Raw genomic sequence first — 72,089 nt, 5'->3', positions numbered from 1 at the left:
TTGGAAAAAGAAGAAGAATTAAATTCCTTCCGAATAAATTTGCTTTCTGACAATTAGGTTATACATCAGTTATGGGGACACACCTAGAAGCAGGTCTGCCGCATATGACATTGTGATAAAGGTGACATAGAAAATACTATATGTAGAAAGGAGTATGACCAAGGTATATATTTAGTGTATAATAATACATCCCAAACATAATAAAGAACCAATAGTAAATACACCTATAGGAAATAGTGATAATAATAGAAATATAATACAGACATAGCAGGACCTACCAAGAAGAGAAGCCCCCACTTCGACGCACGTTTCGCCTGACCTTTGCTTTCTCAAGGAGTAACTACACCTATAGGAAATAGTGATAATAATAGAAATATGCACGACCACAGGAGTGATTTATAGCCTGATATGCCCATGCAAAAAAATGTACGTGGGGAGAACAAAACGGCCCATGAATGTCAGAATCAACGAACACCTAAGGAACATAAAAAACAAATACACGGGACACCCGCTCTCCAAACACTTCATGGAGAAACATAATGGATCCATTAATGGGATCCAGGTTACAGGCATTCAAACCGTTCCAATACATTGGAGATCAGGTGACTTTATTAAAACAATGTCCAAAATAGAGAGTAAGTGGATTTTCCAATTAAATACCCTCAAGCCGAGAGGACTGAACAGTGAAATTGAACTGTTCGCATTCAATAACTGACAGGTACACGAATGATTGACAGGCACTTAGTAGGACCATACCCCCATAGGGTATATAAAGGCACCACACTGCTGAATAGGACTATCCCTGAGGAAGAAAGCAGAGGCTTTCAAAACGCGTTGGAAATTGTCCTATCCCAGCCAAGCAAGCACAAACAGGCCTCCGTACCTCCATGTCACGTGATACCACGTCACACAGGTCCTCGCGCGCTTTCTGCAGGAAGTGCGTACTCACCCTACCCGGAACAACGCGAGCCAGAGGCAGTCACCGGCTGGGACTCCGCTCTCTCTCCGGCTACAAGAATCACCCGCTCGCCTCCCAGGACTGTAAGCACATTTTGGGACGACGGCTCTCTGCAGGACCCACGTAAGACCGCTACCAACTGTAAGCACACCGCGCGCTGTGCAACCTCCACGGAGCACCACAGCCAGACCTCTCACCGACCACCAATTATATCCATCTCCAGAATGGTGATCTACCTCCAGATTCTGCACCAATACATCAGGGGTGACTGCCAATACGTTCGGGGCTCCGCTACCTACCTCCGTGTTCTCCCTCTACCAGGCACCCTTGCCAGACCATAAGACCCTATAGCACATTAACCTGTGCCACCAGGACCTTACCAGACTACTCACAGGTAACACTACCTCTATTTAACTTCACCAGTTCCTCCTAAGATCCAAACTTGACCTAAAAACCATACTATATACCTTTACCAACAGATACACCTGAAGTAGCACCCAAGATCCCTGGGGATACTCTGATAACAAAGATACCTGACCCCTCTACACAAATAACGGAACAAGCCAGACTCTACCCGGACACGCCACAGGTAAAACAACCTGTCCCACATCCTCCAACCCTCCCACCTGTATACCCAGTCCCATTTATATATTCAGCCTCATCTATATACCTTGCTATCCTCCAAAGGCACAACCACTATTGTAGCAAGGTCGCCGAGCAGGTTAATCCCCTGCCACCAACCTAACAACCTTGGACCAGGACCACAATCACACCATTCTATACAGGTATTGAGGTTACCAATATCTACCAGAACCCCTAGGCCACGGGTGATACTAACCTCTGCACTGTATTACAGAGCCCAACTCCAAGAATCCAAAGACGGAACACTCTGTCCACATCCAATAACCTACCGAGAAATCAGACCAGGTAATTATCAAGTCCTAATTTCTATAGACGAGTACTCCCCAAATGAAAATCTAAACAACCTAACCTTCTCTCTACAGGTCCTCAACCTCTGAGCCAAAACAAACCAACGACCCTCTCCTATCAAGAGCAGAACCGCTATATCCTCTCACAGCTAATCTCCCCTATTTATATGCACTTTACCTAAAACTTGTGTATTGAATTTTTGCATCTAAAAGTAACTTTTTATATCATCTTTTAACATTTTATGACCCTAAATAAAGAATAACCTTTTATTTTAAACCTTGAGTCCGTCTCACTACCTAAGCGCAAATTAAAACTGTCTGTAATTTGCCACACCTACCCACTGACACTTAGTGGTTTGTGTCTCTTAATTTGCCTCTGATAGTGATCAGCCTACCAGCGCCTCCTTTTCTATATATGTGACACCCCAGGGGTCTGGTTGCCACAGTGATAGAGATATTATGTCTGAGAGCAGGTGGGAGGTCCTTTGGTCAGGGATCCTGTGCATGCCACACCTCCTGCCCAGTCTTGGGAGGGGAAGAACTTCCCCTATATAAACCCGGGGCTGAAGCAGGGTTAGCAGTCAAGGAGAGTAGAGACAAGAAACAGCAGAAGCAATACTACTACGAGTCAGGGGCTGGCAGCTGCAGAGCTCGCCCTGACTGAGAAGCTTTCTTACCGGACCCGGCGTCCGAGGCTGTGGGGACTAACTCTTACCCAGCAGCAGAAGCCGACCGGCAGGGGATTTCAGGTCCTCAGGCCCAGAAACCCGAAGGCACGGTCACACGCGTGGGACCAGCACCGCCATCGTGGAGCGGAAGCCATTAGAAGGCCCCGAGTCACCGGCCATACGGGTGAGCACCACACGGTACACTCAGGGACGTGGGCTACTTATATCCGCTTCTAGCAAGGTAGCCAGAAGAGTACAGTCAGTTTGGGAGGCCTACAACTCCGCCTGGCCAGAGGAGATCCCATCTGCTCAAGGACTGACCAGGCCCCGTTCACTAGCAAGTACTCCGGGAGGGTCTATCGTTGTTACCAGTAAAGACCCTGAATTACACCGCACCATCTGAGTGGTTCCTGCTCCCCCCATCATCCACATCTGCTGCCCTGAGGCCATACCCCTCCCGTTGGGGGTTATACCATCTACGCTGCACCATCCATCCACCGGCCTCAGCGGACTGTCCTGCAGCGGCAGCTCCATAGCTGCATTCAACGGGTGGCGTAGTCATCCTGCATCTACCGCTGTTACATCGCCGCTCAGTTTGACTCCCTGGGCACGAACCGGGTCACCGCCACGAGACTACAACCCTCAAGAGATCCGGCTCCGGGTAAGCTCCCGCGTGCGCAACGCAGCGCGACACAGGCCCAGGGGCGCGTCAACTTTGGCGTAGTCGGCAGGATTTCGTGCCCGCAACCACCAGGTACTGCGTGCCTGAAAAAGAGACTTTTCAAACTTACCTGTGGTGAAGATTCCCACCATCCGGCGCCATCTTCAGCCTTCTTCCCGCCATCGGTGAAGTTTCCCGCCATCCGGCACCATCTTCTGCCTTCTTCCCGCCATCCGTGGAGTTTTCCCGCCATTGGACGCCATCTTGAGGACGCCGCGCGGGAAGAAGAGGGGCGTGGACTCCGAAAGCGCGCGAGAACTGAAGCCCCGCCTCACGTCCGGACGTTGCGTAAGGTCCTGGAAGGAGCCCAGCAGACGCCGACGTCACAGGAGCGCGACGGAAGGTCCTCAACCCTGACGATCCACTGCGGAGCCGCGGCCTACGGAAGAGGATCATCGCAAGGTAGGCCACGGTCCACTAGGGGGGAGGAAGATGTCGGATACGGAGGAGAGCTTCACTGCCTCAACCCCCGCCAGCGCTACCGCTGCTGCAGTTATGCCCTTCACCATGCCCTATATCCCGGGAGCAGCTTGGCTACCCCAGTACTCAGGGGAGTCACATACCCTGCATGACTTTAGAGAAAAGCTGGATAGCCTCTTCCAGGTGTACCCCCTCACAGAAGAGCAAAAAGTGAGCATCCTGGTGGCCCAACTAACCGGGGCAGCCAAAAGGGAAGTAAAATCCTGGCCACCTGGGAGGAAGACTGTCGCAGGGATACTAACCCGGCTGAAGGACACCTTTGATACCCGCACCTCAGCCGAGATTAAGCTTAGATTCTACGGGTGCAAGCATCGAGCGCATGAGAGTATAAGGGACTATGCACTAAACCTACAAGAGGCCCTGAGGGCCATTAAGCAGACCGACCCTGATGGAGTGGGAAACGAGGACAGGCTGTTGACCGAACAGTTTATAGAGGGACTGTATTGTAATACCCACCGAACCCAGTTGCGGGCAATGGCCTTACAGGATCCCCATCTGGGCTTTGCACAGTTCAAGGACAGAGCCATCCGGGTGCTCCGAGAACCGGCACCGGGTGGCGTTGTGACCCATGTAGCGCTGGCGTCCCTGCCCTCTGCTAGGCAGGGATGCTGCTCCCCTCACCGCTCTGCTGTCAGCGCGCGCTCCGTCCCGGCGTCCTCTCCCCGCTCTGCTGTCAGCGCGCGCTCCGTCCCGGCGTCCTCCTCCTGCTCTGCTGTCAGCGCGCGCTCCGTCCCGGCGTCCTCCTCCTGCTCTGCTCTCAGCGCGCGCTCCTTCCCGGCCCCTGTGCTTAGGGCGCGCGCGCGCTTCCCTCCTCTTAAAGGGGCCACGCGCGCCGCCCTAAAGAGTCCCCGGCCAATGGCCGGAGGACTTCATCATATATAAGGCACCTCCTCCAAAATGGAGGTGCCCGAGCAATGTTGTTTGCACCTGTGTCTCACCTGTGCTTCAGCCCTCAGGTCCCGTTGCCAGTTACCTGCCAGTTACCTGCCAGTTTCCTGCCAGTTACCTGCCTGATTCCTGCCTGAATACCTGTTACCTGTCTGCCAGTCTGAGGTCCGACGGTCTGCCTTACTACTCCTGTCAGTCTGTCTAAAGGACCAGCCTGCCCGCTCACCTGGGAGCGCATATCACCTACCTGCCTGCTTGCCTGAGGTCCGACGGTCTGCCTTACTACTCCGGTCAGTCTGTCTATGGACCAGCTTGCCCGCTCACCTGGGAGCGCTTCTCCGTTATCTGCCTGCTTGCCAGCCCGGAGGCTCCGTTGTCACGTGCTGTGACCACCAGCTATCTCAGAGACTCTTGCCCGCTCACCTGGGAGCGCATCTCCGTTACCTGCCTGCTTGCCAGCCCGGAGGTCCCGTTGTCACGTGCGGTGACCACCAGCTATTCCAGAGACTCTTGCCCGCTCACCTGGGAGCGCTTCTCCGTTACCTACCTGCCTGCCAGCCCGGAGGTTCCGCCGTCACGTGCCGTGACCACCTGCTATTCCAGAGACTCTCGCTTGCTCACCTGGGAGCACACATCTACCATCTGCCTGCTAGCCTACCCGGAGGCTCTGCCATCACAGGTCGTACCTACCCCTTACCCAGAGACTGCCCTGATCACTTGCCGTAACTCCCTGTCCGTTCACCCAGAGACTGCCACCCGCTCCCTTACAAGGGCCGCCCCCTTGTATAGTAGCTCAGAGGTTCCGCCTCCCGGACCCGTTACAGTTTGCTCGGGCCATGGAACCCGGTGGCACCCAAGCTCCCTCGCTCTCGGACCTCTGTCTTGAACTGTCCCGTCAGAAGTCCCAACAGGAGGCCATCCTGGGTCATCTGCGGAATGTTAATACTCGCCTGAACACCCTGTCTGATCCTGCAACTACGGCCAGTACCATGGTATCCTTTTCCGGGCCCCGGCTCTCTGCACCTCCTCGCTTCGGAGGCGACTCCGTCCTGGCTCGGGGCTTCATAAATCAGTGCACCCTGCATTTTGAACTATTGTCCCACCAGTTTAACTCCGACCGAGCCAAAATTGCATTCATCATGTCCCATCTCACCGGGGAGGCTCTGGCCTGGCTAAATCCTCTATGGGAGAGAGGAGACCCCCTGGTGTCCGACTTGCCTGCCTTTCTCACGGCTTTCCGGAAAGCCTTCGACGAACCCGGACGGAGGACCTCATCCGCATCATCTCTGCTACGCCTCCGTCAGGGAAGCCTCACCGTGGGTCAATATGCCATACGGTTCCGTACCCTTGCCTCGGAGCTGGCCTGGGATAACGAAGCTCTGGTATCCGTCTTCTGGGAGGGTCTGTCCGGCCGTATTAAAGATGAACTTGCTGGTCGGGACATTCCTACCACTCTCGATGACCTAATAACTCTTGCCACCCGGATTGACCTACGGTTCCAGGAACGTGCCAAAGAGGTCACCCGTGAAAAGGGGCTTCCACGTCTGGTTCCTACTTTTCTGAAACCCGTCACTCCTTCCGTTTCTCCCCAGGTACACTCTCCTGAGCCTATGCAGGTCGACCAGACCAAGATGGTCAAATCCCGTCAGGACTTTCGCCGTGCCGAGGGGAGCTGCTTCTACTGTGGCAGTAAGGAGCATCGGATCCGTGCCTGCCCGGAGAGGTCGGGAGAACGCCTGTGTCTAGGTTCGCTCAGAGGACTTGATCTAGACAAAAATAAATCCTCTCCATCCCTGCTGCTGTCTGTCTCAATCATCTGCGGGGAGAATCGTTATTCCGAACTAGCCCAACTTGACTCTGGAGCAGCCGGAAATCTTATTTCACTGTCCCTGGTGGAGAAATACCGCATCCCCACCAAACCTCTGGCTGTACCCTTGTCTGTTGTTGCCGTGGATGGGGGCCTCTTATCTCGCCCCATCCAATTCATCACCGAATCCATTACTCTGCAAGTGGGTATGCTGCATTCAGAGAGTATCTCCCTTCACGTTCTGCCTGGACTCTCTCACGCCCTCTTGCTAGGTCTGCCTTGGCTCCAGAGACATGCACCCGTGCTTGACTGGCAAACCGGAGAAGTCCTTCGCTGGGGACAAGACTGTCATAAAACCTGTCTGGTTCCCGTCCATTCCGTCCGTCCCTCTCCTATCCCAGCTAATCTACCTGGACTTCCGATTCCTTATTGGTCTTGTGCTGATGTCTTTGATATGGAGGAGGCAGAGACATTACCACCTCATAGACCATGTGACTGCCCCATCGATCCCGCCAGAGTAATGCAGGTGGCCCCCGTGAGTCTAAATTGTCTCCCTCCTGGTAAGACGTTCGTATCGGTACCTGATCGGGAGAGGATCCTACACTGGGGTCATTCGTCTAAACTAGCTGGCCACGCCGGTCAGAAAAAGACCCTCCAGCTTATTACCCGGCACTACTGGTGGCCTAACCTGCACAAGGATGTTATGGACTTTGTTTCTGCCTGTGTGTCCTGCGCCCGCAACAAGGTTCCGAGACACCTGTCGGCCGGCCGCCTTCTTCCTCTGCCAGCACCTGCTGCCCCCTGGCAGCATATAGCGATGGACTTCGTAACTGATCTGCCCGTCTCTGCCGGTTGTACGGTCATTTGGGTGGTCGCTGACCGCTTTTCCAAGATGGCTCACTTCATTCCCCTGCCAGGTCTTCCGTCTGCACCCGAGCTGGCCAGAGTCTTTATCCGCCACATCTTCCGTCTTCATGGCCTGCCCCGTCACATCGTGTCGGATCGAGGAGTACAGTTCACTTCTCGTTTCTGGAGAGCCACTTGTAAATTGCTAGACGTCACTCTGGACTTCTCCTCCGCTTACCACCCACAGTCTAATGGTCAAGTGGAGCGGATCAATCAGAACCTGACCAGTTACCTCCGGCACTTCGTTAATGCTCACCATTCTGACTGGGTGGATCTCCTGCCATGGGCCGAATTCTCGTACAACAATCACAAGAGCGAGTCTTCCTCCATATGGGAGAGTACCCGGTCCGCACTCCTTCTGTCATCCGAGCGTATGAAAAGGCACGCTGACAAAGGACGTCTGGATCCTCCTCAATTCCGTCCTGGGGATAAAGTCTGGCTCTCGTCCAAATATGTCCGGCTCAAGATCCCTTCCTATAAGTTGGGGCCTCGGTTCATCGGCCCACTGGAGGTTATCAGTCAGATCAACCCGGTGGCCTATAAATTGAAACTCCCGGCCAACTTACGGATCCCTAACTCCTTCCATGTATCTCTCCTCAAACCTGTGGTACTTAACTCTTTTTCTAAGTCTACAGGTACGCCTCTTGCTCCGGTTTCTGCTGAAGACGAGTTTGAGGTAGAGAACATTCTTGCCACCAAAAGGGTAAGAGGAAAGACCTTTTTCTTGGTAGATTGGAGGGGGTTTGGTCCTGAGGAGAGAACGTGGGAGCCCCGGGAGAATATCCATGCCCCTCTCATCCTAGCTAAATTTCTGTCTGGCCTAAAAAAGGGGGGGCCTAAAGGGGGGGGTACTGTAGCGCTGGCGTCCCTGCCCTCTGCTAGGCAGGGACGCTGCTCCCCTCACCGCTCTGCTGTCAGCGCGCGCTCCGTCCCGGCGTCCTCTCCCCGCTCTGCTGTCAGCGCGCGCTCCGTCCCGGCGTCCTCCTCCTGCTCTGCTGTCAGCGCGCGCTCCGTCCCGGCGTCCTCCTCCTGCTCTGCTCTCAGCGCGCGCTCCTTCCTGGCCCCTGTGCTTAGGGCGCGCGCGCGCTTCCCTCCTCTTAAAGGGGCCGCGCGCGCCGCCCTAAAGAGTCCCCGGCCAATGGCCGGAGGACTTCATCATATATAAGGCACCTCCTCCAAAATGGAGGTGCCCGAGCAATGTTGTTTGCACCTGTGTCTCACCTGTGCTTCAGCCCTCAGGTCCCGTTGCCAGTTACCTGCCAGTTACCTGCCAGTTTCCTGCCAGTTACCTGCCTGATTCCTGCCTGAATACCTGTTACCTGTCTGCCAGTCTGAGGTCCGACGGTCTGCCTTACTACTCCTGTCAGTCTGTCTAAAGGACCAGCCTGCCCGCTCACCTGGGAGCGCATATCACCTACCTGCCTGCTTGCCTGAGGTCCGACGGTCTGCCTTACTACTCCGGTCAGTCTGTCTATGGACCAGCTTGCCCGCTCACCTGGGAGCGCTTCTCCGTTATCTGCCTGCTTGCCAGCCCGGAGGCTCCGTTGTCACGTGCTGTGACCACCAGCTATCTCAGAGACTCTTGCCCGCTCACCTGGGAGCGCATCTCCGTTACCTGCCTGCTTGCCAGCCCGGAGGTCCCGTTGTCACGTGCGGTGACCACCAGCTATTCCAGAGACTCTTGCCCGCTCACCTGGGAGCGCTTCTCCGTTACCTACCTGCCTGCCAGCCCGGAGGTTCCGCCGTCACGTGCCGTGACCACCTGCTATTCCAGAGACTCTCACTTGCTCACCTGGGAGCACACATCTACCATCTGCCTGCTAGCCTACCCGGAGGCTCTGCCATCACAGGTCGTACCTACCCCTTACCCAGAGACTGCCCTGATCACTTGCCGTAACTCCCTGTCCGTTCACCCAGAGACTGCCACCCGCTCCCTTACAAGGGCCGCCCCCTTGTATAGTAGCTCAGAGGTTCCGCCTCCCGGACCCGTTACAACCCACAAGCGCCCTGCTATCACTTACGACCAGGAGGCGGCGCCCTTGTCGGCAGGGCCTGTGGGAGCAGATGCGCAGGCTTTGGACAATGACCCGGCTCCAGACCTACACCATCAGGTCCAAGAGCTAGCTAAGAGCGTTGCTGCGCTAACCCGAACTGTGCAGTCTTTACAGGCTTCCACCCCAGGGAAGATCCAGCTGGCATCCGGACCGGAGGACATCCCGTGGCGTCGACCAAGGAGGACCCCACCGGCCAGAGGAAGACCCAGTGACCGATACAGCGAGGACGGACGACCCATCTGCCGCCGCTGCAATCAACCTGGACATATGGCAAGGAACTGTTCTTTAAACGGGCACAACCTGGGGTAGAGGGCCAACCCCCAGGAAAAAGATCACCAGGCCCATCGAACTGGCGCGACAGATATGTGGGAGGACGTCCAGTCTTGCCTGTGGTATTGGATGGCATTCCCATGAGTGCCCTACTGGACACCGGGTCACAGGTCACCACCATCACGTACGTGCTCTTTAAGCAGTACTGGAATGACTCGGATATTACCCGCTACCCTGACGACGACTTGAGTATCATCGCCAGCAATGGCCAGCCCGTGCCACAGATCGGATTTAAAGAGGTGACCATCAAAATCGGTAGAGTCGAACTGGCAGCACAGGGACTGATCATTGTAGATATTGACAAACATGAGAGTCACCCAAAAATAACTCTAGGAACTAATGTAATTGAAAATTGTCTTGCAGAGGTGATTTTCCTTTTACAGCAGGTTGCCAAGAATGCCAGCTCCGGCGAGCAGCGGGTGCTCCAGAAAGAGATCCGGGCACTGATGCGATGGCAACAGGTGGAACTCTCCGGCGGTGAGATTGGTAGCGTAAGAATGTGTGACCCTTTTCCTATTGCCATGCCCCCAAAAAGTGAAATGATGATTTGGTGCCGGGCAGCTATTGGTCTGAGAGGTAGAGATTACCAGGCAATGGTAGAACCAGTTTACTCGGACAGTAGGCCCACCATTTTGACAGCACGGGGGGTGGTTGATGTACGCCATGGGAGGGTGCCCGTTCGCATAATAAATATTGGGGAGAGGGAAGTGTACCTGCCCCGGTATGCCACGCTAGCCAAATTATATACCATTAACCAAAATTCTATACAATCTGTGGAACCCTTGCCTCCATCTCACCCGGAGGAAGGTAACGGCTCTAAGAAAAACATGGAGGACTGGTGTCAGCAACTACATCTGGGTACTGACTCCACTCCCGCACACCGGAAACAAGGAGTCTATCGGGTGGTTCAGGAGTACGAGAGAGTGTTCAGTAAACACCCGTTAGACTTCGGGCGAGTCAAGGGGGTAGAACACCACATCCCCACGGGAGACCATCCTCCTATAAAAGAGAGGTATCGACCCGTACCCCCTGCCCACTACCAACACGCCAAGGGGATGCTTAGAGACATGAAGGAGGCTGGGGTGATCAGGGATAGCTGTAGCCCCTGGGCAGCTCCACTAGTCTTAGTCCGAAAGAAAGACAACACCATGAGGATGTGTGTAGATTACCGGAAAATCAATCGTATCACACACAAGGATGCGTACCCCTTACCAAGGATAGAGGAGTCATTGGCTGCTTTAAGATCTGCTAACTTCTTCTCTACCTTGGATCTCACTAGCGGGTACTGGCAGGTTCCTGTAGCAGAGGCGGACCGGGAGAAGACCGCATTCACCACCCCGATGGGACTTAGCGAGTTCACCTGCATGCCGTTCGGACTCTGCAACGCACCGGGAACCTTCCAACGACTAATGGAGTGTTGTCTGGGCCACAGAAACTTCGAGACGGTCCTGTTGTACCTGGACGATGTCATCGTATATTCCAAGACGTATGAGGACCACCTGAAACACCTGGCGGAAGTGTTCGAAGCTCTGGCAAGTTACGGCCTAAAGGTGAAACCCTCCAAGTGTCACCTCCTGAAACCAAAGGTGCAGTACCTGGGACACGTGGTGAGCGCTGACGGAGTGGCTCCCGACCCTGATAAGATCACCGCAATTAAGGAATGGCCAAGCCCCTCCAGCGTAAAAGAAGTGCGGCAGTTCCTCGGGTTGGTAGGCTACTACCGAAGGTTTATTCCCGGTTTCACCAAAAGGGCAGCACCTATGCAGGACCTCCTGATAGGCCAGTCCCGGAAGGCCAAGAACCAGAAGCCGCCCTTCAAATGGGAGGAGCTGGAAGAAGAGTCCTTCCGCCAGCTGAAGATGGCCCTCACGGGGGACGAAATCCTGGCGTACCCGGATTATAGCCAGCCCTTTATCCTCTACACCGACGCCAGTAACATCGGGCTAGGAGCCGTACTGTCCCAGATCCAGCAGGGGAAGGAACGAGTAATCGCCTACGCCAGCCGAAAACTGCGACCCACCGAAAGGAACCCCGAGAATTACAGCTCATTTAAGCTAGAGTTCCTGGCCGTAGTATGGGCAGTCACCGAGCGCTTTAAGCATTACCTCGCTTCTTCCCGGTTCACCGTGTACACGGATAACAACCCGTTGACACACCTGGACACGGCAAGACTCGGTGCCCTGGAGCAGAGGTGGATGGCCCGTCTGTCCAACTACGAGTTCACAATCAAATACCGGGCAGGACGCTCCAATACCAACGCGGACGCCCTGTCCAGGATGCCCAACCTGCCGGACGGAGGAGAAGATCCGGAGGGACTGGAAGAAGTTGAACTCCCTGCGTTCCACCGTCATGGGACTATCCAGTATTCCCACCAGGTAAGGAGTAAGCAGGCTGCTACGTTGAACCCCTTACCCCACTACAACTGGGCGGAAACGCAAGACAGCGACCCTGCCGTCCGACTGGTGAAGGAGATGCTGACTCGGCCGGAGGCTCGCCTTGAACCAGACGCTCCGGAGGAAGCCAAACAACTATGGGCAGAGAAGAGTCGACTGTTCCTTTACAAAGGGAAGTTGTGCCGCAGAATGGTTAACTCCCGGACGCATGAATTACTCTGGCAAGTAGTGGTGCCACGAAGAGACGCAGCCATGGTGATGGAGGCATACCACGACGGAGCTGGACACTTCGGGTGGAAGAAGCTGGAGTTCCTGCTGCGCGAGCGGTTCCACTGGGTAGGCATGAGGGGAACCATCGAGAAGTGGTGCAGAGACTGTGGCCCGTGCAACCTGAGAAGGAAGGACCGTGCCAGCCAGAAGACTCCCCTGCAGTCCATCGTCACCCGGCAACCGTTGGAACTGGTAGCCTTGGATCATGTAAAACTGACCCCAAGCAGAAGTGGCTACGTCTACGCGTTAACCATCGTGGATCATTACTCCCGGTTTCTGGTTGTCGTCCCCGTCAAGGACTTAACGGCTCAAACAGCAGCTAGAGCCTTCCAGCAGCACTTTTGCCGTCCACACGGATATCCGGACCAAGTGCTGACGGACCAGGGACCTGCCTTTGAAGCGGAGGTCTTCCAGGAATTCTGCAATCTGTATGGCTGCCGGAAGATAAGGACGACACCCTATCATCCGCAAACTAATGGACTTTGTGAGAAAATGAACCAGGTGGTAATGGATCTTCTAAAAACGTTGCCCCTGGAAGAACGCAGTCTGTGGCCTGAGAAGTTGCCCGATCTGGTGGACCTATACAACCACATCCCGGTAGGTTCCACCAACTGTACCCCGGCTTACCTAATGAGGGCAAGACCTGGTAAGTTACCTGTTGACCTGGAAATGGGAGTCCTGACACCCGAGGACACTTCACCAGAAACAGACTGGGACACAGAGAGGCAGCAGCAGTACCGGAGAGTACAGGAGAGCGTGGAGCGAAGTCTCTGTCAGGCTAGGGAAAGACAAGAGAAAACTTACAACCAGTATGCTCCCGCTGTTCCCCTGGTACCCGGAGAGCAGGTCTTGAAGAGGAAGAGACGGCTCCACAAGTTGGACGACCAGTGGGAGAAGGACCCGTACACCGTACTGCCCTCAAGCCACGAGAACCCGAAGGTTTGTACCATCAGTAAAGACGAAGGGGAAACCACAGCCATTGTATCCCGGGACCACCTGAAGAAGTGTCCCGAACAACTGAGGAACCCTGAAGAGGAACAAGAAGACCATCGACCCGTAGAGGAAAGGGAAGATATGGTTAGTACTGTGCTCGGGGACTTCCCTCGGTCTTGGACTCAAGTCAATGGTGCAGTTGTGGTACCCATACTCACCTTCCTCCAACCAGCATCCCAAGCACCTACGGAGCAACAGGTAGAGCTGGAAGAACAGCCGGTCCAGGAGGCAGAAGATTCCACACAAGCAGAACAGGAGGATCAACCCTCTGCTTATAGTGAGCCTGCCGTACCCCTAGTGAGACAAAGAGCCGGTAGACAGCTGCCCAGTTTACCCTTGACAGCTCCTACACCCTGTAGTTCAGGGCCAGACAGTCAGCTCCGTAGGTCCACTAGGGCCACTAGAGGCCAGTTACCCGCACGCTGGAGGATTTGAAGTGTATAAATTGTTTTATTTATGTTTATCTGTGTATTGTTGCTTGTGTATAATTTTGTGTTTCCAGTTATTTTTAGGAATCCTTGGTGGATCTACCGGGAATCCTTGTACAATTAGTTGGAGCGTAACCCAGGCCGGACTAGAGACTGTTAAGGACTCGGGGTAGGACAGACCCCTACCTGGTTACGTCTCCCTGTTTTGGTGAAATGGACACCTTGCTTTCTTCAAAGACTGCACCCGGTTACGGACATGGCGTGACCACCTTTATGTGTTTCTTATTGTATTGTTATTGTTATATCTTGTTATGTTTTTCTAAAATATGTTTAGTCCCGGAGTACTAAATTTCACTAAGGGGGAATGTGACACCCCAGGGGTCTGGTTGCCACAGTGATAGAGATATTATGTCTGAGAGCAGGTGGGAGGTCCTTTGGTCAGGGATCCTGTGCATGCCACACCTCCTGCCCAGTCTTGGGAGGGGAAGAACTTCCCCTATATAAACCCAGGGCTGAAGCAGGGTTAGCAGTCAAGGAGAGTAGAGACAAGAAACAGCAGAAGCAATACCACTACGAGTCAGGGGCTGGCAGCTGCAGAGCTCGCCCTGACTGAGAAGCTTTCTTACCGGACCCGGCGTCCGAGGCTGTGGGGACTAACTCTTACCCAGCAGCAGAAGCCGACCGGCAGGGGATTTCAGGTCCTCAGGCCCAGAAACCCGAAGGCACGGTCACACGCGTGGGACCAGCACCGCCATCGTGGAGCGGAAGCCATTAGAAGGCCCCGAGTCACCGGCCATACGGGTGAGCACCACACGGTACACTCAGGGACGTGGGCTACTTATATCCGCTTCTAGCAAGGTAGCCAGAAGAGTACAGTCAGTTTGGGAGGCCTACAACTCCGCCTGGCCAGGGGAGATCCCATCTGCTCAAGGACTGACCAGGCCCCGTTCACTAGCAAGTACTCCGGGAGGGTCTATCGTTGTTACCAGTAAAGACCCTGAATTACACCGCACCGTCTCTGAGTGGTTCCTGCTACCCCCATCATCCACATCTGCTGCCCTGAGGCCATACCCCTCCCGTTGGGGGTTATACCATCTACGCTGCACCATCCATCCACCGGCCTCAGCGGACTGTCCTGCAGCGGCAGCTCCATAGCTGCATTCAACGGGTGGCGTAGTCGTCCTGCATCTACCGCTGTTACATCGCCGCTCAGTTTGACTCCCTGGGCACGGACCGGGTCACCGCCACGAGACTACAACCCTCAAGAGATCCGGCTCCGGGTAAGCTCCCGCGTGCGCACGCAGCGCGACACAGGCCCAGGGGCGCGTCATATATATTTTTTAATAATAGAAATATATCACAGACATAGCTGGACCTACCAAAAAAAAGAAGCCCCCACTTCAACGCACGTTTCGCCTGAACTTTGCTTTCTCAAGGAGTAACTACACCTATAGGAAATAGTGATAATAATAGAAATATATCACAGACATAACTGGACCTACCAAAAAGAGGAGGCCCCGCTCTGTTGCACGTTTCACCTGAACTTTCTCAAGGAGTAACTACACCTATAGGAAATATATCTCAGATATAGCTGTGATGCTCGCAAGCCCTGCCCTGGGAAGATGGGGTACTCGGAGCCAGGCCAGATGTTTAAGAAGGGGGATGCAGTCGTGGCCTCGACCCGTTCCGTGCCCAGGGCCGTCACATTGAAAATGATGTTAGGGCTATCCGGGTTGAGTGGTAATTGTCGACTACGCCACCTGTGGTGTCTGGTGATGCGCCACCAGTGCCGCAACAGTCCGCTGAGGCCCAATGTCATGGCGGCTAAAGTTCTCGCTGCTCCCCACAGGCGGAACGTGGCCTCAGGGCAGACGAGGCAGGATGAAAGGGGGGGTAGTAGTGTGGGAGTGCGGGCACCGTGTCGCGTGGTATGGCGCGTAATGAACAGTCTGGAGGCCATAGGGATGAATTTCCAAGGCTTTACTCACAGTTCTCATAAGCAGCACAAGGCTTCTCCCTGCTCCTCGCGGAGTCCTGCGGCCACCAGGAACGGGGGTCCGACTACCTCCGAGGAAGTCCAGTGTCCAGCAGCATCCCTACACCAGAGTGTTCCTGCACTACAGACTTTACCCCTTCCCGTCTGTGCGTGTGTAGATAGGTCGGGTCTCCCTCTGAGCTCCTCTCAGGTGTGGGGCTCGGGTGGCAATTCCTCTCCAGCCGAGGCCCGCTGGGATCCTCAGGGCCTAACCGGGCTTTCCTGTCCTGGACATAGAGTACGAGGTCGGGTGTCGGGGGCCGGTACCCCTCTTGCAGCTGGAATCCCTCTGAATAGATCAGGTAGGCGAGGACAGGTGGCGTGCTCCGCTCCGTCTGCATCCTCCCCGGGACCCATTTGCTAGGGAGCCACACTCTAAAGCTCCCGGGCCTTCTTGATCCTGGTCCTTGGTCGGGTCAAGACATTCCTTGTCTGCAACCTTCCTCTCATCCCAAAGGTCAGGGTACGAGGGCTGTGTCCCATGCCGGTGCAGGCCCACACAGGATCTGCGCTCCCAGAGGGAAGTCACATTACACACAGTATTTAGACAGCACAGTACGACCACTAGATCCTATGACTTAGGATTAGCAAGAAGGACCAGAGAAGAACGACCAAGATCAAAGATGGCATTCTATTAAATATTAAATTAGAAGTGTCACAAACTAACTGTTCCTCCACCCACACCCACTAACTGGTTCCTACCACTTTGTATTCCCCAGTCTCCCCTGTAACCAGGGGAGCAGCACTAGTGCATACTAGCTCCCTCTGGTGGAAATGTGGTGTTGGATGCAAGAGGCTAGGTCACAACCATCACACTGGCCTTACCTCAGAAAAGGAACACCACACTCCATTAAAGAAGTGCAACATTCCTGTGGCGGCCGAACCCTCAGGGGCGCCACAGCTGGACCTATCAAAAAGAGAAACCCTCACTCCAAAGCACATTTCGCCTGAGCTTTCCCAAGAAGAAAAGCTTACTTGTTATTAAAAAATCCTCTGTGTTATCAAGATCAGAGAGATTTTTAATTTTGATGTTTGCGGCTTGTTGGCTAGATTACCGGCTACCTCTGCAACCTATCAGTGATGGGCAGTCTGCTAGGCAAATAAAGCAGTGCTTACAAGATCTGTTCTATGGAGCTTGTAAGAGCTATGGAGCAGGATCAGCCGGCTTCAGTGCACTTGCGCTCCTTTGATGCTGTAGAGGAAAAGTTGCCTCTAATTGCACCATCACAGAGCGTACATTTTGGGCCAGCAGCAAGACAATGCTGGTAGTCAGAGCTTTCAATAAAGCAAAAGCTCACCGCCTCCTAACAAGGAGAAAGACACCAGTAAAATGTTTTTTAATAGTCAGTAAATTGTTTTTGTTTTGTTTATTTTAAACAGGAAAAACTTTGCAACTTTTGCTAACAAACCAAACTTGCAGTGAGAATTGAATAATTTTGATTGCAATTGTATAGATAACATTGAATAGATTGTTACATTCTACACTTTGACCATCGCCTCCATCCATACAGTTTCCAGTTGCATTATCCTAACCCAAGAGTTGTTTCCATTTCTGGAGAATCTGTAATACCGGTTATGTTAATGCACTCATCACAGTCACTCACTGCAAGGAGGAAGTCCAAATCAGAAGTCTGCACGCCTACGATCTTGCTTATGAAGTCATGTCCTTATACAGATTGAAGAAACTCTGAAAAGTTTTGGTGAACTCTAGAATTTCATAAGTAAGACCATGGCTGTGCACACAATAGTTATCGTGCTCATAGCTGTGTACAAATGCTTTATGGTAACTTCTACAAACCACAGTCAACAACTTGCTCAAGGGGGTTGTCTTTTTATTGACTTTATTTTTACTTAAATGCATGCATTTGGGGCTATGAAATATTTTCGCCATTAAGCTTCATTAAAAAATTAGTCATTGTTTGCTTTTTATAGCCACTGTCTATAGCTGGCTGCAGAACGAGTCAAAGGGAATCTGTCAGCAGGATTTTGCTTTGGAATCTGATAGCAGTATGATATAGGGGCAGAGACACTAATTCCAGGGATGTATCTTATAGGCTCACTAGGTGAGGTGGATCTTCGAAGCCCAAGGTCTGAGTGGGCACACTGGCCATGGGTGTTGGTGCAGGAGGCGGTTGAGGCATGCAGAAACAGGTAGCAGATGTCCTGGAGAGTGCAGACAGGTATCAAGGGTCCTGGAGAGCGCAGACAGGTAGTAGAGGCCCTGGAGACCGCAGACAATTAGCAGAGGTCCTGGAGACCGCAGACATTTAGCAGAGGTCCTGAAGACCCGCAGACATCAAGCAGAGGTCCTGGAGACCACAGGCAGATGGAAGACAGGGAAGCAGGTAGCAGATTTACTGGAAACCGCAGGCAGACAGTAGACGTCCTGGAGATGGCAGACAGATAGCAAATATACTAGAAGCCACAGGCAGACAGAAAACTAGGAAGCAGCTAGCAGAGGTACTGGAAGCTGCAGTCAGAAAGTGTACATCCTGAAAAACACAGACAGGTAGCAGAGGTACTAGAAGTGGCAGGCAGACAAAGTATGTTCTGGAGACCATGGACAGGTAGCAGAGGTACTGGAAGCTGCAGTCAGAAAGTATACATCCTGGAGACCATGGACAGGTAGCAGAGGTACCAGAAGTGGCAGTCAGACAGGAGACATCCTGGATACCGCGGACAGGTAGCAGAAGAAATGGAAGCCTCAGTCAGACAGGAGACATCCTGGATACCGCGGACAGGCAGCAGACGTATCAGAGAGCAGAGTCAGCTGACAGGTCACGCGACTGACTCGCCTCCTGAGCCGTGGGGCACTCGGATCCGGGCAAACGGTGGGAGTAGTAGTGGCAACCCGGTTCCGTGGCTCAGGGTGGTCAGGCCAGTGGTAGTCCGTTATGTGCTGATGATTATGTCCGACTACGCCACCCGTGGATTTGCGGTCATTAGGAACCGCCGCTGCAAGGCAGACCGCTGGGGCTGATGATGTATGCAGCTGGGATGGTGTGACTCCCCACGGGAAGAGTGCGGCCCCAGGGCAGTGTAGTGGATGTCGGGAGTGATGGTAGTGAGAGTCCCAGCGCTGATAGTGCTGGAGGAGCAAGGAGCACACAGACAACAAGTTGCAGTCCGGGGTCTTTACTAGAACAGGTAAATTGACCCACAAACAGTCCCGGCTAGGAGGGGACCTGGATGTCTGAGAGCAATGGGGAAATTGGCCCTGGTCAGGGTGAGGGTGTAGGCCTACCGTGCTTTCTGTGCTCCCTCTGGCTATCTCCTCCTTATAGGGTAACAACCCACATTTCCGAGCTCTCCGTGTATTCTCGCCTGTATGGCCTGCGACGTGGGTTCCTTTCTGCTCCCAGCCTTGTACGGCTTTGCTGGTCCCTTCTGTTGTGGCAGGGCCTCCAGGCTTCTTAGGCCAAGGAATATACAGTCCCCGGCGGACTGGTTATCTGCTGGGGGATGTGGAATCCTCCCAGCCTCAGACACCAAAGTCTGGTAAATTAAGTCCGTTATCTGCCAAGACAGGCTCACTTCGCCTCTTGTCTCTGGCTTGTGGCTCTCCTCCTGCCACACTTCCTCTTAGGTGCAATACAACTTTCTGTCCCTGCTCTGCTCCGGGACACGTCTCAGTGCTGAGACAGGTCATCCAGTTCTCTCTAACCCTGCCCCAGTACCAGCTTTTATAGGGGCAGCCAGCTCCCTCTACTGGCCTGAGACAGGAGGCATTGCATGCTAATGTTCCCCTGACTAGAGAACCTCCCCCTTACTCTCAGACACAGCTTTATTACACTTGTGGCATCCAGGCCAGGGTGACACATTCCCCCCTAGTGAAATTTAGTACTCCGGGACTAAACCATAAACAAAGACAATATGCATAACCATAAAACATTAACAGACAGATGACGCACAGATTGAGTTCTTAAGGTCACAGTGTGGCCTGTGACCGGTTGTCCATATCACCAGCACAACGGGGAGCCTTAAGCAAGTGGGGGTTTGTCCTACCCCAAGTCCTTTACAGTCTTAGTTCATTCCTTTGTCAGGCTCCGCACGCAGTCCATACAAAATCCCGGTTACTAAAAGTCCATAACCTCCGAGTCTGTACGGCAACTGTAAGGAACTGAAACACACAATTACTAATCACGCATGTAACTTGACAAACAATTCAACATTTGGCAACAGGGTTATTTACAATTTTAGTGCACTCTATATTCTCCAGCGAGCGGGTATCTGCCCCTTTGTGCTCCTGGTTGACCTACATAGCCCACTGTCTGGTGGTGGACCAACCTGGCTTTCCCCACTAGCGTTAGGGGTACAGCTACCAGCTGGGTGTACAGGTAGGGCAGGCAGCTGTCTGCGGGTCCTTTGGCTTACCGCAGGCATGGCAGGCTCACTGTCAGCAGAGGGTTGACTCTCCTGGGCTGCTGGTGCCGGCTCTTCTGCCTCTGGAACCGCTTGCTCCTCTTCACCTTCCGGCTCTGGTGTTGGTTGTTGCTGTGCCGGTTGCAGGAAATGCAGGACGGGTACCACTATGGCATCATTTATGCGAGTCCAGGACTGAGGGAACTCTCCGAGAACGGTGCTGATCATTTCTTCCTTGTCCTCTGTGGGTTCAAGGTCACTCTGATCCTCTTCTGCACTACGGAGTTGCTCGGGGCATCTTTTGAGGTGGTCCCTGGAGACGACACTAGTGGTTTCTCCTCCGTCCTTGGTGATTACGCACACCTTTGGGTTGTCGTGGTCAGACTGCAGTATGGTGTAGGGTTCCCTTTCCCACTAGTTGTCCAACTTATGTAGCCTTCTCTTCCGCTTCAGGACCTGCTCACCAGGTTCTAGGGGACCAGCAGGGGTGTGTTGGTTGAAGAGTCTTTCTTGCCTTTCTCTCACTTGGGCCAGGCTCCTCTCCACACTCTCCTGTACCTTCTTGTACTGCATGTGCCTTTCCGTATCCCAGTCTGCATCCGGGGAGGTGTCCTCAGGCATTAGGACTCCCATCTCCAGGTCTACGGGCAGCTTACCTGGTCTGGCTCGCATCAGGTAAGCCGGGGTGCAGTTTGTAGCATTCACCGGGATATTGTTGTATAGGTCTATTAGGTCCGGCAGTTTTTCTGGCCACAGGCTGCGTTACTCCAGGGGCAACGTCTTCAGGAGATCAATGACTATATTGTTCATCTTCTCACACATCCCATTGGTTTGGGGGTGGTAAGGCGTTGTACGAATCTTCTTATAGCCATAGAGGTTGCAGAACTCCTGGAAGATGTCAGCTTCAAACGCTGGACCCTGGTCTGTCAGGACCTGTTCCGGATACCCGTGTGGACGGCAGAAGTATTGCTGGAAGGCTCTGGCCGCTGTTTGGGCTGTCAAGTCTTTTACCGGGACCACCACGAGAAAACGGGAATAGTCTTCCACGATTGTCAGGGCGTAGATGTACCCTGACCGGCTTGGAGCCAACTTGACGTGGTCTAGAGCTACCAGCTCAAGAGGCTGCGTGGTGACGATGGGCCTCAAGGGTGTCTTCTGGCTGGTGCAGTCCTTCCTCCTTAGGTGACAAGGGCCTCAGTCTCTGCACCACTTTTCTACAGCCCCTCTCATGCCGACCCAAAAGAACCTTCCTCTTAGCAGGAACTCCAGTTTCTTCCAACCGAAGTGTCCCGCTCTGTCATGGTAAGCCCCCAGGACCATAGCTGCATCCCGCCTTGGGACCACGACTTGCCAGGTCAGCTCGTGCGTCCGGTGGTTGACAATCCTTCTGCACAACTTGCCTTCGTAGAGGAACAGCTTACTCTTCTCTTTCCTTAGCTGCTTAGCTTCCTCTGGAGCATCCGGATCCATGCGGGCGTCTTCTTGGGTCAGCAGTTCTTTCACCAGGCGGATGGCAGGGTCACTATCTTGGGTCTCGGCCCAGCTGTGGTGAGGTAGGGGATTGATCATCACGGTTGTTAGATCCTCCTCCTTCACGCGGTGGGAGTAATGAGCGGCTCCATACCGGTGAAACGCGGGGAGTTCTACCTCCTCCAGCTCTTATGGGTCTTCGTCACCTTCAGGTAAGTGAGGCATCCTCGATAGGGCGTCAGCGTTGGCATTGGTTTTGCCTGCCCGGTATTTGATTACCAAGTCATAGTTGGAGAGACGGGCCATCCACCGCTGTTCCAGGGCACCCAGTCTCGCATTGTCCAGGTGTGTCAACGGGTTGTTGTCCGTGTACACTGTGAACTTTGCGGAGGCCAGGTAATGCTTAAAGCGTTCCGTTATGGCCCAAACCACTGCCAAGAATTCTAGCTTGAAGGAGCTGTAATTCTCCGGGTTCCTCTCGGTGGGCCTCAGCTTCCGGCTGGCGTACGCGATCACCCTTTCTCTGCCCTGTTGGTTTTGGGACAGTACGGCTCCCAGTCCCACATTACTGGCGTCCGTGTGGAGAATAAAAGGCTGGCCATAATCAAGGTAGGCCAGGATCTCATCCCCCGTGAGGGCCATCTTCAACTGGCGGAAGGACTCCTCTTCCGGTTTATCCCACTTGAAGGGCGGCTTTTGGCTCCTGGACTTAGACTGTCCGATCAGGAGGTCCTGCATAGGAGCTGCCATCTTAGTGAACCCGGGGATGAACCTTCGGTAGTAGCCTACCAACCCGAGAAACTGTCTCACCTCTTTGATGTTCGAGGGGCTTGGCCAGCTCTTGATTGCCGTGACCTTGTCAGGGTCGGGGGCCACTCCTTCCGCGCTTACCATGTGCCCTAGGTACTGGACCTTTGGTTTCAACAGGTGACACTTCGATGGTTTCACCTTCAGGCCGTAGCCTGCCAGGGCTTCGAACACCTCGGCCAGGTGCTTTAGATGGTCCTCGTAGGTTTTCGAATAGACGATCACGTCGTCCAGGTAAAGGAGGACCGTCTCGAAGTTTCGGTGCCCTAGACAGCCTTCCATCAGCCGCTGGAATGTCCCTGGTGCGTTGCAGAGCCCGAAAGGCATACAGTTGAACTCGCTCAGTCCCATCGGGGTGGTGAAGGCGGTCTTCTCCTTGTCAGCCTCTGCCACAGGAACCTGCCAGTACCCACTAGTAAGGTCCAAAGTAGAAAAGAAGTTAGCTGATTTTAGTGCGGCTAAAGACACCTCTATTCTAGGCAGCTGATATGCGTCTTTGTGGGTGATACGGTTGATTTGTCTATAGTCCACGCACATTCTCATGGCGCCGTCTTTCTTTTTCACCAGAACCAAGGGGGCTGCCCAGGGGCTAAAGCTATCTCTAATGACCCCAGCTTCTTTCATTTCTCTTAGCATGCCCTTTGCGTTCTGATAATGTGCAGGGGGTACAGGTCTGTGCCTCTCTTTTATTGGTGGGTGGCTCCCTGTGGGGATGTGGTGTTCTATCCCTTTTACTCTGCCGAAGTCTAGCGGGTGCTTACTAAAGACTCTCTCGTACTCCTGTACCACCTGGTAGACTCCTTGTTTTTGGTGCAGGGGAGTGGAGTCAGCACCCACATGGAGTTTCTGGCACCAGTCCTCCTTTAGTTTCTGGGAGCCATTACCCTCCGCCTGTGGAGATGGAGGCAAGGGTTCCACGGCCCTGATAGCTTTGTGTTCGACAACAAACAGTTTGGCGAGTGTAGCGTACCTGGGTAAGTGTACTTCCCTCTCCCCAATGTTGAGGATGCGGACGGGCACCCTCCCATGACGGACATCAACCACCCCCAGTGCTGTCAAAATGGTGGGCCTGCTGTCTGAGTACACGGGTTCTACCATGGCTTGGTAGTCTCTACCTCTCAACCCGATTGCAGTCCGACACCAGATCATCATTTCACTTTTGGGAGGCATGGAAATGGGGAATGGGTCACTCAGTCTTACGCTACCGATCTCACCACCAGACAGTTCTACCTGCTGCCGTCTCATCAGGGCTTTTATCTCCTTGTTGAGGACTCTCTGTTGGCTGGAACTAGCATTCTCCGCCACCTGTTGTAGAATTACAATTACCTCTGAAAGACAATTTTCAATTACGTTAGTACCCACAGTTATTTTAGGGTGACTTTCACGATGGTCAATGTCCACAATAATCACTCCCTGTGCCGGCAGTTCAACTTTACCAATTTTAATGGTCATCTCCTTGAACCCCATCTGCAGCACGGGTAAGCCATTACTGGCGATGATGCTCAAGTTACTGTCTGGATACCGTGTGATATCAGCATCAGTCCAATACTGCTTAAAAAGTACATAAGGGATAGTGGTTACTTGCGACCCAGTATCCAGCAAGGCGCTCATGGGGATACCGTCCAGCACCACGGGTAAAACCGGGCGCCCCCCCAACGTACTTATCACGCCAATTATAAGGGCCTGGTGATCTTATGCCTGGGGGTTGGCCCTCTGCCCCAGGTTGGACCCGTTTAAATTACAGTACCTGGAAATGTGTCCGGGCTTGTTGCATCGACGGCAAATGGGCTGTCCATCCTCGGCGTAGCGGTCTGTGGGCCTCCCTCGGAACGACGGGATCCTCCTCTGTCGACGCCACGGAACATCCTCCGGACTTGAAGCCAACTCGATGGGTCTTGACGGGTCCACTTGCAACGCCTGGACGGTCCTGGTCAATGCCGCGACGCTCCTGGTCAGCTCCTGGACTTGGTGGTGCAGATCTTTCGACGGGGCTTGGTTCAGGGCCTGTGCATCAGCCCCCACGGAGTCCATAGAGGAGGGCGCCGCCTCCTGGTGGTAGGTGAGAGCAGGGCACCGGGGGTTTATAGCGCCACTAGTTGCGGGTTCACGGAGCACCCTTATGGCCCTGTCCTTAAATTGGGCAAAGGTCAGATTAGGGTTCTGAAAGAACATGAGGCGCAGTTGGACCCTGTGGGCGCTAGATAGCAGACCCTCTATGAATTGTTCTGTTAGCAGCTTATCCGTTTCCTGCACACTGCCAGGGTCAGTTTGTTGGATAGCCCTCAAGGCTTCCTGAAGATTTAGGGCATAGTCTCTGATGCTGTCCTGTGCCCGCTGCTTACATCCATAGAACCTCATTTTAATTTCAGCGGAGGTACGTGTGTCAAAGGTACCCCGCAGCCGGGCCAGAATACCCTTCACGGTCCTTTTCTCCTCAGTGGGCCATGATTTTACCTCCCTTTGGGCTGCGCCAGTTAACTGCCCTGTTAGTATGCTGACCTTCTGTTCCTCTGTCAGGGGGTAAACCTGGAACAAACTGTACAGCCTTTCCTTAAAGTCAGTTAGGGCATGGGGCTCCCCTGAGTACTTGGGCAGCCAGGCCGCTCCAGGGATGTAGGGCAGGGAAAATGGCATCACCGCTGCTGCAGCTGCGTTGGTGGTAGTGGGCGCCTCTGTATCCGACATCTTCCTTCCCCCTAGTTAAGCGTGGCCTACCTTCCGACGATCCTCTTCTGTAGGCCGCGGCTCCGCTGCTGCTGCTCTGGACGAGGAACTTGCGTCGCGTCCTGGTGACGTCAGCGTCGCTCTCTCTCCCTTCCAGGATCTTGCGCAGCATCGGTGCATGGGGCGGGGCTTCGGATCTCGCGCGGTTTGGACGTCCACGCCCCTCTTCTTCCTACGCGGCGTCCTGAAGATGGCGTCCGATGGCGGGAAAATGGCTGAAGATGGCGGGAACCCATGGAAGATGGCGGGAGACGGCTGGAAATGGCGGGAAACGGCTCCGGATGGCGGGAAAACTCTTTTCAGGTAAGTGCAAAGTCTCTTTCAGGCACGCAATACCCGTTTGTGGCGGGTTGGTTGCTATCCTGCCGACTACGCCAAAGCTGATTCTCCCCCTGAGCCGTGGGGCACTCGGATCCGGGCAATAGGGAAACGGTGGGAGTAGTAGTGGCAACCCGGTTCCGTGGCTCAGGGTGGTCAGGCCAGTGGTAGTCCGTTATGTGCTGATGATTATATCCGACTACGCCACCCGTGGATTTGCGGTCATTAGGAACCGCAAGGCAGACCGCTGGGGCTGATGATGTATGCAGCTGGGATGGTGTGACTCCCCACGGGAAGAGTGCGGCCCCAGGGCAGTGTAGTGGATGTCGGGAGTGATGGTAGTGAGAGTCCCAGCGCTGATAGTGCTGGAGGAGCAAGGAGCACACAGACAACAAGTTGCAGTCCAGGGTCTTTGTAATGGGTCTGGGAGGCGGAACCTCTGAGCAACTTATACAAGGGGGCAGTCCTTGTAAGGAAGCGGGTGGCGACCAGGGAAGACAGGCAGGCGGTCACAGCAGGTGACCGGGACAGTCTCTGTGTAAACGGGCAGGAGGTCACAGAAAGTGACCGGGACAGTCTCTGGGTAAACGGGCAGGAGGTCACGGCAAGTGACCGGGGCAGTCTCTGGGTAAACGGGCAGGTACGACCTGTGACGGCTGAGCCTCCAGGTAGGCTAGCAGGCAGATGGCAGATGAGTGCTCCCAGGTGAGCAGGCGAGAGTCTTAGGATAAGCAGGTGGTCACAGCACGTAACGGCGGAGCCTCCAGGTAGGCTATCAGGCAGGTAGCAGGTGAGCGCTCCCAGGTGAGCGGGCAAGAGTCTCTGGACTGGCAGGTGGTCACAGCACGTGACGGCAGAGCCTCCAGGTAGGCTATCAGGCAGGTAGCAGGTGAGTGCTCCCAGGTGAGCGGGCAAGGGTCTCTGGACTGGCAGGTGGTCACAGCACGTGACGGCGGAGCCTCCAGGTAGGCTATCAGGCAGGTAGCAGGTGAGCGCTCCCAGGTGAGCGGGCAAGAGTCTCTGGACTGGCAGGTGGTCACAGCACGTGACGGCGGAGCCTCCAGGTAGGCTATCAGGCAGGTAGCAGGTGAGCGCTCCCAGGTGAGCGGGCAAGAGTCTCTGGACTGGCAGGTGGTCACAGCACGTGACAGCGGAGCCTCCAGGTAGGCTATCAGGCAGGTAGCAGGTGAGCACTCCCAGGTGAGCGGGCAAGCTGGTCCATAGACAGACTGACAGGTGTCGGATGGCAGACCGTCGGACCTCAGGCTAGCAAGCAGGAAAGCGGATGACAGGCAGGAATCAGGCAGCAAACTGGCAGGAGACTGGCAGGTAACTGGCAGGTAACTGGCAGGTAACTGGCAACGGGACCTGAGGGCTGAAGCAGAGTAGTGAACAGTGCAACAACATTGCTCGGGCACCTCCATTTTGGAGGAGGTGCCTTATATATGGAGGGATCCTCCGGCCATTGGCCGGGGACTCCTTAGGGCGACGCGCGCGGCCCCTTTAAGAGAGGGGGAGCGCGCGTGCGCCCTAAGCACAGAGACCGGGGGAGAGCGGGCGCTGCAGGCAGAGCGGGAGGAAGCCGACGGGCACGGAGCAGAGAGGTGAGGGGAACAGCGTCCCTGCCTAGCAGGAGGCAGGGACGCCGACGCTACAGTCTTTACTAGAACAGGTAAATTGACCCACAAACAGTCCCGGCTAGGAGGGGACCTGGATGTCTGAGAGCAATGGGGAAATTGGCCCTGGTCAGGGTGAGGGTGTAGGCCTACCGTGCTTTCTGTGCTCCTTCTGGCTATCTCCTCCTTATAGGGTAACAACCCACATTTCCGAGCTCTCCGTGTATTCTTGCCTGTATGGCCTGCGACGTGGGTTCCTTTCTGCTCCCAGCCTTGTACGGCTTTGCTGGTCCCTTCTGTTGTGGCAGGGCCTCCAGGCTTCTTAGGCCAAGGAATATACAGTCCCCGGCGGACTGGTTATCTGCTGGGGGATGTGAAATCCTCCCAGCCTCAGACACCAAAGTCTGGTAAATTAAGTCCATTATCTGCCAAGACAGGCTCACTTCGCCTCTTGTCTCTGGCTTGTGGCTCTCCTCCTGCCACACTTCCTCTTAGGTGCAATACAACTTTCTGTCCCTGCTCTGCTCCGGGACACGTCTCAGTGCTGAGACAGGTCATCCAGTTCTCTCTAACCCTGCCCCAGTACCAGCTTTTATAGGGGCAGCCAGCTCCCCCTACTGGCCTGAGACAGGAGGCATTGCATGCTAATGTTCCCCTGACTAGAGAACCTCCCCCTTGCTCTCAGACACAGCTTTATTACACTTGTGGCATCCTGGCCAGGGTGACACACGACCGCTGACGTCAGCGGTCGCGTGACCATCACATGACTAAATTACATCACCGCAGGTCCTTTCAGAACACCGTGGGACGCCGAGGACAGAGGATGTCACTGGAGAGGAGACCGGGGGCTGCCGGAGAGGTAAGTATAATGTTTTTATTTTTTATTTTTTACGTTTTAATTCTTTTTTTACTAATGGTACCTGGGTCTGAAAGAGAGTTTCCTCTACTCCAGACCCGGGTACCATCCGCACATTGAACCGCATAACATCCGCATGCATACATGTATACATGCGAATGTTATGTGGCTCAATGCAAGTTTAATGGCTGAGATTTTGCCGTGATTACGCACAAGAAATGTTTGTGCTGCGGACTTTCCTGCAATGATAATACGCAGTGGAAATTTCCGCAGCATGTGTACAGCACATGCGGATTATCATTGGGAAACATGGCAGACAACTTAACAAGCATTTTCAACGCGTCTTTAATGCGTTTTCACGGCGGAAATTCCGCCGCGGAAGCACATTATATCCGCATCTTGGGCATACAACCTTAAAGTCCTAATTCCAAGACACAGGTGTGTTTCTTAGTAGGCCTTACATAGGTCTAGGTAGGCAATCACATGATATAACACCTGGCCATCTGCATGTAGCACCAAAGAGTTTAGCAGACCGGAGTGAGGAGAGCAAAACCCAGATCCGAGACAGGTGCAAAACAGTGTCATTTACTGAACTGATTGGAGCAGTCGTGAAAGAATCTCTGTTTTCTCTGCTGTAGATATAGCCGGGGTCAGAATGCTGCGTCCTATATAACCCCGCCCACACCACTGATTGGCAGATTCCAGTGGTGGGGGCGGGGTTATACAGAATAGCTGGACTGCTTGGCACGTGACACCTAGTCCTACAGTGATAATTTCCTGCTGATAAAACACTGATTGTATTGAAACTGCAGAATACTGCTGAACAAGTGACACATCAATAGTATCAGAATCTCTGCCCCTACATTATGCTGCTATCAGATGAAATTGCAAAAAACTTGCTGACAAGTTCCCTTCAACTGAGAATCTGTCAGTGAGCTCATTTAGATTAAATGATGGGACAGTTTGTACAGTGGGTTCGGAAAGTATTCAGACCCCTTTAAATGTTTCACTCTTTGTATCATTGCAGCCATTTGGTAAATTCTAAAAAGTTATTTTTTTCTCATTAAAGTACACTCTGCACCCCATCTTGACTGGAAAAAAACAGAAATGTAGAAATTTTTCCAAATTTGTTAAAAAAGAAAAACTGGAATATCACATGGGCATAAGTATTCAGACCCTTTGCTCAGTATTGAGGACAAGCACCCTTTTGAGCTAGTACAGCCATGAGTCTTCTTGGGAATGATGCAACAAATTTTTCACACCTGGATTTGGGGATCCTCTGCCATTCTTCCTTGCAGATCCTCTCCAGTTCCATCAGGTTGGATGGTGAACATTGGTTGACAGCCATTTTCAGGTCTCTCCAGAGATGCTCAATCAGGTTTAGGTCAGGGCTCTGGCTGGGCCAGTCAAGAATGGTCACAGAGTTGTTCTGAAGCCACTTCTTTGTTATTTTAGCTGTGTGTTTAGGGTCATTGTCTTGTTGGAAGGTGAACCTTCGGCCAAGTCTGAGGTCCAGAGCACTCTGGAAGAGGTTTTCATCCGGGATATCTCTGTACTTGACCGCATTCATGTTTCCTTCAATTGCAACCAGTCGTCCTGTCCCTGCAGCTGAAAAACACCCCCATAGCATGATGCTGCCTCCACCATGTTTCACTGTTGGGATTGTATTGGGCAGGTGATGAGCAGTGCCTGGTTTTCTCCACACATACCGCTTAGAATTGTCACCAAAAAGTTCTATCTTCGTCTCATCAGACCACAAAATCTTATTTCTCATAGTCTGTGAGTCATTCATGTGTTTTTGAGCAAATTCTATGAAGGCTTTCATATGTCTAACACTGAGGAGAAGCTTCCGTCGGGCCACTCTGCCATAAAGGCCCAACTGGTGGAGGGCTGCAGTGACATTTGACTTTGTTGAACTTTCTCCCATCTCCCTACTGCATCTCTGGAGCTCAACCACAGTGATCTTGGGGTTCTTCTTTACTTCTCTCACCAAGGCTCTTCTCCCACGATTGCTCAGTTTGGCTGGACGACCAGGTCTAGGAAGATTTCTGGTGGTCCCAGACTTCTTCCACTTAAGGTTTATGGAGAACCATCTCAAGGAGGATCACAAGGAAATGGACAGCATGTGACTTAAATATGAGTGTCTGAGCAAAGGGTTTGAATACTTATGACCATGTGATATTTCAGTTTTTCTTTTTTAATAAATTTCTCAACTTCTGGGTTTTTTTTTCAGTCAAGATGGGGTGCAGAGTGTAGTTTATTGAGAAAAAAAATAACTTTTTAGAATTTACGAAATGGCTGCAATGAAACAAAGATTGAAAAATTTAAAGGGGTCTGAATACTTTCCGCACCCACTGTATGTATAGCGCTGCTTAGTAACCTAAGTTTTGGAAAATTTCTTTTGGTCCATTTGTGTACTTTACAATTATGACTGTATGAGTGTTTTTTATATTTTCAGTTTTTTTCTCTACTTTGAGGCTCTTCCAAGCCTAAATATAGTAATTACGATTAAATGAGCCAAATCTAAGTGCAAACAGTTTTCATGGTTAAAGATATGGGTCCATGTGGTGTTTTGCGTTAATATGGGAACTTGCAGGTGTCTGGAGATGAGCCATGTGAAGTTACAAGGTGTTGAGTTCTAATGATCCTATAAAGGAATCACCCAACTAACCATAGATCTCCATATTTTATATCAGATCAAGGCAGAGCTAAGATCAGCTCAATATGCGTTCTCTCTGGGTGTTGATGTTCCTGGGGGTAGCAGGTAACAACCATATATATCTGAATGCTTTTCTTAAAGCATATCTGTCATTTTAGATTTAGCTGTCCTGATATGTATATTTATGACCATTATATGACTGCATTTTCACCAGTTTTCCCTTCTCCAGGTTCTATCTCTAATTTTCAGTTGACTCTGAGCTAGTGGGTGTAAACTAGCTGCTATGTCGTCCATACACAGCACAAACAGACAAGAGTATTTCCTGCTCTCCTGTCTTTATTTAGCATTTGTTCAAAAGCAGAAGCAGTATAGTGGAAAGTATACAGCAATACTGAGCATTATAGCTGTGAATCCAGGGTTAGGCAAAACACAAGAAAGCAGCAGCAGCACCACATTGTGGCGCTGCCTCTCGCTTATTTCTCCTCTCCATAGACTGCTCTCCTGTCTCTATGTAGCACATGTTTAGAAACAGCAATAACAGCAAGGTAGATATTACACAGCAGTACTGAGCGGTGTAGCTGTGATTCCAACTCTTAGGTGCGATCAACACTTACAAAAAAGAAACAACATGATCTCTCTCCTCTACATAGACTTCAATAGGCAGCTGTAATCTGAACTCACAGTGAATTGGTAAATTGTCTTTCATTGACCTAGAAGGAAAGTGAATTATGAGGCTTTAGACCAGATGAGGGTTCTTGACTTACCAATAAAATCCATGTCAAAATGCTCAAATTTGGCTCTGTGCAAAATTAAGCCACAATATGGCAATGTTTAAGAGTCCTAAGTATGAACTTACCATAAAACAATTTTTTTTTCAGTGGCTGCTCCTCTGGACGATGACGATAAGATCATTAATGGATATGAGTGTCCTCGCCATTCTCAGCCATGGCAAGTTTATTTCACCTACAGTGGAAAACGCTGGTGTGGAGGATCCCTAATCACCGCAAGATGGATCATCTCTGCAGCTCATTGCTACAAGCAGTACGTTCTGGAGATATACAGTAGATCATATAGTTAAAACCTTTCATTCAGTATAAGAAAATTGCTTTAAGAAGTTGTCCACTACTTGGACGATCCCTTCTCGTACCCCACGCTTGGCCCCGATAAAATAAAAAAGTTTATACTCACTTCTCGTGCTGGTGCCGTTCCAGTGGTGTTGGCACTTGAGGTCCCGGAGCTCTCATGCGGTTGTTGTGACATGTAAGCCAGGTACCCAATCAGCGCTGGCATCACTGTCCCCACCTTTGGACAAATTGAACATGAAAAGGAAGTCAGAGATCAGCTGCAGCCCGGACTTCCTCTTCATGTTCAATTCGACATAATGCAGGGACAGTGACACCGGCAATGACTGGGCGCCTGGCTTACATGTCACAACAACCAATTGGAACACCGCTGGAACGGAGCTGGCACTGGAGATGAGTATAAGCTTTTTTATTTTATCAGGGCCAAGCGTGGGATATGAGAAAGGTTGTCCTAGTAGTGGACAACCTCTTTCAGTATATTCCATTCTTTACTCCTTAAGAATGCAATCATTTTTTGTGTTGATCGCAACCATTTTGTTTTTCATCTTTTCTATTTTTCCCTCGGCACTGACTAATGAGAGCAGATTGTATTTTTTAATATGACCATTTTGGGTCACATACATCGAATTGATTAACTTTTATCTAATATTTTGAGCATTTCCAAGACCCAAAACATGTTTATTTTTCTGTCGACAAACTGTTTGAGGTCTTGTGTTTTGCAGGACAACATGTTGTGCAACTCTTTTGGCACCATTTTGAGTTACATATGGCTTTCTCCTATTTTTCTTGGGAAGCTGAAAAAACAAAAAACATCAACTCTGGCTTTGTTTTTTATGATGCTCTTTATGGCTCAGGTTTTTACCAATGGATTGATACCAAATTTGTTGTTACTTTCACTTGTTTTACCCATAAAAAATAGTGATTTTTGCAGAAAAATGCAATGTTTCTTAAAAAAGTAAAAACTTGATCTTACTTGACTTTTTACTCTTTCTGTAGACCCAAGACCTTAGTTGCTCATCTTGGAGAACATGATACAACAAAGGAAGAGGGCAGTGAGCAGCACATCCAGGTGGAGAAGGCTTATCAGTACTTCCACTACAACGAGTATTACACAGATCATGATTTTATGATGGTCAAACTAGCCGAGCCGGCACAGTTTAACCAATATGTCCAACCTATCCCCATTGCTAGTAGCTGTCCCACTGAGGGAAGCTGGTGCCTAGTGTCCGGCTGGGGAAATTTGAAGACATCTGGTGGTGAGTTTTCTATAACGTCCATCTATTTTTGGGATTGGATCTTAATGTTGAGAATTAAGTTGCAGTTTTTTTTACAAGATACGGTTGCATAAATTCAATCTGGACAAGCTGTCTTTATACAACCTACTATGGTAATTAAATCTGATAGAAGGTGAACCATCCTTCAGGACTTACTTCTACTAGAGGGTGAATCATCCTTCGAGACTTACGTCTACTAGAGGGTGGATCATCCTTTGGGACTTACAACTACTAGAGGGTGAATCATCCTTCGGGAATTACGTCTACTAGAGGGTGGATTATCATTCGGAACTTACGTCTACTAGAGGGTGGATCATCCTTCAGAACTTACGTCTATTAGAGGATGAATCATCCTTCGGGTATTCGGGTATTGCGTCTACTAGAGGTTGAATCATCCTTCGGGAATTACATCTACCAGTGGGTGAATCATCCTTTGGGAATTACATCTACTATAGGGTGGATTATTCTTAGGAACTTACGTTTGCTAGAGGGTCAATCATCCTTTGAGACTTACTTCTAATAGAGGTTGAATCATCCTTCGGGACTTACTTCTACTAGAGGGCGACTCATCCTTCGGTAATTATGTCTACTAGAGGGTGAATCATCCTTTGGGAATTATGTCTATTATAGGGTGGATTATCCTTCGGAACTTACGTTTAATAGACGGTCAATCATCCTTTGGGACTTACCTCTACTAGACGGTGAATCAACCTTCATGACTTACTTCTACTAGATGGTGAATTATGCTTCGGGAATTACATCTACTAGAGGGTGAATCATCCTTCGGAACTTATGTCTACTAAAGGGTGAATCATCTTTTCGGACTTATTTCTACTAGATTCCGTTCTACACCAATATCCTCAATCCAAAATTTGGGCCAAAAAGCATAATCAGAACCAACACTGTTGAACAAAACCTTTTTTAAGACTAAAAATTTCTTAATTGGAATATGTTAAAAACATAAATAAATGTACAGTGGGGGAAATAAGTATTTTATCCCTTGCTGTTTTTGTAAGTTTGCTCCCTGACAAAGACATGAACAGTCTATAATTTTAAGGATAGGTTAGTTTTAACATTGAGAGGTAGAATATTCAAAAAAAAATCAAGAAAATCACATTGTATAAATTAGATATTTTTTTTTGCATTTTGCAGTGAGAAATAAGTATTTGATTCCTCTGGCAAACAACACTTAATACTTGGTGCCAAAATCCTTGTTGGCAAGCCCAGCAGTCAGACGTTTTTTTGTAGTTGATGATGAGGTTTGTGCACATGTCAGGAGTAATTTTGGTTTACTCCTCTTTGCAGGGAAGGAGGTTGTTGGCCAAAATCTCACGATACATGACCCCATCCATCTTCCCTTCAGTACGGTGCAGTCGTCATGTCCCCTTTGCAGAAAAGCACCCCCAAAGTATAATGTTTCCCTTACCATGCTTCACGGTTGGGACGATGTTCTTAGGGTTGTACTCATTCTTCTTCTTCCTCCAAACATGATGAGTTGAGTTAATCCCTTTACCCCCGAGGGTGTTTTACACGTTAATGACCAGGCCAATTTTTACAATTCTGACCACTGCCACTTTATGAGGTAATTACTCTGGAACGCGTTCAACGGATCCCGCTGATTCTGAGATTCTTTTTTCGTGACATATTGTACTTCATGATAGTAGTAAAATTTATTCGATATCACTTGCATTTATTTGTGAAAAAAATGGAACTTTGAAGAAAATTTTGAAAATTTCACAATTTTCAAAATTTGAATTTCCATGCCCTTAAATCAGAGAGATATGTTACACAAAATAGTTAATAAATAACATTTCCCACATGTCTACTTTACATCAACACAATTTTGGAACCAACATTTTTTTGGGGTACGGAACTATAAGGGTTAAAAATTGACCAGTGATTTCTCATTTTTACAACAAAATTTACAAAACCATTTTTTTAGGGACCACATCACATTTGAAGTGACTTTGAGGGGCCTTTGTAACAGAAAATACCCAAAAGTGACACCATTCTAAAAACTGCACCCCTCAAGGTGCTCAAAACTAAATTCATGAAGTTTATTAACCCTTCAGGTGCTTCACAGGAATTTTTGGAATGTGGTAGAAAAAAATGAAGATTTATTTTTTTTCACAAAAATGTCACTTTAAACCCCAATTTTTTTTATTTTTGCAGGTGTATCATTAAAAAATGAATCCAAAAATTTGTTGGGCAATTCTTCCTGAGCACGCTGATACCCCATATGTGGGGGAAAACCACTGTTTGGGCGCACGGCAGGTTTTGGAAGGAAAGGAGAACCATTTGACTTTTTGAATATAAAATTTGCTTGAATAATTAGCGGACGCCGTGTTGTATTTGGAGAGCCTCTGATGTGCCTAAACTGTGGAAACCCCCCACAAGTGACACCATTTTGGAAACTAAACCCATCAAGGATGTTATCAAGGGGTATAGTGAACATTTTGAACCCAGAGGTACGACACAGAATTTGATAATATTAGATCATCATATGGAATAAGTTGTCATTAGTCTTGAGTGCAAGTGCTCACTACTTGAGTTTATATTGGGTACTCAGGTATGCAACAAGTATGGCGGGTGCTCAAGTGACATGCTCGAATCCCCGCCCGCATGTTTCACGGTTATTGGACACCCAAAAAAAACCATGCGGGGATCGCTCGTGCATGGCAGGCAATCCCCACAAGGTTTTTTTGGCTGTAAAACATATGGGGCGGAGACTCGAGCATGCCACTCGAGCACCCGCTATACTCGGTGCATACCCAAGCACCCGATGCAAACTCAAGTAGCGAGCACTTGCGCTCAACACCAGTCGCCATATCGTTGTCATTTTTTTTCTTTACTTCTGAAAAAATCCCAACCCCAACACAGGCCTAACCCCAACCCTAATACAACCCCAACCCTAATACAACCCCAACCCCAACCCTAACCCAACCCTAACCCTAGCCCAACCCTAACCCTAGCCCAGACCTAACCCTAGCCCAACCCTTACCCAAGCTCAACCCTAACCATAGCTCAACCCTAACCCTAGCCCAATCCTAACCCTAGCCCAACCCTAACCCTAGCCCAACCCTAACCCTTGCCCAACCCTAAACCTAGCTGAACCCTAACCCTAGCCCAACACTAACCCTAGACCAACCATAACCCTAGCCCAACCCTAACCCTAATCCAGCCCTAACCCTAGCTCAACCCTAACCTTAGCCCAACCTTAACCCTAGCCCAACCCTAAGCTTAGCCCAACCCTAACCCTCACCCAACTCTAACCCTAGCCCAACCGTAACCCTAGCTCAACCCTAACCCTAGCCGAACCTTAACCCTAGCCCAACCCTAAGCCTAGCCCAACCCTAACCCTCGCCCAACCCTAACCCTAGCTCAACCCTAGCCCAACCCTAACCCTCGCTCAAGCCTAACCCTCCCCAACCCTAACCCTAGCCCAACCATAACCCAACCCTAACCCTAGCTCAATCCTAGCTCAAACCTAACCCTAGTCCAACCTTAACCCTAGCCCAACCCTAACCGTTGAGTTTGCTTTTTACACCGTTCCTCGTGCAGTATAAGTGATTAGATGACTTTATTCTTCGGGTTGGTGCAATTACAGTGATACCAGATTCATATCTGGTTTTTATGATTGACAGCTGTCACACACTAAAAAAGACTTTTTTTTGAAAAGACTAGTTTTTGCATCGCCATATTTTGAGAGCTATAATTTTTCCATATTTCGGCCGACAGAGTCATGTGAGGTGTTGCGCTCACGCCCGGACTGTCTGGCGTAAGCGTGGTTAGTGGTCCCACTGGGCCACGAACCGAGGAGTGCATGGAGGGGCGTGACTAGGGGCCTTTCCAGATCCGACCACGAACACACGGCGGCTTAATCTACTCTGTGGTCCGAGGAGGGACATGGGAGTTGGCCCAGGTGCTACTCCAGTTCAGACCCCGGTCAGAGCTGTTGACCCACACCGGGGAGTGCAGGGACGGGCAGTTAGGGTGGTATGCAGACAGGTTGGTACTGGCAGGCATGGCTGCTATGCAGACAGGTGGGTACTGGCAGGCATGGCTAGTATGCAGACAGGTGGGTACTTGCAGTTACGGCTGGTATGCAGACAGGCGGGTACTGGCAGGCATGGCAGGCATGCAGACAGGCCGATACTGGCAGGTAGGAAAGCAGGCTGGATAGGGACCAGTACAGACTAGGATACAGGAACCGAGCCGCAGGTGCGGTGGACAAGCAGAGCAGAACCGCAGGCGCGGAGGACAAGTGGAGCAGAGCAGAGCAGAACTGCAGGCGCAGAGGACTTCTTCATGTGTAATGCTCCAATCTGGAGCTTAATTTGTACAGACATATTTTGACTGTTTCTGAGTAGGGCTCATCCTTCCGCTGACAATGCCCAAACTGGATTCTGGAGTTGTTGGATGGGAATCAGACACCGAATCTTCAAGGCTTTAAGCCCGAAACTTCCGGTTAATCTGAGGCTTTCACTTGCCACGGAGACAGTCATGGTCATCTGTGGAGTAGAAACATTAACGCCAAGGGCAGCCTCTCCTACAGGCCTAATGTCTTGGGACTCTCCAACCTTTGCTGGACAAAGACCGTCAGGGTGACCCAAACAACCGCAGCGGGTCCGCAATCCGATTTTGTGACTGAGTTCCGGCCTCTACTTTGCCTGACGAACATGGTCAACCTTCATGGATTCTGTGCGGATAGCAACCTCTACAGGCTGGGGAACAGGAAGTCTTTGGGAGGACAAAACCTGATGTGATGGTTTACCTCTTCGCCTTGCACGTCTGGACTGCCTCTTGAGGTTGGGAAGAGAAGTATTCTGCAGAGCATTGTCATCCTGTGTGGATTCTGCGTGGGCAGCAGGCTCTTCAGGCTGGGGAACTGGTGGGCTACCTACACGCATCACCCATCGGGACTGCTCCAGGATATTGGGAAGGGAAGCTTTAGCAGAAGCTTCAGGGTTAGGGTCATCGAAGACCATTAGGAAGCCACCAGGAAGGCCTGCAGGTCAGAGACAATAGGATCCCATGCTTCCGAAAAGGGTGGTGATCCAATTCAAGGCATCACCCGCTAGGTAGTACATCAGAAATGCTACTTTAACCCGATCTGTGGGAAAGTAGTGAGCATAGAATTTGAAATGCAGCATGCATTGCTCCACAAACGCACAGCTTTGTTTTGGATCCCCATAGTACCGTGGTGGATCCGCAGGAACGAGTGCTGATAGCTCCATTTGGGCTGGTGCGTAAATCTCCTGGACCTCAGCTTGAGAAAATTTTTTCCTTGGTGCACGTATTCGCCAGACAAGGATTCAAATGTCTCCGAGAGCGAAGGGCCGTGGGGCTAAACAGGGACCATGGCCTGAGCAAACTGTTATGCTCACGCCTGGACTGACTGGCGTAAGCATTGTTAGTGGTCCCACTGGGCCACGAACCGAGGAGTGCCTGGAGGGGCGTGACTAGGGGCCTCGCCAGATCCAACCACGAACACACGGCGGCTTAATCGACTCCGTGGACGCGAAGAGTGACAGGGGAGGTGGCACAGGTGCTACTCCCGGTCAGACCCCGGTCACAGCTGTTGACCCACACCGGGGAATGCAGGAACGGGCAGGTTAGGCTGGTATGCAAACAGGTGGGTACTGGAAGGCACGGCTGGTATGCAGACAGGTGGGTACTGGCAGGCATGGCTGGTATGCAGACAGGTGGGTACTGGCAGGCACGGCTGGTATGCAGACAGGTGGGTACTGGCAGGCACGGCTGGTATGCAGACAGGCGGGTACTGGCAGGCATGGCAGGTATGCAGAAAGGCTGATATGCAGGCTGGATAGGGACCAGTACAGACTGAGATACAGGAACAGAGCCGCAGGTGCGATGGACAAGCAGAGCAGAGCTGCAGGCGCAGAGGACAAGCAGAACAGAGCCGCATGCGCGGAGGACAAGCGGAGCAGAGCAGAGCAGAACCACAGGCGCAGAGGACAAGCGGAGCAGAGCAGAGCCACAGGCGCAGAGGACAAGCGGAGCAGAGCAGAACCGCAGGCGCGGAGGACAAGCGAAGCAGAGTAGATCAGAACCGCAGGCGCGGAGAACAAGCGGAGCAGAGCAGAGCAGAACTGCAGGCACTGAGGACAAGCAGAGCAGAACCGCAGGCGCGTAAGACAAGCAGAGCAGAGTAGAGCAGAACCATAGGTGCTGAGGACTAGTGTTGAGCCACCCCCGTAGTGTTCGAGTTCGGTTCGGTTCGTCGAACACCTGTGTGTTCGCCGAACTGTTCGTCGAACTGTTCGTCGAACACCTTCGAACACCGTTAAAACCAATGGCAGGCAAACAAAAACACATAGAAACACATAGAAAACACCTTCAAAGGTGTCCAAAAGCTGACAAACTGCTCAGAAGACACAACTAACACATGGAAAAGTGACAAGTACATATAGTCATGCGAAAAGAAAAGAGGTGGAGGAGTAAAAGGAGGGGGAGACACAGATATAGGCATGTCATGCCCTTCTAAAATCCAAAAAGTGAGAAGCCGAGACGGCCAGTCCGCTCCTGCCCGTGCCACCTCCGTGTCGCCGGGTTTGTGCCAGAGCCGCGGTGAACCCTGACGGCCAGCCCCCCTCTCCCAATGCTGGTGCCTGTCCGCTGGTGGGTCGAGAGAGCCCCCCTGTGGTGGAGGCAGCTCTAAGCTTTTTAATTTAAATTGTCCCTCTAATTTAAATGAATACACTTTAAATCCATTTACAAGGATCTATTGGAGGGCAAGTCTCATGCCAGCAGCCGCGTAATTCCAGCTCCAGTAGCGTCCACTAAAGCTGCTGCAGTTAAAAAGCTTTTATAAGGATCGAGCTCGGCTGTCCACCGCAAGGCATCCTAGTGCCAGTCCCAGCCCCTATGCCTTGGGGTGCCTCCTGATGCTCTTCACTAAGTATCCCGTGGTCCCGAAGCATTTCCTTTGAAAAAATTAAGTGTCCAAACTACAGGTGGTGTAGCTTGCTTAACAGCCGGGATAATCCGCTGACTAGCAGACACTGCTACTAGGCACAAAGTATTTCCTGGGCTAGATGCAGTTAAAAATTTGTAAGTAGATACTCTCGTTGGATGCTGAGAAAGCATTCCATAGAGTCTCCTGGCACGCCATATATGATTCTCTTAAAAAGCTTGGGGTAGGGGTCTAGGGGACCCTTTTACAGCCAAAATCACGGCCCTGTATCACAATACGTCACCTAGGCTGAAGATGAATGGAACTGTAGCACCGAGGGCTCGGTTGCTACAGACGTATTGCACCTCACCCAGAGGTGTGATATCTCACTCTCAGATAAGGATGGAGTGTGGATCAGGACCCGACACCTGCATGCATTACACCACATTGCCGTGGGGCAGGGCGACCAATATGCCCCTGAGATGGGCACGACAGTCCCTGTCCCTGGCTGGAGTGGGGGGAGGGAACACTGAGGAAGGGGAACCCTGCAGTGCAGGAGCAGGGAGGAAGCAGTTGATGGGTGCATTGAGAAGGGAGTATAAAAGGTGGGCACCATCTTAGTTCAGTGCAGAGAAGTCTGAGCAGAAGTGGCAGGGAGCAGGGGCTCTGCATGAGCTCTGCTCCGGAGGCGGGCCTAGTAACAGAGGCCCAGGCCTGCAAGAGGGAGAAGGAAGGAAGAGGAGCGGAGAAGGCTCCAGGAGCGAGGAATGAAGGGATCCCAGGGGTGCAGACGGGCGAGTCGCCACCGCACGCCCGAATCCACCTGCGTGGAGGGGTCAGGCCAAAGGGGGAGACCGGTCCCCGAACTAGTGGAGGCAGGAAACGACCCTCAGCTAGAAACCGGAGGCTCTGACATTTTATGTGGCGCAGCCCCTTGCTCCACCCGCTAGGAAGGCACCACATAGGGTCAGGGAAACTGGCGCCAAGTTTACCAAGAGGAGGCCCGAGGCAGCCGGACAGAAGTGTTGGTAAGAAAGGCCAGACAAAGGACACACAAAGGGGGTCCTGTGAAGCGCTCCAAAGTTATCTGGGAGTTGTCTGAGCCCCTCACCTGGTGAGCACAGTACGACGTGGGCAGCCGTTACCTGCAGACGTGGTCTGGATAATAAGAACTGTGAGTAAAGGCCCTGAACTGCATCACTGACTCCGTGTCGTTACTGCTGCTGCCCTGCACCATCACCCCCATCCTCCGCATACACTGCCCTGAGGCTATACTCCTCCCGTGGGGAGTTATGCTACGCTCTGCTGCACCCACAACACCAGCCTTAGCGGTCTGCCCTGTAGCGGCGGTTCACTCTGACCGCAATCCACGGGTGGCGTAGTCAGACATTTAAACATCAAAACCACATAAATAGTTCCGCCACTGGTTTGACCGCCCTGATCCACGGAACCGGATCGCCGCCACGAAGACTACAACCACCAGCATCCACCAAAAAGGGTCCGGCTCCGGGTGTCCCAAGGCCCAGGGGGTGCGTCAGAACATTTTCATCACCTTTCACAATCACCAATGGGACAAGGCAGGGATGTCCTCTGTCCCCTCTCTTATACATCCTAGTGACGGAGCACCTGCTCTCATCAATTCGCCATAACCCCAATATTAGGTGGATTGAGGTGGGAGGCACCGAGTACAAGTGCTCTCTATTTGCTGATGATGTCCTAGTATATATCACTCAATCACATATATCCATCCCTGCTGTTATGGCTGAAATAGATCACTTTGTTACATGGTAAAATTTTAAAATCAATGCAGCGAAGTCTGAGGCCCTCGATGTCTCCCTCCCTAAATCCATATAGGATTCCATCCAGTCCAACTTTCCCTTTGCCTGGCCCTCACAGGGTATCAAATACTTAGGAATTCCTATTCATAGAGACCTCTCCCATCTATGTTATCTTAATTTTGGGCCCTTTATTGAACAATTCCATACAGACCACGGTTGGCAAGTTAGAACTGTAAGATTCACTACGTGAACCACTGGTGTTTTGTGGAAAAGCACATGTACACCGCGTTCCAAATTATTATGCAAAAAGTGTTTAGGAGTGATAAGGGAAGAATTTGTTTGTTTGTCAGTTAAACTGATTGATGGTGATGTGTGTCAGGGCTCTTTATATCACTGTAAGCAATTGCAGACACCAGTGCTAATTAGTTTGGCAGGTGTGTCCAATGAAAGGCAAGACTACTTAAGAAGGCTCTCTCACATTATTAAGCAGCCTACATTTTCTGCCAAAATGGGAAAGAAAAAGGATGTGTCGGCTGCTGAGAAGCAACAAATTGTGGAGTGTTTAGGTCAAGGCATGACTACAATCAACATTGTGCGATGATCAGGATGAAGTGTCTTGGCAATCAAGAAGTATGTAGCTGATTCACAGTACACACGTGTGCGTGCTGATAAGGGCAAATTGAGGACTCTTTCCTACAGGCAATTACGTCAGGTTGAAACAGCAGCGGCAAAAAAGCCTTGTCATAGCAGCAGACAAGTTTTTGAAGCTGCTTGTGCCTCCAACGTCCCCCGAACAACAAGATGCAGGGTCCTTCAGAGGTTTGCAGCTGTGCATATGCCATCCTGTCGACCTCCTCTATCCACTTCACACAAGCAGAAACGGCTCCAGTGGGCCAAACATTACATGAAGACTGATTTCAAAACTGTTTTGTTCACGGATGAGTGCCGTGCAGCGCTCGATGGTCCAGATGAATGGAGTGGAGGATGGCTGGTTGATGGACACCCCGCGCAAACACGGCTACAGCGCCAACAAGGAGGAGGTGGAGTAATGTTTTGGGCTGGAATCATGGGGAGAGAGATTGTCGGCCCCTTTAGGATCCCTGAAGGGGTAAAGATGAACTCCATAATGTATGTGGATTTTCTCAAACAGCACTTCCTGCCATGGTTCAAGAAGAAGAACCGTGTATTTCACAGCAAGATCATTTTTCTGCATGATAATGCACCATCTCATGCTGCACATAAAACATCTGCATCTCTGGCTGATATGGGCATAAAAGGGGACAAACTTATGGTGTGACCCCCATGCTCCCCTGACCTCTACCCCATTCAGAACCTTTGGAGCATCATTAAAAGGAGTGTCTATGATGGCGGGAGGCAGTTCACATCTAAGCAACAGCTCTGGGAGGGTATTCTGTCCTCATGCAAAACAATTGAAGCAGAAACCATCCAAAACCTGACAAATTCAATGGACGAGAGAGTTCAGAAGCCCCTTTCGAACAAGGGGTCCTATGTGAAAATGTAACATCACCTAGAATAAAGTTTTGAGTTGAAAACTGTTTGATTTCAGTTTCTAACAACCTGCTAATGCTTATAATTTCAAAAATGACCATTTTTTTGGTCTTTATTAAAATGAAAAGGTTGATCGAAAAGTTTGGGGGATCTAAGAGTGTGGCAACCCAGTAGTCATGATTACTTCGAATTCTGACAATATGAGGGTCATGCTGCAGGTAGTGCAGCAAGAAGGCACTTATGTGTCTTGCGCATCTCGGAGCCCCAAAATTATTTTCCGGGCTAGATGCAGCTAAAAATTATTTTTAATTTTAAATCTGGTGAAGCTTATTATAGATGGCCTAATAGGATCAGTGCTGCACACTGCTACAAAGCCCAAATTATTTTCCAGTCAAGATACAGATAAACATGATTAGTAATTTGAAAGCTTAAAACGGTTGGTAGGGTGATTTTAACCAATCATCAAGCTTTTACTCTCCCCAGGATGACACAGGGGTAGAAAAGTCGTTTCGGATCCATGATTTGTTCATCTTTATGAACGTGAGTCTGTCTACATTATCAGTGGAGAGCCGCGTGCGCTTATCTGTCAGCACACCACCAGCAGCGCTGAACACACGTTCAGACAGAACGCTGGCTGCGGGGCATGACAAGATCTCCAAGGCGTAAGTGGCTAGCTCCGGCCATTTATCCAGATTGGAAGCCCAAAAAGAGCAAGGGTCCAGTGACACAGTCGTGGCTTCAATGTTTACTTGGAGATACTCCTGTACCATCGTCTCTAGGCGTTGACTATGTGTCAGACTTCTTGTCTCCTGTGGCCTTGCAAAGGATGGGCTAAAAAAGTGGTGAAATGATTCCGCAAAATTGATGTTACCAGCAGATACTGTGGTTCTGTTATGGTTTGAGTGCTGAACACTTGACGGTCCCACGGTTGGCAAGTTGGAACTGTGAGATTCACTACGTGCACCACTGGTATTTTGTGGAAAAGCACATGTAAGATTCTGCAACAGTCTCTGCTGATACTCCTGCATGCGTGCATCCCTTTCTATGGCAGGAATAATTTCTGCAAATTTACTTTTGTACCGGGGATCTAACAGTGTGGCAACCCAGTAGTCAGGATTATTTCTAATTCTCACAATTCGAGGGTCATGTTGCAGGTAGTGCAGCAAGAAGGCACTCATGTGTGTTGCGCATCCAGGAGCACCAAGTCCCTGTTGTGTTGGTGGCGAGGTAGCAATCATGCTTCCTTCCTCTGTCCTCTCCCCCCAACCTCGCACAACAGAAATGTGATCAAGGTCTCCCTCATCTGATGAGTCTTCCATCAGTTCGTCCTCCACTTCTTCCTGGGCTCCTGCACCTTCCTCACTAGTTTGGCTGCTACCATGCGCCCTGGTAAAATCATCTCCCCCACCCTCACATGCCTGCCGCCTTGGTGCTGCCGACCGTCTGGACCTTGCAGATGTTAGCCCTTCCGCATACAACTCCTCCTCCTCTACTTCCTCCACCTCCTCTTGTGCCACCACCTGACTCCGAATTCTGTTTAACATGTGCTCCAGCATGTAAATCACCGGAATAGTCATGCTGATAATGGCATCGTCAGCACTAAACATCTTCGTCGCCATTTCAAAACTGTGCAGAAGGGTGCATAGGTCCCTGATCTGAGACCACTCCTCCAGCGTGATTTGCCCCACCTCTGAATCTCGTTGGCCCAGGCTATACGTCAGAACGTATTGCACCAGGGCTTGTCGGTGCTGCCACAGTCGCTGCAACATGTGCAGAGTTGAATTCCACCGGGTAGGCACATCGCATTTTAGCCGGTGAAGTGGCAGGCCCAACGACTTCTGTAGAGATGTAAGTCGCTGAGCTGCGGGATGCGAACGACGGAAGTGAGCACACAGCGACCGTGCCCTCTGCAGAAGGCCATCTAGTCTGGGATAGTGGGCTAAAAATTGCTGGACAACCAGGTTCAACACGTGAGCCATACAAGGCACGTGTGTGACATTGCCCCGGCGAAGGGCCGCACCCAGGTTTGCAGCATTGTCGCACACGGCCTTCCCTGGTTTCAGGTCCAGTGGAGACAACCATTCATGAAATTGGTTCTCCAGAGCTGACCACAACTCCTCAGCTGTGTGACTCACATTTCCCAGACATTTCAATGTAAAAACCGCCTGATGACGTTGAGCCCTACTGCCAGCATAGTAAGGAGGTGTGCAGGATCCCTTCTGCGCAGTTAGAAAGCTTGTGGCATGACCAGACAGGCTTTGAGTGCAGGTGGAAGACCGAGAGGAGGTTGAGGAGGCAGAAGCAGTGGAGGAAAAATGACATAAAGAGGATTGACGCACAACTCGTGGGGACGGCAAGACTTGGATAGCAGCCCCTTGTCCTGCTGTCACCATAGTTACCCAGTGCCCAGTCAGCGACATGTAACGCCCCTGTCCATGCCTACTCGTCCAAGTGTCTGTGGTGAAATGCACCCTGTCACACACAGAGTTTCTCAAAGAAGCGGTGATGTTGTGTGCGACATGCTGGTGGAGCACAGGCACACCTTTCTTTGAGAAGTAGTGCCGACTGGGCATCTGGTACTGGGGCACTGCGACGGACATAAGGTCTCGAAAATCCTCTGTGTCCACCAGGCGGAAAGGCAGCATTTCTGTAGCCAAGAGCTTGCAGATGGTGAAATTCAACCTCTTAGCTTTCTCATGGCTAGGAGGAAATGGTCTTTTACTTGTCCACATCTGAGGGACCGAGGGCTGGCTATTGTGCTTAGACGGGGTTGATAAGGGTGTCCCCGGCAAACTGACGGTCTGTGAGGAAGATGCAGGCGGACATGTTAGGTTGCCTTGATCCAAAGGTGGTGCTATCGATGTCGGACAGCGCTCAAGACCAGCTGGTGTTACCACCTCCAAAGAAAATGATGACCTGCCAATCACGCTGGCTGTTGCGGGTAAAGAGGTGGCAGGTCTGCGCCCCAAAACAGGTGTGACTGCTGTCCCCCCAGTCACAGAGGATGAAGAGGCCGCGGATGCACAAGATATGGCAGACGGTGGTTGGCCCGGCCGGCTAGACCGCATTGTAGCACACTGAGCTTCCCACTGCAACTTATGCTTCATGTCCATGTGCCGGTTCATGCATGAAGTACTCAAACTATGTATTTTTTGGCCTCTACTTAGCTTTTGCTGACAAATGTTACAGATAACACGAGTTGGGTCATCTTTATCGATCTGAAAAAATGCCCAGGCTATGCAAGGCTTAGCACCCATGCGACCTGAAGAGCCACCACGACTTGTGGTGAGAGGCAGAGTTGTGTTTGAGGATGCAGTTGTTGACGTGCTTCCAGTACTACGTCTCTGTCCAGGAAGGCGCAACCTGACCTCGTCGTCACTAGCATCTTCCTCCACCTCCTCTGCTGACCTCATCTCTTGGCTGACTGTGGGTTGACAGTAAGTGGGATCTCCGACCTCATCATCATCACCCTGTGCGTTATCACACCCGTCGTCCTCAGAGCCAACCTGTTCCTGCCCTGACAAAAAACTAAAGTTGTCGCTCCAATCAGGTATTTGAGTCTTATCATCGTCTTCCTCATTGTCTCCACCAACAGGAGTTACAGTTTGGGAATGAGGGTCTACATTATAGTCAGAACCTTCTGCGTCTGGTCCTGGATCCGACTCATAAAGATTCTGGGCATCAGTGCAGATCATTTCCTCGTCTGGTTTCACAGAAGCGCTGGAGTCGACCTCTGATTCCCAGGCTATAGTATGAGTAAACAGCTCTGCAGACTCAACCATCTGTTCTACCTCATACTCAGACGGGCAGCTGGAGATTTGGGAGCTGTGAGGAAGCAAGTGCGATTTGGGTGACACCTTTGAGGACTGGAGTATTTGTGATGTTGAAGTTGATGTGGAGGAGAGCCCACTTAAAGGAGCACTTGATATCCGTTGAAGCACCTGCTGTTTTTGTGCCTCATCTGGAATTTGTAGCGATTGGCGTGGCTGTAAGAAAGGGATCTTATCACATTGTCCGCTAAAAGAAATAGACATTTTAGTTTGGCTGGAAGATGGTCTTTCTTCTGCACCTACCCCACGGACACAACCTTTTTTCCCCTTCCCAACACGCCTATTCCCCTTTCCACCAGCAGCAGGCCTTTTTCCACTCATTTTGGTGGTTAACTAATTCACAACTCTGGAGTTGTTTGCACAAAAAAACAATGGATGGTAACCGAGCAGAGCTGAGTGGCCAAACTGTGGTATTAGGCCAAAACTATTGGCTGGGTTAGATGCAGAAAAAAATTATTTTTAATTTGCAACCTGATGGAGGTCAGTATAGATGGACTAATAGACCAAGTCCCACACACCGCTAGAAGCCCAAATATTTTTTCAGAGCTAGATGCAGAAAAAAATTATTTTTAATTTGCAACCTGATGGAGGTCAGTATAGATGGACTAATAGACCAAGTCCCACACACTGCTAGAAGCCCAAATATTTTTTCAGAGCTAGATGCAGAAAAAAATTATTTTTAATTTGCAACCTGATGGAGGACAGTATAGATGGACTAATAGAACAAGTCCCACACGCTGCTAGAAGCCCAAATATTTTTTCAGAGATAAATGAATAAAAAAATTATTTTTAATTTGCAACCTGATGGAGGTCAGTATAGATGGACTAATAGACCAAGTCCCACACACTGCTAGAAGCCCAAATATTTTTTCAGAGCTAGATGCAGAAAAAAATTATTTTTAATTTGCAACCTGATGGAGGTCAGTATAGATGGACTAATAGAACAAGTCCCACACGCTGCTAGAAGCCCAAATATTTTTTCAGAGATAAATGAAGAAAAAAATTATTTTTAATTTGCAACCTGATGGAGGTCAGTATAGATGGACTAATAGACCAAGTCCCACACACTGCTAGAAGCCCAAATATTTTTTCAGAGCTAGATGCAGAAAAAAATTATTTTTAATTTGCAACCTGATGGAGGTCAGTATAGATGGACTAATAGACTAAGTCCCACACACTGCTAGAAGCCCAAATATTTTTTCAGAGCTAGATGCAGAAAAAAATTATATTCAATTTGCAACCTGCTGGAGGTCAGTATAGAAGGACTAATAGAACAAGTCCCACACACTGCTAGAAGCCCAAATATTTTTTCAGAGCTAGATGCAGAAAAAAATTATATTCAATTTGCAACCTGATGGAGGTCAGTATAGATGGACTAATAGACCAAGTCCCACACACTGCTAGAAGCCCAAATATTTTTTCAGAGCTAGATGCAGAAAAAAAATATTTTTAATTTGCAACCTGATGGAGGTCAGTATAGATGGACTAATAGACCAAGTCCCACACACCGCTAGAAGCCCAAATATTTTTTCAGAGCTAGATGCAGAAAATTTTTTTATTCAATTTGCAACCTGATGGAGGTCAGTATAGATGGGCTAATAGACCAAGTCCCACACACTGCTAGAAGCCCAAATATTTTTTCAGAGCTAGATGCAGAAAAAAATTATATTCAATTTGCAACCTGCTGGAGGTCAGTATAGAAGGACTAATAGAACAAGTCCCACACACTGCTAGAAGCCCAAATATTTTTTCAGAGCTAAATGAAGAAAAAAATTATTTTTAATTTGCAACCTGATGGAGGTCAGTATAGATGGACTAATAGACCAAGTCCCACACACTGCTAGAAGCCCAAATATTTTTTCAGAGCTAGATGCAGAAAAAAATTATTTTTAATTTGCAACCTGATGGAGGTCAGTATAGATGGACTAATAGACCAAGTCCCACACACCGCTAGAAGCCCAAATATTTTTTCAGAGCTAGATGCAGAAAATTTTTTTATTCAATTTGCAACCTGATGGAGGTCAGTATAGATGGACTAATAGACCAAGTCCCACACATTGCTAGAAGCCCAAATATTTTTTCAGAGCTAGATGCAGAAAAAAATTATTTTTAATTTGCAACCTGATGGAGGTCAGTATAGATGGACTAATAGACCAAGTCCCACACACTGCTAGAAGCCCAAATATTTTTTCAGAGCTAGATGCAGAAAAAAATTATTTTTAATTTGCAACCTGATGGAGGTCAGTATAGATGGACTAATAGAACAAGTCCCACACGCTGCTAGAAGCCCAAATATTTTTTCAGAGATAAATGAAGAAAAAAATTATTTTTAATTTGCAACCTGATGGAGGTCAGTATAGATGGACTAATAGACCAAGTCCCACACACTGCTAGAAGCCCAAATATTTTTTCAGAGCTAGATGCAGAAAAAAAATATTTTTAATTTGCAACCTGATGGAGGTCAGTATAGATGGACTAATAGACCAAGTCCCACACACCGCTAGAAGCCCAAATATTTTTTCAGAGCTAGATGCAGAAAAAAATTATATTCAATTTGCAACCTGCTGGAGGTCAGTATAGAAGGACTAATAGAACAAGTCCCACACACTGCTAGAAGCCCAAATATTTTTTCAGAGCTAAATGAAGAAAAAAATTATTTTTAATTTGCAACCTGATGGAGGTCAGTATAGATGGACTAATAGACCAAGTCCCACACACTGCTAGAAGCCCAAATATTTTTTCAGAGCTAGATGCAGAAAAAAATTATATTCAGTTTGCAACCTGATGGAGGTCAGTATAGATGGACTAATAGAATGATGCTATGCCCAAAAGATTTTACTTCACTAGGTGCAGTAAAAAAATTGGTATTCTATACACAGGTGGTATATCTTGCAACACAGATAGGCTACTCCACTGACTAACACACTCTGCAATAGGCCAAAAAGGATTAGCTTTGCTAGATTCAGCCAAATGCTGTGAAAAAAACTTGCACAGCACTGGCACAGACCTGCCTGGCAAAAACTGATAGGAACTGATGTAACCTAGTCCTGAAAAGGACTCCAATTACAATTAGTCTTTACTCCCACAATCTATCTATTTAAGAGCACAGACCTGCCTGATAAAAGTCGTAGGAAATGCTGTAACCTAGTCCTTAAAAGGACTGCAATCACAACTATTCCCTACTCCCAAGCTATCTGTATATTTGTGCGAAAATTGGCTTGAAATTAACAAGGTATAGCGCACACAGCAACAGCGGTGCCGTCTAACACGCAGCTGCAGCAGTGAGAAAATGGTGGCGACGGGGAAAATGGCTTGGTCTTATAGGGCAAGGACATGTGACATACACTGCCATTGACACATGCCCTTGCTTGTGTGAAAAAAAGCACTTCGCTCCGTGTGTGCGCTGCTGATAGGCTGACAGATTGCACCTCCCCACTGCAAATGCGGGAAAGAGAAAAAAAAATGTAGATCTTCATTGTTCCTGCAGAGATCCATCCCCTGCCCCTCCCCCCGCCCCGCTGTACACTCAAACTGCGTATTAACATTAATTTTCATCATTACTGAGAAAAAATCCAGTTATGATTTTGGTGCACGAACAGTTATCGTACATAACCTCGAACAGCCGAATTTTTCTCAAATTGTTCGTGTTCGCCGATCGGCTCGAACACCGCCCAAAACAGCTCGAATTTGAGATTGGCGAACAGTTCGAGTAGAACAACGCTCATCTCTACTGAGGACAAGAGGAGCAGAGCAGAGCGGAAAAGCAGGTGCAGACAGACAGGACAGGGCTCTGTTCACATGGAACAGACTGGGAAACACAGGAAGATAGCGGGAAATGGGACAAGCAGAACCAGATGCATACAAGGTACTTGCAATGAAGTAGCGAGTGGACACAAAACTCACAAACAGAAGTACAGAGACAATGAGTTGGAGTTAGGTGCAGGTTCAGACACTGCAGGAAAAGGAAAGGATCAGACATAGAGACAAACAGGTAACGGGCTAGGACACAGTTCAGACAGGAACTGAACCTGGAACAAGATACAGGAACGAGCCTGGGTACTCAGCACCACGGTGGCGTAAAACAGACTAGAAGTCACGGAAACAGGTAACAAGCCTGGGTACTCAGCCCCCAGGGTGGCGGAAACAGACTAAAAGTCTCAGATACAGGTAACGGGCCTGGGTTCTCAGCCCCCAGGGTGGTGGAAACAGACAAGATACAGGACAGGACCTGGCAACTCAGTTGCACAGAACACACTGAAAGAAAGCGTTGCTCAGGTACCTCCTACTGGGGGGAGGGGGTTTAAGTATCCAGTGACTCATAGCAATAGGCTGGGGACACATTAGGACTGCGCACACTGTAACTTTAAGAATCAGGAAGTAACAGGGCCGCCGCCCTAAGCAATCAGACAAGAGACATGCACAATGGAGTTAAAGTGTGCAGCCTGGACTGATAGGTAAGTTGGCGGTCTTGCATGGTGGGAGATGGTAAGCCATGCCAGGGATGTTACAGATGGCTTGTTTTTGTGGAACAAGTTGACGTTTTTATTGGTACCATTTTCGGGCACTAGACATATTTTTGATCTGTTTCTATTCTGATTTTTGGGAAGCAGAATAGACAAAAACCAACCGTTCAGGAATTGTTTTTTTTTTTTTTTTTTTATGCCGCTCTGCGAGTGGTAAAATTGATAAGGCTGCTTTATTCTTCGGGTTAGTACGTTTACAGCGGTACCACATTTATATTTTTTTTTTATGTTTTGGCGCTTTTACACAATAAAAACTATTTTATAGAAAAAAGAATTGTTTTTGTATCGCTTTAGTCTGAGAGCTATAACTTTTTTTTATTTTTCGGCTGTTGGTGGCTTGTTTTATGCGGGAGAAGATGACGTTTTCAGCGGTACCATTTTTATTTACAATCGTTTTTTTGATCGCGTTTTATTCCATTTTTTGTTTAGCGGTAAGATGATACAGTATATTTTTCTGCTTCTTTTTTTATTTTTACCGTCTTCACTAAAGGGGTTAACTAGTGGGACAGTTTTATAAGTCAGGTCATTCCGGACGCGGCGATACCAAATATCTTTACTTTTATTGTTTTTTTTTGTTTTTTTTTCATAAGATGATTTATGGGTACAATATATTTTTATTTTATTTTATTTTTTTTAGATTTTTAAAAAAAAAATAATATTTTTTTTTTACTTTCTGATTCTTTTTGATTTTTTACACTATGTCCCACTATGGGACTTTCACTTTTTGCAGCCTTATCGGCTGTATAGCATAGAGAGCATCAGCATCCCTTTGCTATACATCCTGTCAGCGCTGTACAGGGAGAAGCTACTTTGGTGATGCACTGCGCATGACCAAGGTAACTTCCTGCCTCCTGGTGACCTGGATGTTGCCATGATGACATCGGGTCACCATGACAACATCCGGAACCAGACTCAGATGCCGCAGGACTCCGGAGAGGAAGTAAGTATCGCGCTTACCTCCCCTTGCCACCAGAATGCCTCGATCGATTTCGATCGCAGCATTTTGGGGGTTAATGTGCAGGGAGCGGTGCGGGTCTGTAGGAGCCAGAACTCATAATGGTTTGTAGGGGATCAAATACTTACAAAAACAGCAAGGGATCAAATAATTATTCCCCCACTGTATATATTTATTTTTGTTCTTAATATATTCCAATAAAGAGATTTTTAGTCTAAAAAAAAGATTTTGTTCATCAATGTAGCTTCTGTTCTAGCAAAGCTAGGTTCAGCTAATATAAATGAGCTCCATGTATAGGCCAAGGCAGAAGAAATGTGTTAACCATTTTTGGCGATAACTCTTCATCACTAGGTTGACTCTATGATAATCAGAGGATTGTTAAGATGGCTTGCTCTAGAAAACAGCTTGTCCTATTGGGGCAATGGGGTATAATGTTTAATCTTTAGTTCTTTACAGTTGCAATCAAATGTATTCACTCTCTAATGTAAATTAGGCTTATTAGCAAAATGTACAAACTTTCTGCTGAAAGGAAAAAAAACAAAAGCTATCAAAGGAGAACAGTTTTAATAGCTCAGCGTAACAAATATATTACGTTTTTTCTCCAAATTACAAAATCTCATTTTTAAAAATTATTTAACCCTATGATAGAATCCCTCACAAGATTACTAATTTGCAAATCATATGTTACGTCAAGGTCACTTGATGCAACGTATCAATGGCTTCATTTAAGCAGCATTAGGTTTGCATACAATAAAACAAATTAAATACTTGAACTAGATAGGGGAGTGTTTGTTAACTTTGACGTTTGAGTGCATATTAGACATAAGGCTAAGTCAAGAGAGAGGTCAAAAAGTTAAGAGAAGAGAACATTGCCTTCTACAAACAAGGAAAAGGATACAAAAAAAGTGAAAAGTCAATGAATGTTCCTAGATATACAGATGAAAGCAGAGTTCACAAGTTCAAAGTTACAGGAACACTGACTACATTACCTGGATGTGGCAGAGGGAGGAAGTTGTCACAGATTGCCATTAGAGGAGGCCGATAGTTAATAAAACCCCAAGTGACTGCAAAAGACTTGCAGCAAGATTTGGTGAAGTTTCAGTTTGCACAGTGAGGTGCACACTAAACACTGAAGGTCTTCATAGCGAGTCTCCAAAGCATCACCTCTATTGGCTCAAAAAGACAAGAAAAGTCACCTCTGATAGGTTCACAGCCATATAAATTGGCTACAAATTCTGCACAGCAATGGAACAAAACTGAATCAGTGTGAAGCCTGGTGGAGGAAGAATGAAGCATATGCTGATACGAATATCCTTCCAACAATAAAGTATGATAGTGGCTGGGTGGTGTCTACAGTGAAGCATGGTGGTGGCTCGGTGATACCTACAGTGAAGTCTGTCAGTGGCTTGGTGATGTCTACAGTGCAGCATGGAGGTGATTCAGATATGCATACAGTGGAGCATGGTGATGGCTCGGGAATGCCTACAGTAAAGCATGTCAGTAGCTCAATCATGCCTATGCTTATAGTAAAGCTTAGCAGTGGCTCATGATGTCCACAGTGAAGCATGGTGATGGCTCATGATGCCCACAGTGAAACATGGCAAGTTCTCAGGGTCTATAGTGAAGCATAATAGTGGCTTATGATGCCAACAATGAAGCATGGTGATGCCTATAGTGAAGCATGGTGGTGGCTGATGATGCCTACAGTGAAGCATGGTGATGCCTATAGTGAAGCATGGTGGTGACTTGGAGATGACAACAGTGAAGCACAGCAGTGGCTGGGTGATGTTCTGGGGCTGCTTTGCTTACTCTGGCACAGGAAGGATGCAACACATGAAGAACATGATGGATTCAATCAAGTTTTAGGAAATTCCAGGAGAGAATGTCATGCTTTCTATGAAGAAGCTGAAGCTTGGGCATCATTGGACCATCCAACCGGACAATGATTGGAAGCTTACCTCAAAGTCCAACATTGCTTCGATTCAAAAAAAATTCCTAAAATATTCTGACATGACTGTCACAGTCGCCTGATTTGAACCCAATAGGAAATGGTAGGATTTGAATAAAGAGGTTGCAGTATGCTAATCCAAGAATATGAGTCACTTGAAGGCCATTGCTTATGAGTTATGGGATAAGATTCCTCAGGAACGCTTGCAGAAGCTGGTGTCTTGCTGTGCATCATATATGCAGCAGGTCACAACAGTTAGAGAAGATGTACTAAAGACATTTGTCATGAAATGGTGAATAATTCTGAGATGGAAATAGTTAGGAAAAGTGGTGATTTGTGCAGATTTTGGAAAACCACTTGATATATTAATTGTGTTGAGAAGAGATATATAAATTGTTCTTCAACAGAAGCTTTGTACAGTTTGCAAATAAACTTAGTTCCAATGGGGACAGGGTGTGTATTATTTGTGAGGGTTGTAAGCATTGGTGGAGATGGTTTTAAGATTTCTACTACAAATGTTTTGTGGTGCTCGAACACCTCTAAGAGTAATAAGTATGTACTGTACTTTCAATATGTTTCCCGAAGTCTGTAGGTTTTGGTAACCACAAAAAAAACACACACATAGTAGTTTAACCCAACATGAGCTGACAAGTCACAATTTTTGAGTGTTGTTGGTTTCATTGCTCATAAAGAAACTGGTTTGACATTACAAATTAAGGCAGGAGATAAAGATTTTTTTTTCACATGTGCTTGAATAATAGTAGACATGGGTTTGTTTGACAAATCCACAAGACTTGGTGCAACCATCAGCTATAGAAAAACCAGGATAGATGATACCCCTGGTTCCTTTATGAGGTTGTCTTAGTTTTAGTCAATCACTTTTCATTCTAAAGGTGTATTGCGCTTGCTTTATGTAGGATCCTCATTATTGACTATTTATGGCTTCAAAACTAAGTTTGAACCATAAAAACAGCACAGTTCTACAGATCTATAGCATGTAGTCTAGGAGGACATCTCAATATGGATATCCCTAGAATGCGTAACCCGGGCCTTTTACTTTTTTGCTATTTTCTGCAAAATTTCTTTATTTAGAATTTTGAAACTCTAGGTATTCCTCAAGTATCTCGTTGTTGGTAATATCCACTTGTTCATATAATTTTATGTGATAGGCATTTTGGTATAACAATGCTTTTTTGGGGAAACCCCATATTTACAGAACCCGGGCCTATTAGGCCGGTAATATGTTTATCTTGTACTCATCAGTGTTTGTGTCTCAAGTTACTGTGCTATTGTAGTCAGGGTTGCTGGGGAGAGGGGTGGATCATGCTTGTGTGTCGAAAGACCTCTGATGATGTAATGGCCATGTGATCTTGGGAGAGAGACTGACTCTTCCTTCCCAATGCCATAAGGCCATGATATTGCTTCCGGAAAAAAAAATCGCAAAATATCTCAAAAGAAAAATTGTTTGCTTATATTGGACTAACTGACAGGGTGTAAAAAACGTTGTGATGTTCCTATCAGAGAATTATTTCTGGACCCACTTTCTGATCCACACTACAAAGCAACAATGTCAGTGAATAGATACAGTGGGTTCGGAAAGTATTCAGACCCCTTTAAATTTTTCACTCTTTGTTTCATTGCAGCCATTTGGTAAATTCTAAAAAGTTCATTTTTTTCTCATTAAAGTACACTCTGCACCCCATCTTGACTGAAAAATAACATAGAAATGTAGAAATTTTTGAAAATGTATTAAAAAAGAAAAACTGAAATATCCCATGATCATAAGTATTCAGACCCTTTGCTCAGACACTCATATTTAAGTCATATGCTGTCCATTTCCTTGTGATCCTCTTTGAGATGGTTCTACTCCTTCAGACCAAATGAGAATCATGAGCTCAAAGGAACTGCCCAAGGAGCTCAGAGACAGAATTGTGGCAAGGCACAGATCTGGCCAAGGTTACAAAAGAATTTCTGCATTACTCAAGGTTCCTAAGAACATAGTGGCCTCCATAATACTCAAATGGAAGAAGTTTGGGACCACCAGAAATCTTCCTAGACCTTGTCGTCCAGCCAAACTGAGCAATCGTGGTAGAAGAGCCTTGGTGAGAGAGGTAAAGAAGAACCCCAAGATCACTGTAGTTGAGCTCCAGAGATGCAGTGGGGAGATGGGAGAAAGTTCCACAAAGTCAAATATCACTGCAGCCCTCCACCAGTTTGGACTTTATGGCAGAGTGCCAGACGGAAGCCTCTCCTCAGTGCAAGACATATTAAAGCCCGCATAGAGTTTGCTCGAGAACACATGAAGGACTCACAGACTATGAGAAATAAGATTCACTGGTCTGATGAGACAAAGATAGAACTTTTTGGTGATAATTCTAAGCGTTATGTATGGAGAAAATCAGGCACTGCTCATCACCTGCCCAATACAATCCAACAGTGAAACATGGTGGTGGCAGCATCATGCTATGGGGGTGTTTTTCAGCTGCAGGGACAGGATGACTGGTTGCAATTGAAGGAAACATGAATGCAGCCAAGTACAGAGATATCCTGGATGAAAACCCTTTCCAGAGTGCTCTGGACCTCAGACTTGGCCGAAGGTTCACCTTCCAACAAGACAATGACGCTAAGCACACAGCTAAAATAACAAAGGAGTGGCTTCAGAACAACTCTGTGACCATTCTTGACTGGCCCAACCAGAGCTCTGACCTAAACCATATTGAGCATCTCTGGAGAGACCTGAAATTGCTGTCCACCAACGTTCACCATCCAACCTGACGGAACTGGAGAGGATCTGCAAGAAAGAATGGCAGAGGATCCCCAAATCCAGGTGTGAAAAACTTGTTGCATCATTCCCAAGAAGACTCATGGCTGTACTAGCTCAAAAGGGTGCTTCTACTCAATACTGAGCAAAGGGTCTGAATACTTATGACCATGTGATATTTCAGTTTTTCTTTTTTAATAAATTTGCAAAAATTTCGACATTTCTGTTTTTTTCAGTCAAGATGGGGTGCAGAGTGTACTTTAATGAGAAAAAAAATGTGAACTTTTTTGAATTTACCAAATGGCTGCAATGAAACAAAGAGTGAAACATTTAAAGGGGTCTGAATACTTTCCGTACTCACTGTATGAGGAAATTCGGAGAAGCCTTCAATTTGATGACAAGAGAACTCGTCCTGCGAAGTTGGAAATGGATCAATTGGCACCTATCAGTTAAATATGGAATATTTTTCTCAAGAATTGTACCAAGCTCTACAATCCTAGTGCTAATGTAACAGTGGATGAGCAACTTGTAGCCTACAGAGGACATTGCAAGTTCATTCAATATATGCCTAGTAAACCAGCCAAGTATGGAATAAAAATATTCTGGATATGTGATTCTGCAAAATCTACTGTGGCAAAGAAGTTTGCGCTCCAGTGCAGAAAGACCTAGGTTCTGACATTGTGAAAAAAACTTGCTGTACCAATTTACAATTGTGGTAGAAACATTACAATGGACAATTACTTTACTAATGTTGAACTGGGCAATTTTTTGCTTTACAAAGATCTTACAGTTGTTGGTACTATGAAGCCGAATTGACGAGATATTCGTCCGGTGATGAAGCACATTCCATAGCGAGCACTTTTTGATAGTGTCTTTGGTTTTTGCAACAATAGTATCTTACAAAGCGAAGAAGGAAAAATCTGTTATATTACTCAGTACCATGAATCATGATTCCAGTAATGACAGGAAACAGAAACCAGAAATAATCCTGCACCATAATATAACTAAAGGAGGTGTGGACAAGATGGATGAAATGGTTGGAGAATATTCATGCAAGAGGCAAACAAAACATTGGCCTGTAGTCATTTTTTCAAATATGCTTGATGTATCAGCCCTTAATTCCTACAGTATTTATACTGAAACTCATCCCGATTTCCATGCTAGGAGGAAGGACAGGAGACGCCTATTCTTGAAGGACATTTGCCATGAACTTGTAATGCCTCATATGATGCAGCGAAGCACCATACAATGCTTGCCAAAGCAAACTAGAGAAGCTATGAAACAGTGTGGCATATTCCATTTTCAGACTAAAAAGAAAATAGAGCCATCTCACCCACACTCCTCTTTGACAAAGAACACAGAACTGCATTTGAAACGCGTTGCTTTGCCTGTATTTCTTCTCATGGAATTGCCATTTTACCAATGAATCCTTTTTTGCACACGAGGGAAGCTGGAATGTACTTTTGATATATTCCATTTTCAGGCAATTCCAGAGCCAGGAGAAAGAAAACGAAAGCGTTGTTTTATTTGTCCAACAAACAAAGACAGGAAAACTGAGCATTACTGTACCATTTGTGGAGAAAATGTCTGTAAAGAACATTCTTCAGAAAAGATAACGTGTAAAATTTGCGGAAGATCAATAAAATTGAAAAGGAAAAGTTGGAAAAGAAATGTAGCTGCAGCTAGTTTACTTCAACATTTATATACCCTTGTTTGTGTGTTTTTTATATCTTTGTTTTAAATTTGAAAAAAAATTGTTAAATGATAAAAAGGATTCATCACATAGAATGCATAATGTGGGCCTTTTAGGCCCATGTACTTGCTTTTTTAGCGTTTTTTGCAAACAATTATAATTACAATGTTGTGCATTTTTCATATCTTACTTTGCAATTTTAAAATAAACTTGTAAAAGTTATTTATTTGAGTTCCTCCATATGATTTGCACAAGGGCCTTAAAGGCCCGGCTTATGTGAAAGTGTATATTTCAGATGTCACTCATTCTAGGTTTGAGCGATTGGATGGGGATCACTCAATCAGTTCTCTTATTTATGTGCATCTCTCACTTCGAAGGACCAGACTGATCTCGGATAATATAGACAAACCATTATAAACCATTATTCAATATTGTGCAATACTTCATTACTCCTGTGGTGGCGCTGTAGTGCATTCTTTCCCAGTTTACAGAGGACATCTTGTTATTAAACTTAATGCTAAATGAAAAATGTCCATCAATGAGTATAGATCCATTAAATAACTAAGCTACCCCTTTCTTTATCATGGCTAGTAAAGAGAGAGAGAAGGGGGCTGGCTTAGCTATTGAAATGAACCAGTCAGTAAGCCCCCTTCACCTTTTCTAATTTTTAGAAGTGATGAATTTTAATGTCTGCATTTTTGGAACACATTAAGAAAGTAGAAATGAATATCTTCAGAAAAGTGTATGAAAATGTATATAACTCTGATAATTATTTATCTTTTTTGCAGTTCAGTATCCAGATAACTTACAATGTTTGGATGTTCCTGTTCTTTCAACCTCAAACTGTAAATCTTCTTATCCCAACAAAATCACCAATAATATGTTTTGTGCCGGTTACTTAGAGGGTGGAAAGGACTCGTGTCAGGTAAGTATAGAAAGAAAGATGTGTATCATTTATTGGGACTAGTCCTATGGAAAGGGGAAGTAAAGGATGATTTCTGCCAACTTCCTTTTATGCTTCCTTGCTGTAAGGACTATTACTTGTGTAATGTATAAACTCATCCAATCAGAAGTTATAACCCTGCTGCTCCCTGTTCCCAATCTCTAAAACAGTAAAAACTGCAGCTGCATCTCCCTCCTCTCCCCTCCTCCTTATGTATTTCACATTAGAGGCATATTCCTCTGCAGCTATAAGTGTTTTTTGTGTGGGAGACTGGATGAATTTTCTTTTCTCTTAGGTATTATACTAACGGTGCAATATAGATTTTTTATTAATAGCTAGTCGAATCTGCCATAAAAACATGAAACATAAAGCAAAACCGCCAACACTTAAGTGTGATGCAGTAAATAGGATCTTGTATCTCTCAATACTTTGTTTCCCCATAAAATAACAATCACCTTTTTCTAAACTCTATGTTCCTATTACCACTGAAAATGGATAAATTGTCAACTGGGTACTGATGAGCAATTCAATTCATGCTGCCTAGTTGGGTTCTCATTTGACAGAAGGTCTTTGCTTCTGTGCTCGGCTTCCATGGGCCCGAATCCTAGGCTCCTCTGCCACTTACTAGTCACTAGGTGTCATACACCATTGTGAGATGTGTCGTGGGCTCATGGTGCTACTAATGTCATGGGGATACCGTGACAGAGAGCTGTCAGAAGATTGCGGCGTCTGGTTTCACAAACTCCTGCACTGGTTAGAAGTACTTCACCATCTTACTAAACAGTGCAGTTTTTTTCCTTGCTAGCAGTGCAAGGGTTAATCTGTTCAGTTGAAGATTCCGGAGCTTTCCTATCTGGATTGTCTCAGCTGTTCAGTGTTGGCCACTCCCCTCTGCTATATATGCTGGTCTCTGGCACTGAAGAATTGCCAGTTTTAGTTCTTACTGCCTGGTTTTGAGTTGGATGTGTAGTTCATGGATGGAGGTGGCATTTGGAGATTTGTTCAGGAGACTGTTGCTTGGAGTTTTGTTTATGTACATATTCCCATCCTCTCCTATTTGGTTTCTCCTTCCTTATCTCCCATGTGTTCCACTCTGTTGTTTGGGGAGTGTATTCTGTAGAATTTTTATTTTCATTTATCCCTGTCAGTCTTCCCTTGTTTGTCTGGTATTGTCTGGTATCATTTGTCTGTATTCCTCCCACCTCACTGGGTGGGTGAGGGGACAGATAATGGTTGATTTAGTAGCATAACAAGGCATGGAACCAGGTGTCTCCACCTTTTAGGAGTAATCCAGGGGACTGAGATAGATTAGGGCGCCCCTAGCTCTAGTGACCTGGATAGTGGCCACATTCCCAAGGCACTACGTGACAACTAAGAGCTACATGTACTGGTTTGAGGTTACCGTGTACTGGAAGTGTGTAGTCAATAGCTCATCTCTGTAACTGGGTGTTGTCATGCTCAGCGGGTCATCTCCTTGCCCAGTTCAACACTGTCCAACCAATGCTTGCAGTGTCACAATGTATAGAGATACACAGTGGCGTAACTTGAGTCTTGTGGGCTCCAACGGGGCCCATAATTATTGCAAGTCTTTTATTGCAAGTCTTTAACAGTCTTTAACAGGGCAAGTCTTTTAAAAAGGGCCAAATGGGCCTTTTGGACCCCCTAGGCTTCAGGGTCCTGGTTGGTTGCAATCCCTGAACCTGTCATAGTTACCCCTAGTGTCGGACTGGGGTGCCAAGGGCCCACCAGTAACCAACTCCAGGGCCCCACTTTTCATCTACATGCAAATGTGACATTATCCTCAATCACAAATTTATATAACAATGATCTGGGTACATTGTTAGATGAATAAGATGCTGCCTTTGTCTGTACATAGTGATTCAAGTATATACTGCTCATATAAGAGGGTGGGAGCCCACCGGAGGATTCTCCTGTTCTCCTGTGGGCCAGTCCAAGCCTGGCTATGCCCTCAGAGATACATCCTATTGCTATGCATTACCCAGTTGTCAATTAAAAGGAACGACACAATGTTGATCAAACATGAATTAGTATTAATACTCGTCTCCAAAATTAGCATTTGGCCTTGAGGGCATGTTTGTAGTTTGCAACCACTTAATAGAGAAATAATAACTGTTGTGGACAGTAACATTTCTGTTATGTAGCAGCCGTTCTCCCGTACAGGGGTATGATGCCACTGTCTGACACATCCACCACCTAAATGCAACTTGATATAAGTCATCAATTGGGTCACACCGTGAGAATTTTCTTTTGCAACTTTTTCTCATTGCATTCATATATAAAGTCTTGTGGTCACGTTACTTTACTGTTCAGAGTTCATGACCCGGCAGAGTCATAATGAAAGGCTCGATTTTAGCATTAGCAGATTCTCTACGTGCAGTGATATATACACTGACTACTTCCAGCGATACAGAATAGATCATGCAGTGCTGGATTGGCAAGAACTTGCCTATTGTCTGACCACATGGGTCTCACTCAGGGCCGGCAACAGGGCCTTTAGGTAACAAAATCTCACTGGACGACTCTGCACTTTTGATGTTTTCTCCCCGCCTCCCAAGAGCTATAATTTTTCTTATTTTTTGATTGACAGAGTTGTATTAGGCTTGTAGTTTGCACTATGAGCTGTATTTTTCTTGCATTACCAATTTGGGGTCTATACGACTTTCTGATGTCTTTTTATTAATTTTTTTTTTTGGGGGGGGACTAACCAAAAAACATCAATTTTGAGATTTTGATTTTTTTTCTGTTTCAGCATTTAGAGATATTATGATATTTTACTAGTTTGGATAGTTAACAAATATGTACATTTTTTGTATTTTTTAGATTTTATTTAACTTCTGGGAGAGAAAGGGAGTGAGTTAAACTGTTATGTATATATATATATATATATATATATATGTATCAAAAGTGACACCTTCCAACTAGAGATGAGTGTCCAGGTACCTGATGGCTAGATGGAAGGCCCGCAAAGGCCTTAACTTCCGTCGTCCACGGTGTGGCATTTAACTTATCAGGGCTGGCGCGACGTTATCTGTGAGACGTGACGCATAGATGGTGTCACACCAGCCCTGGCTAAGCTGTGCCGGGGACCCCAAAAGGTAAGAGATTCTTAGACCTCTTTTTTAGCCATCAGGTACCTAGACACTAGACATGAGTCTCGCAAATTAATCAGCTTATCTCTACTCCCAATCATTTCCAACCTCCTAAGTGCCGCTGTCAATTGAACTTCTCGCCCACGCCCAAGGAGCACCAAGCACTTGAGCTTGGTTTGAACAGTCTTTTTCTTCTAACAGGCTCTCTTTAAGATGTCTACTCCATGGTTCACATAAAATCTTCTGCTACAACTTTCTTTTGCTATTTTCTCTGCTTGCAATTCTTCATTATAGTCTGTGATGGATGTTGCAGATTTTCAAGATCATAGGGCGAAAAGTTAGAGGACAATCCCTACTGTGCAGGCTTGGACTGGCCCACAGGAGAACAGGAGAATTCTCCGGTGGGCCACCACCCTCTTATATGAGCAGTCCTTGGCACAATATACTTGAATCACTACGTACAGGCAAAGGTGGAATCTTATTCATTTAACAATCTACCCAGTTCATTGTTATATAAATTTGTGATTGAGGATAATGTCACATTGGCATGGAGCTGAAAAGTGGGGCTCTGGAGTTTGTTACTGGTGAGCCCAAGGCACCCCAGTCCAACACTGTATTTGTGTGTTTATTACTTTTATTATATATCACAGTGATGCATTGATGTATTTGCAGGGCGACTCCGGTGGACCTCTGATCTGCAACGGAGAACTATACGGAGTGGTATCCTGGGGGCAAGGTTGTGCGCTTACTGGATATCCGGGTGTCTACACCAAAGTCTGCATCTATTTCGACTGGATCAAAAATGTTATTGACAACTATTAGCAAGGAGCATTGATCACTTATCATATATTACTCTGCATTAAAGCATCTGATATTATAATTTTCCGGAATGTATGACTGTTCTTATCTGTGGTTATTGACGCTACTGAACAAATACTGAAACCCCAGCAGTTCTCGGCCACAAGTGCATTCAGCAAAGGATTTTATTCGACTTTTACCACAACCCAGAAACTATTTGGTTGTGATAGAACAGAAAATTGAAATAAATAGGAACACCTGTTCTTGGCTGTAGAAGCAAATACAATCTTTTATTTTCTGAGCATTTGTGAGGTCAGACATTGATGTTGGGGAGAGGCTGGGCTCACAATCTCCATTCTTGGATGGAGTTGAGGAGCAGGCTCTGTATAGCCGGTCAAGTTCTTCCACCAAACTTCCCTGGCCATTACCTTATGGTCCTTGTGTATTGGGCACCGTCATGGGGACAAAAATGGGGCCTTCGCCAAAATTTTCACATAAAGTTGGAATCTACATTTGTCCACAATGTCTTGTGCTGAAGGATTAAGATTTCCCTTCACTGGAACTAAGTAGCCGAGACCGATCCCTGATCACAGCCCATAGTATTATCCTCCTCCACCATTTCTACATCGACATAATGCAGTCAGGGGGTAACGTCCTCCTGGAATCACCAAACTGAGACTCATCCATCTGACACCAGATAGAGAAGTGTGATCCACCACTGCAACGAACACGTCTCCTCCAGAGTCCAGTGGTGGCGGCTTTACACCACTCCATCCGACGCTCTGCATTGTGCTTGGTGATGTACGGCTGCATGAAGCTGCCCGGCCATGGAAACCCATGCCACCTATACTCATTCTATATAATGTATATATACAGTATCTGCCTCATCTAAAATCTGTAGGTGAGATTGTATGACTTTATTTTACTTTTCTGTTGGAGGAGTGAATGAACAACACAGGAGACAAAGAAAAAACAAGAATTATTTCCATTTAATGCACATGCCATTTTATTCCACAAAATGAAACTATTTTTAGGTGCTGTCCCTCTAAGACACTATGCATTAGAATATTTTTCACACTTATTCTTTTTTTTGTTACATTTACATCTAATTTTTTTTCTAAAAATGCAAATAGAAATATACATAGAATACAATTGACAGAAACATTACTTAACCGTTGCTCAACGTAACACATTAACAATATTAAAAAGGTTTGCATGAACAATGTCATGCATGAACAATGTCAGCGCCATTGAGCGGCAGATTTTGAGCTCCAGGTTCTATGTTCATTTGACCGTAAAAGACAATATTAACTCTAAAATTATTTTAAATGATCAGTAGTAGAAAAAAGTTGGTGATCTGCCCTGCTGGTTCTGTATCCGCAACAAAGATCCAATATGCGGTATCAGACTGTCTAAGCGGTTTTAATCTCAACGCGTTTCGAAGTTAGCAAACTTCTTCAGGAGAATAACAACAGTCCCTCTCCTGAGGAAGTTTGCTAACTTCAAAACATGTCGAGAACCAGAACCACAGGGCAGATCACAAACTTTTTTCCACTATTCTAATCATGTTGGACCTTCCAACCTGTTGGTGTTGCAGCAGCAGGAACAACTACTTTCCAAAGGGTAAACTTGTGTTGTGGGTTACACAACCTCACAAGGTGAGCAGTTACTGTATCCTTTCATCATATGCCGGTTTATCGGATAAAACCTTATTGTGCTTGTGTTGTCACCCTAGTTTCTCCTTTAAATGATAAGTAGCAGACACAAAACAATAATGGATTAATTCATATTTTTGGAGAGAAGGAGAGGATTCAATTCACAATCTGATTCAGAAAACCCATTATTGAATGTCCTGATAGTGAATTCTGTGCTTATAGGGGATATCCTGATTAGGACCCTCGACTACTAGTCAGAGCTGAATCCTGGAGAGCATCTATTGCATTCTATAAATTACATGGACATCCCATTGATTTTAAGAATTATGTAATGCTTCATTTGAACTGGGGTGGCACTACAGGAAAAAGGAATGATTTTTTCCATGGATTATTGCTTACTGGAGGGTTTGCATCAGCAGGATACCCTGTAAAAAGCTTTATATGGGGGCACGTTAAACATAAAGGTATTATTCAAAGTATGTAACCTTTTAAAGGGAATCCATCAGTAAATTCAACCCCACAAATCGCACATTTCGACATGCAGATCTTTGAAATGAGAATCCATTGACACCTTTATATCTTTTATCTGTTGCTGCACTTTGGAATAATTGGCGTTTTCATACATATGCAGCAGAGGTGTCAAGTGCGTTGGACATGACAGAGCACTTCTTGAGCCTCAGCCTCCAGAGGTTTTTTCCCTGCTCAGCACCAGCCTCTTTAGCTTTGATTAATAGTTTGCTGTCTGTATGACGTCAGATGTCGAAAAGAAAATGAGACAGCAAGCTATAAGTCAAGGTAAACAGGCTGGTGCTAGCCAGGGAAACAACCTCGGGAGGCAGAGACTTGTTAAGTGCTCTGTCACTCCCAAAGCACTTAGCACATTATTTGCATATTAATGAAAATGCTAATCACTCAGGAATGCAGCAACAGATAGAAAATATAAAGGTGTCTATGGATTAACATTTCAAAGACATGCATACACATATAAGTGATTTGGGGGTTTACCACACTGATGTATTCCCTTTAAGTAATATTTACAATTATAGGGGTTTTATATGATTAAAAAAAAGATCTGTTTACTTCCATAAATGCATCCACTTTTGTCCATTGGCTTCATCAGTCATTGCAACTTAGTTCTGCAAGCCCCAGCCTTACGATATCACATAGATCTATGATGCTATTAGTTAGGACCAGAAGACTTGCAATCAATCTGAGATTTGCGGCCATAATACGGATGCTAAATAGTACTCGCGTTATGATCATTTGAATGAGACCTTATTCAAGGGACTGAACCTATGCAATAGTAGACACAGCCTTTGCGAAAAAATTGCTCTATTTCCGAAAAGAAAAATAATCCCATAAAGCCCCTATAAGGCTAATTATTAAAGATGAGCAAAGCAATTTGAAGCAAATAAAAATTTGCCATCCATGAAATTCAGATTTGGAAGAATGCTAATCTTTTTTGATTTGTTTTGCTCGAATGGCCAGTCGCCATATTGCTATACTAAGTTTAGAATAGGCAAGGACTTTAAAAAAATATATTATTATATTCACTTCGCCCCTCACCTGTCCTACCACTGCAGCGTTCTGCCCTTGCTTGCTACCTACGGTCTTCTGGTACTACTTACTTGACTTCTGACACGTCCAACACTTACTATGTTGCCCGCATGTCATTGATGCTCTACTAGACATTGTGGACCATGTCAGAGGCCTAGGAGTTGGCACAGAAGCGAGCGGAGGACCGAACAGGGAGCTGTGGTGGCAAGATAGGTGAGGGGCAAGGTAATATTTTCTTAACCTCTGTCCATCCATTGAGATTTTATATCCATTATCCTGTTACATAATTTTGGAGTATGAGCGATTAGTGTCACTTAAGGCTGTCCCATCCCTGGAGAGAACCACACTAGAGTTGACCACGTGGTCAGATATCCTTTTGAAAACCCTAAAAATTTCTTTTCGGAATTTAACCCCAAAAAAGGCATAAATAATTGGGTTTATGCAAACATGAGAAAGGCCCAAAGTCTCAGTAATCGTCAAGCCAATGTCCAAAATCTCTTCGAAACGGCAGCTCCGGGAGAAGTAGCCCATTCTTTGAAGAATGTCAATGAGTTGCAAAGATGTATATGGTGCCCAGCAGAAGAAGAAGACAAGTAGGAGAACAACAATTACTAACTGAGACCTTCTGGATTGGTTTAATCTGGACTCTTGGAGAGTACAAAATATTCGAGAGTAGAAAAACAACATAAAAATCAATGGGATAATGAAAGCAATAACAATTTTCGTAAGTTGTAACGCAATCCTCAAAGAATTCGATTTTTCTGGGTCAAACTTGTAAAAGCAGACTGTTCTGTGGGACAGCAGGTTTTCTCCAACCTCACGAAAATAAAAGTCTTGCCAAGACAAAAAGCATGATAACCCCCAGATAAAAAGACAGATCATGATCAAGTGGCTCGGACGTTGCTTCTTATGAAGATCCACAGCATGGACAATGGAGAAATAACGACTCAAACTAATAGAAACTAGGAGTAAAATGCTACTATACATATTTATGGTGAACAGAGCTCCCAAAATCTTACAAGATACTTGACCAAATAACCAACCGTAGCCATACTGGATAGCCCAAAATGGTAGAGTAAGACCAAGAAGAAGGTCTGACAAGGCCAACTGGAAGAGATAGTGATCTGCTAGATGCCAGGAGGTTTGCCTGCTCATCAGTATGGTTAGCACTAATCCATTTCCTATTAGATCCATGAGAAAAACAATCGTCAAGGCTGCAGGAACAAAATATCTCAAAAACGACTCAGTTGGCTCACAAGGCGAGGTGTCCAAATCGGAGGCTGTATAATCCTAGAGACACATAATTGAATGACTTATTAAAACTTATTCTGGAACTTTTTCTTTATAACAAACTTTGCAATTGGATTTAATGGGGGAGAAGAAATACACAATCATATCAAGTGTTGCGGAACTAGATACAGAATACATGCTGAACTGCAGCAAAATCTGAAGGTGCGTGATACTTTCTTACCTAATCATCTGCTGCTTCTCAACTGTCTACTCCACCCACCAGGATAGAAGACAAACAGTTTAAAACTAGACCAGAAAGGGGGAAGATCCACCAAATTTATTATACTGGCCAATGCGGGGTGATATATTTGGCACAATTTTCTAGATGTTTTAGACTCTTTCGTACACTTCCTCTTGGTTGCCTTACTTTGGATTATCATTTTGTGCCAAGACTTTGGTGCAACTTTGGTTCAATCTAGTACATTTTAAGATTCTTCTAAGCCACTCTTCTATCTAACGAGGCTTAAAAATTCAAAATAAATTGGTGTAAGTCGGGCCACAAATAGCAATTTGCCCTCTTTGTATCTCAAAATCAGTTCACCTTGAGTAAAACAAAGAATTTCTTAATATTTTTCCAGATTTTAACTGTGGAAGATTGTATGTAGTCCAAGCTTTGGAAAGAAAAATTGGAAAGGGGGTTGTTCAGTCTTAAACTACAAGTCTGCAGTCCCTCTGTGTGATTTCAAACTTGAAGATCCTCACATCGCTGAAAAGGGCCAGGAATTTGGGCTTTGGATTGAGGACTTTCCTAGGAGAGATTTGGGTTGAGAGCTAAACGTCTCGACTAGTGATGAGCGAGCACTAAAATGCTCTGATACTCGTTGCTCGGGTCAAGCAAATTGGAATACTCGGGTGCTCGACCCGAGTAACAAGTCCAATGTAAGTCTATGGGAAACTCAAGCATTTTTCAGGAGGCTCCCCCCGGAGGTCTGCAGAGGGCCTAAAAATTGCCAAAATCGAAGGGAACAGTGCTCAAATTACATGGGAACAGCATGGGGAAGACCCCCTGGAAGCATTTTTGACTCCCAGGTCACTGCTGTCAACAGCGTTGTCAGAGTATTACTCCACTTTTATGGACTCACAATAAAACATACAAAAACTAAACCAAAATGGATTTTCCTGGGAAATATGTTAAGGATCATCCTTTCCAGGGTAATGACTTGTATATAAAGCAAAATAAATAACCAAAACCAAAAATACTCCTCCATACCTTGGGGTATGTTCACATGTAGCGTTTTTGCACTTTTGCATTGCTTTCAACCAAGACAAATGCATTCACTGGGAAATGTCATTTTAACATTTTACAACCTTATCTGGCCATGTGGTGTGTGACACATCATCAGACACATGCATACAGTGCTGAAAAGACATGGGAACAGCATGGGGAAGACCTCTGGAAGCATTTCTGACTCTCAGGTCACTGCCTAAAAGTGTGCCCATCATAAGTGATCCTTGGCGCATGCAAAGATGCCTCCCGCCATGCACCTGACGTTGCAGACTTGCAACAATCACCGTCCACATCCTTGTCCCAGTGCAGCTTTCAGCTGTCCCTATCCCATTCCTTGGAATGCAAGTGCAAGTATGCAGCCAGCCACCCACCCACCCACCCACAGGCTGCAATACGATACTGACAAATTTTTTACAGCTGCTTGCTCTTGAAATGTGGCCTATTAGGCTTGTGGAGGCGGAAGCTGTCCACAATCTTATGGCAGTCGCTGGGTGTCCATACTCAGTCCCCAGCCGCCACTATTTTTCCCGGTATCGTCTCCGCCTTTCACAAGCACGGGTCCCACAACATTACCCGTGTCCTCCCCAGTGAACTTACTGGGAAGGACCACCTACCCACAAACACGTGGACAGGTGAATGTGGCCAGGTGAATGTGGCCAGGGATGGTACGGAGCCAGTCCACAGCTTTTTTTGCTGAGAGTTGTATTTAGCTCGGTGAAAGGACTGGCATAGAGGGAAACCATATCTACTTTGGGTGTCATTTCTCCCAGGAAGTCCTCTAAAGCTGCTTTCACTTGAAATATGGCCTTTTAGGCTAGTGGAGGCAGAAGCTTTTCATAACGTCATACTGGCGGCGGCCCGGTGTCCATACTCGGTCCCCAGCCGCCACTATTTCTCCCGGTATTGACTCTGCCTTCCACAAGCACGGGTCCCACAACATTACCCGTGCCCTCCCCAGTGCACTTACTGGGAAGGACCGCCTAACCACAAACATGTGGACAGGTGAATATGGCCAGGGACGGTATGGAGCCAGTCCACAGCTTTTTTTGCTGAGAGTTGTATTTAGCTCAGTGAAAGGACAGGCATAGAGGGAAACCGTATCTACTCTGGGTGTCATTTCTCCCAGGAAGTCCTCTAAAGCTGCTTTCACTTGATATATGGCCTTTTAGGCTTGTGGAGGCGGAAGCTTTTCATAACGTCATGCCTTCGGCGGCCGGGTGTCCATACTCGGTCCCCAGCCGCCAGCCACTATTTCTCCCGTTATCGTCTCCACCTTCCACAAGCACGGGTCCCACAACATTACCCGTGCCCTCCCCAGTGCACTTACTGGGAAGGACCGCCTAAACACAAACACGTGGACAGGTGAATGTGGCCAGGGACGGTACGGAGCTAGTGTTGAGCGAGCATGCTCGACACTGCTTGGTATTCACCCGAGCATCTCACTACTCGGGATGTTCGGCGAGCACCGAGCATTTCCGGGTTACTTGGGCTGGAGCTCGGGTCTCCGCCCTGCACGTTTGGCGCTCTTTACAGAGCCAATGAACATGCAGAGATTGCCAGCCAGTCACTGTAATGCCGCAGCCATGTTGTTTGTGGGCATTACAGTGATTGGCTGGCCGCACAGCGTCACCTCGAGTATTTAAAACCGGGCGCCGCCATCTTGGACACAGTCGCTCTGGATCAGACAGTGTAGGGTCAGTGCTGCTGAGCTAGGGAGAGATTTATACTGCGAAATAGTTAGTGTAGGGTCTCTAAAGCCTGCCAAATCAAACAAACAGTCCTTCTCTGGACTAATATCCATCCCAGATATCAGGCAGGCAGGCAGACAGGCTGTATAGGAGACGCAGTGATTATACCAACAAACGCTGCATTACAGTCCTGTGTGCTCCTGCTGGTCAAATTTCTAGACTTAGCCCCAGGTCTCAGGGGCCAGGAAAAATCCTTTTTTTTTTCATCTAAATCCTGTTTTGTTTTGTTTTTCCTCAGTCAGACTGTACAAATTCCCGTCTTATTAACCTTTTGGTATCCCCCCCCCCCCAAAAAAAAAAAAATTGAGTGTGTCTGTGAGTGTTCAGACACCAATATATCTATTTTAACAAGTCTGGTGTACACCAGGAAAATATAACTGTGGTTTTGCAGTTCCACAGTTCAAATCTCTGTATTATCCACTTTTTTGTGTTTTTTCCATAAAAAAAAACATTTTCAGTGTCTCGCTGACTGTTCAGACACCAATATATTTGTTTAAAAGAGTCTGGTGTAGTCCAGAGAACTAGAACTGTGGTTTTCCTCTTCCACGGTTCAAATCTGGGTGTTATCAACCTGCTTGCCTTTTTTCCATAAAAAAAAACAGTTTGAGTGTGTCGCTGACTGTTCAGACACAAATATATCTATTTTAACAAGTCTGGTATACACCAGGAAATTATAACTGTGGTTTTGCAGTTCCACGGTTAAATCTCTGTATTATCTACTTTTTTGCATAAAAAAAACATTTTGAGTGTCTCGCTGACTGTTCAGACACAAATATATCTGTTTAAAAGAGTCTGGTGTAGGCCAGAGAAATAGAACTG

General features: G+C 47.6%; 2 protein-coding genes and 1 long non-coding RNA gene across 3 annotated transcripts; 2 read left to right on the top strand and 1 right to left on the bottom strand.

Annotated features, from left to right (window-relative positions):
• The first annotated feature begins 472 nt into the window (after nt 1–472).
• Nucleotides 473–2,164, top strand: LOC141173092 (uncharacterized). The gene is made up of 2 exons (XR_012252583.1): nt 473–1,885; nt 1,963–2,164. It is a non-coding gene; the product is annotated as an uncharacterized lncRNA (long non-coding RNA).
• A 28,503-nt stretch (nt 2,165–30,667) lies between these two features.
• On the top strand, nt 30,668–63,874 carry LOC141172133 (trypsin-3-like). The gene is made up of 5 exons (XM_073656000.1): nt 30,668–30,777; nt 31,551–31,713; nt 32,751–33,010; nt 59,730–59,866; nt 63,667–63,874. Exons 1-5 carry the CDS (start codon nt 30,738–30,740, stop codon nt 63,814–63,816), a joined length of 750 nt encoding a protein of 249 aa, XP_073512101.1. The 5' UTR covers nt 30,668–30,737; the 3' UTR covers nt 63,817–63,874.
• Nucleotides 63,875–66,365: 2,491 nt separating this feature from the next.
• On the bottom strand, nt 66,366–68,275 carry LOC141173091 (C-X-C chemokine receptor type 3-2-like). Its single transcript, XM_073657735.1, has one exon. It carries the CDS (start codon nt 68,196–68,198, stop codon nt 67,284–67,286), a length of 915 nt encoding a protein of 304 aa, XP_073513836.1. The 5' UTR covers nt 68,199–68,275; the 3' UTR covers nt 66,366–67,283.
• Between the last annotated feature and the right edge of the window lie 3,814 nt (nt 68,276–72,089).

This window comes from Phyllobates terribilis, unplaced genomic scaffold, assembly GCF_046119375.1.
Source record: "Phyllobates terribilis strain yellow unplaced genomic scaffold, ASM4611937v1 Scaffold_12__6_contigs__length_324123572, whole genome shotgun sequence".
NCBI lineage: Eukaryota > Metazoa > Chordata > Amphibia > Anura > Dendrobatidae > Phyllobates > Phyllobates terribilis.
This window is presented reverse-complemented; position numbering and strand designations above follow the sequence as displayed.

Excerpts from the sequence above, each read along its gene's own strand:
- LOC141172133 (XM_073656000.1), top strand. The coding sequence starts at position 30,738 with ATGCGTTCTCTCTGGGTGTTGATGTTCCTGGGGGTAGCAG. Across the intron at positions 30,778-31,550 it reads GATGTTCCTGGGGGTAGCAG|TGGCTGCTCCTCTGGACGAT; the intron begins GTAACAACCATA and ends TTTTTTTTTCAG. Across the intron at positions 59,867-63,666 it reads GTGGAAAGGACTCGTGTCAG|GGCGACTCCGGTGGACCTCT; the intron begins GTAAGTATAGAA and ends ATGTATTTGCAG.
- LOC141173091 (XM_073657735.1), bottom strand. The coding sequence starts at position 68,198 with ATGGATCTAATAGGAAATGGATTAGTGCTAACCATACTGATGAGCAGG.